At 45.0% G+C, this 51,996-nt stretch overlaps 2 protein-coding genes across 4 annotated transcripts in view; both read left to right on the top strand.

The window, feature by feature from the left end:
* The window catches only part of LOC124012889 (C-type lectin domain family 4 member D-like), a 5,524-nt gene extending 503 nt beyond the window's left edge, over positions 1 to 5,021 (top strand). The window contains exons 2-7 of one of the 2 annotated variants that reach the window (XM_046326912.1): positions 697 to 771; positions 1,132 to 1,254; positions 1,707 to 1,760; positions 2,178 to 2,329; positions 3,201 to 3,331; positions 3,526 to 5,021. In XM_046326912.1, the coding sequence (XP_046182868.1) occupies positions 697 to 771; positions 1,132 to 1,254; positions 1,707 to 1,760; positions 2,178 to 2,329; positions 3,201 to 3,331; positions 3,526 to 3,715 (725 nt within the window). In that variant the 3' untranslated portion in view covers positions 3,716 to 5,021. Of the gene's footprint in view, positions 1 to 690; positions 772 to 1,131; positions 1,255 to 1,706; positions 1,761 to 2,177; positions 2,330 to 3,200; positions 3,332 to 3,525 lie in introns of both variants that reach the window. The other variant, XM_046326911.1, reaches the window with a different exon arrangement.
* A 19,863-nt stretch (positions 5,022 to 24,884) lies between these two features.
* LOC124012017 (C-type lectin domain family 4 member F-like) lies at positions 24,885 to 38,615 on the top strand. 2 transcript variants are annotated; one of them, XM_046325353.1, is made up of 9 exons: positions 24,885 to 25,038; positions 32,335 to 32,421; positions 36,056 to 36,178; positions 36,528 to 36,602; positions 36,717 to 36,791; positions 37,240 to 37,302; positions 37,655 to 37,818; positions 37,936 to 38,063; positions 38,157 to 38,615. In XM_046325353.1, the coding sequence occupies exons 1-9, from the start codon at positions 24,969 to 24,971 to the stop codon at positions 38,323 to 38,325; spliced, it is 954 nt and encodes a 317-aa protein (XP_046181309.1). In that variant the 5' UTR covers positions 24,885 to 24,968; the 3' UTR covers positions 38,326 to 38,615. The 2 variants fall into 2 exon arrangements, with proteins under 2 accessions (XP_046181309.1, XP_046181310.1); XM_046325354.1 differs by lacking the exon at positions 36,056 to 36,178.
* Positions 38,616 to 51,996: the final 13,381 nt, after the last annotated feature.

Here is a 51,996-nt window from a genome sequence, read left to right as displayed (position 1 = left end):
TACACAATGTAATTGTAAACAAACACTGTATATCTTCAAAACATGGTTAAAGCTATCATTTTTATCTCATGGTCATCCAGCCCCACCTCTCAGAGACGAGTACCACATTCTCAATTTCCAGATTATTGTGGAATTATATTAATACCGTATTGACTTTATTTGACAACGCATATTGTTAATTTATTTCAAAACATGTTCACTAAGATAAAAATGACTTCCCACTGGGCACAGACGACAGTTCAACGTCTAGTTTTGATTTACATTTGGTTTAGTTGTCAACTAACCGTGTCATTGGGTTTAGGTTCAAAGTTGGGTTAAAAAGAGACAAAATGCCCTCACATTGATGACTTTTTGCAAATTCAAACAGTTTTCCACGTTAATTTAATGTCATCACACTGACTTTTTTGGTGGAAACAACGTTGATTCAACCCGTTTTTGCCCAGTGGGTTACATCACAAAGAGATATTAGTGATTTCAATTACTACTTTGTAGGTATATTAAAAGGGTTTTCAAGAAACCTATTTTTAGCCGGTTGGCATAAACATTTTTAAGCAGGTCTCATGCTTTATCGGTGATCTGTGCCAATTATTTTACATTAACAAATTGAGTGTCAAAAATGCGTGTTCTTGAACAGCCAATTTGATGAGAGGAGTTTTGTCTTATTCTCACACTTTCATGGTTACATTTCAGCAACAGCATCCACAGTAAATGATACCACACACTCTGAAATTTCCAGAACCAGACGCAACCAGCCATCTATCGACCCTAATGGTAAGTGTGTGTGGGTGTGTGGGTGAGTGCCTGCGTGTGTTATTACGTGGGAGTGTGGTGAATGTGTGTGTGGTTGTGTGGGTCAGATGAAGTCTGTGCAAATTTCAAGCAAGGCAAAACAAATGAGGACATTTTCTTTCAGGAAACCACATATAGGTGAGAAAAAGAGTTGACAGCATGCAGAACAGAATCTAATTTAGATTTTTCATCATACTTGTCTCCATAGCCTCAAAAACCATGTTCCTTGTTCCACGAATCATACATTTTCTTCATGTTTTGATGATTTCATGTCTAACATACAATAAAACTAAGTAGAAAGTTGATGGGAGTCTAATTCATATTCTCTCTCTGTCCCCTCAGCTGGTGACCCTGATTCTCAGGAGGGGTCAAAGGTCAAACCAAGTGGATATGACCCTGTCAGAGTTGTTCTGGTGACTCTCTGTGTTCTTCTGATGGGTGCTGTCATTGGACTTGGGGTTCTCTGTAAGTACTATAGAGTAGACCCATAGTGGAGTCCAGAGTAGGAGCAGGAGTCCCCAAACTGGCTGTTCACATATGAGACGGGATAGGATAGCTACAGGAAAGTTGGGTCAAACTCATTACTGTACATTTCAAATGTGTCTTTTTCACACGGATACAACTAGCCCACAAACCCAGTGCAGCGCTCTTCAAAATCTCAAACATTTGATTGAAAATAATCTTACAGCAGGTGAATTATGGATCATATGACTCATGCTAAGATGAATACTAAACAGTACATTTCCATTGACATTTTCATCCCTATAAAAAGTGTATAGCGTATGGGCTTTACCCTCTCAGTTATGAGGAAATGATTGATGTCACGATGCAAAAATGTAACATCTGTTTTAACCAGAAGAGAGAAGGGGAAGTCTGAGTACAAAATGTGACTGGGTTTTTTCTTTTTTTCTCAACAGTTTTGAAACATAATCAAGAATTGATTGTGCAGAGAACTTGCTGTAAGATCACAGGTACTATGCGAGAATGTCCAAATAAATAGTGGCACAAGATTCAGTCATTCCAAAAAAGTGCTTTGTTACATAGGCCTATGTTTTATATCATAGAATGAACTCCATTAAGGAATTGGAATTACTATAAGAAATTCCATGGTAAAAAAAGAAAAGAAAATGGAAGTCACTTCAAACCTAATTTTATTGCCTCGGTTTCAGTCTATTTCTGCTTTTTTCTTATCCCACTTAGGCTGAGGCTAAGTGTATGCATAGTAAATCAATGTGTTTTCATGTCAGTATGGATCTTATACAATCAGTAAGATAAAAAAATATATATATATATATTCATATAGTATTTTACAAATACTTGATTTTGATAAGGGACTATTGACAAAGACGTATATATCACCAGGTTATTTCTGTTCCCTCCCTCCACAGAGGATGAGCGTCCAATATGTGCTCATGATTGGATGTGTCACAGGAAACACTGCTATTATTTTTCCAATGATAGTCTGACCTGGGTTGAGAGTCAGGATAAATGTGTCTCCATGGGAGGACAGCTGGTCATCATAGACAGCCTTTCTGAGCAGGTAGTTATCATGGCTATTGAATGGGAATTAAATTATACATTGCGTCTGTCCTTCCATATTATCTTTCATTCATTAAGGCTGTGGTCGGGCAATAGATTTTTTATCCACAAATTACAGATTGAGCCAATGGGTTTATAAGATTTGAAAGTGCTTTACATTTTATTATGAGATCTCAGTACCATGTCAGTCTAATGAGAAAAAAAAACAGCTATAAAGCACATGCAATTAAACATGCAATCTACAAAAATTAAAGTACACCATGTTTGACTGTATTTAAAAAGATAATTCAACCAATTACAGAATTTTGTATTTTTTGCCTTATAAGGCTAAAACTGAAATTAGTCTATGGACAAGGAGAGACTGCAAAACGCTTTTGTTTTGTATACCTCGCTTTTAGTGGTTACAGCGTTGGGCCAGTAACCGAAAGGTTGCTGGATCGAATCCCTGAGCTGAAAAGGTAAACATCTGTCATTCTGCCCCTGAGCAAGGCAGTTAACCCACTGTTAGCCGGGCGGCGACGACGTGGATGTCGATTATGGCAGCCAACCGCACCTCTCTGATTCAGAGGGGTTGGGTTAAATGCGGAAGACACATTTCAGTTGAATGCATTCAGTTGTACAACTGACTAGTTATCCCCCTTTCCCTGTTGTCACCAACCGCTAATTTTAGCATTTCATAACCAATCAAATTAAAACACTTTTTAGACATTGAGCTTTAGGTTCCACAAAAGCGTGGATTACTGTTCTTGGATGTACTCGAATAGTTCATAGACTGCTTGCTATCTATCAGTGTAAGGCAAGATTTGGGTGAACTATCCATTTAACCCATTGTAGCACTCTATATAATTTGTCAATCAATGTTCCTGGTGAAGACTATCTTAGATAAGAAAGTTGGTGCTATAATGAGTGGTGGTGAAGACAAGTTCTGGATCGGACTGACAGACCAAAAAGAAGAGGGAAAGTGGTTATGGGTGGACGACACACCTCTAGATTCAAATAACAGGTCAGAAGTTATTTTGAATAGTAATACATTTACAAAAGCATGATCATTCAGTATTGCTTCTACAGCATTAGAGTATTGTGATGTGTTAATAATTGACAAAACACAAAAATACAGGTGAAATGATGATTCCCAATCAATGCAGTTAATATGAGGACATGGATGGCTGAATGAATTATAATGTAATTCCTCTGTAGCTTCTGGTTTGCTTCCCAAAATGGTGAGAAAGAGCCTGACAACTGGCAAGGAGATGAGGAAAGAAAAAATCCAGACGGTGAAGACTGTGCTAGAATGGGAGAAGAAGGTGGTACTCATGATGGCAAGAGTTGGTTTGATGTCAACTGTGGTTGGTCTCACAGAAGAATATGTGAGATAATGTTATTCTGAAATGTCATTTTTGTCCTCCCCAGTTTTATCATTGGAATGTGATACAAAACAGGCTTTAGGACCGTGGACGTGTGTCCGAGCAGTCGGGTAGTCTGTTTGAAGTGTTTATCCGACCGGATAAAATAAAAATTTAAAATACCTTATGTCCCTCCCACTTGATACACTGTGATACAGTATCTGTGTGAAACAAAACAAAAAAGTATTGAATTTTGCTATGAACATAAAAGTATCTTTACGTTTCTTTTTGCTGACATTTATAATAAGAAGTGAGGATAAACTGTATTGGTAAATGTATTACAGTAGCTTACTGCTGATGTTTACAAACTGCTTGTTATCAACAATATGTTTATGCTTTATGCGTTTTATGCTATAATGTAAAACAAGAACAAATCTACAACTGTGCCTAACAAAAACCATGTCAGATATTTTCAGTTCAAAACTATCTTTTGGTATTTATTTCATTAGTCCATTGATGATAGTAGTTAGGTTTCGGTCCAATTGGTGACAGTTGTTCATGCGAATAAAAAAAAATGGCATAAAAATAGTATGCGCATTTTCCCACCAGAGATGTTTCCATCAAATTAACATGTTGTGGATAAAACGCTGTGTGTGGGTGATAACCTAGTGAACTACTGTTGTGGTTAAATTCCCATTCCCAAATATAAAATACAAGTTAAATGGAGTTCTGTAGTATTTTCACCTCTACTGATGGTTTTGTGAAGAAACTAAATGTGTTTTTGCGAATGTGCCCACTCTTGTATTAGCGTGTGCACTATATAGCCAATTATTATGGACAAAAGAGTGAGATATATTTTATTTGTCAAATGACAGCCAAGCATTGATCATCATACCACCAAAATAAGACCCTCAGATATTTTTTCTGTAGGAGCATCAAGCGTATCACCTTGAACTTTCCCCACCCTGTGAAGTTCATTATAATTTATTTTGCTAAGACTTCATTTTAAGGGGTCCGTATTACAGTATAATAAATGTGTAATTACACTAACAAATATTGTAGTTAATTTGTAATAAATCACAGTTGCACTGTAGTAACAACATGTAATTGATGGTAATTGCAGTCTGTAATTACAGAGGATTTACAACAAATACTTGTTACCATGTTTGTTACTAAACTCACCAATTTAGTGTTTAGTTTCTTCTCAGCTACATCCAATTTAGTATAAACTGTCAAAAGGTTTAATCTCTTGGACAGATGAGCTGGGTGTCCGAGATTACTACGGTTGGAAACTCAACAAGCTCTATTTACCTACCCGTGAATGGCACACTTCAACTTCTCCACTCAATGTTGTTGGTAGCGCTTGCTCCCCAAAAAGTGTAACATCTTTATTTGTACTATTTTCGACATTCTACATTTCTGAAAAAGGTCGACCGAAGAGGATGGCTGACGTTTTACGGACTCCTAACCAACTGTGCTATTTTGATAGTTTTTTTTGCGTCGTTTGTAACCCGACTTAAAAAAAAAAAACTTATTTTGTACATAATGTTGCTGCTACCGTCTCGTATGACCGAAAATAACTTCTGGACATCAGAACAGCGTTTACTTTACCTTTACTTTACCTTTACTTTACCTTGAACTGGAAGAAGCTTTTTTCCTTTAACGAGTCCGACGAGAAGGATTCACTGCTTTCCTGGGAGCAGGACCATGCATCCGCAGAACAGAGAAGCTACGTCAGGTAAGACGAGAGATGGGTGTGGGTATCTATTTGTCAATAACATCTGGTGCCCGATGTCTAATATTAAAGAAGTCTTGAGGTATTGCTCGCCTGAGGCAGAGTACCTTATGATAAGCTGTAGACAATACCATCTACCAAGAGAGTTCTCATCTAAACTCAGGACCCTGTCTTTCAACGATAATTGGTAAAAATCCAAATAACTTCACGGATCTTCATTGTAAAGGGTTTAAACACTGTTTCCCATGCGTGTTCAATGAAATATAAACAAATAATGAACATGCACCTGTGGAACGATAGTTAAGACGGTAGGCAATTATGGTCACAGTTATGAAAACCTAGGACACTAAAAGAGGCCTTTCTACTGACTCTGAAAAACACCAAAATAAAAATGCCCAGGGTCCCTGCTCATCTGCCTGAATGTGCCTTAGGCATGCTGCAAGGAGGCATGATGACTGCAGATGTGGCCAGGGAAATAAATTGCAATGCCCATACTGTGACAGCACTACAGGGAGACAGGAAGGACAGCTGATTTTCCTCGCAGTGGCAGACCATGTGCAACAACACTTGCACAGGTGCCCGAGTTACACCAGGAATGCACAATCCCTCCATCAGTGCTCAGACTGTCCGCAATAGGCAGAGAGAGGCTGGACTGTGGGCTTGTAGGCCTGTGGAAAGGCAGGCCCTCACCAGACATCACAGGCAACAACGTCGCCTATGGGCACAAATCCACCGTCGCTGGACCAGACAGGACTGGCAAAAAGTTATCTTCACTGACGAGTCACGGTCTTGTGTCACCAGGGGTGATGGTCGGATTCGCGTTTATCGTCGAAGGAATGAGCGTTATACCGAGGCCTGTACTCTGGAGCGGGATCGATTTGGAAGTGGAGGGTCCATCATGGTCTGGGGCGGTGTGTCACAGCATCATCGGACTGAGCTTGTTGTCATTGCAGGCAATCTCAACGCTGTGCGTTACAGGGAAGACATCCTCCTCCCTCATGTGGTACTCTTCCTGCAGGCTCATCCTGAAATGACCCTCCAGCATGACAATGCCACTAGCCATACTGCTCGGTCTGTGTGTGATTTCCTGCAAGACAGGAATGTCAGTGTTCTGCTATTGCCAGTGAAGAGCCCAGATCTCAATCCCATTGAACACATCTGGGACCTGTTGGATCGGAGGATGAGGGTGAGCCATTCCCCCCAGAAATGTCCGGGAACTTGCGGGTGCCTTGGTGTGAGAGTGGGGTAACATCTCACAGCAAGAACTGGCAAATCTGGTGCAGTCCATGAGGAGGATATGCACTGCAGTACTTAATGCAGCTGGTGGCCACACCAGACACTGACTGTTACTTTTAATTTTGACCCCCCCCCCTTTGTTCAGGGACACATTGTTCCATTTCTGTTTGTCATATGTCTGTTCAGTTTATGTCTCAGTTGTTGAATCTTGTTATTTTCATACAAATATTCACATGTTAAGTTTTCTGAAAATAAACGCAGTTGACGGTGAGAGGACGTTAATTTTTTTGCTGAGTTTATATTATTTGTAGCCGTCTATTTACCACCACAGACCGATGCTGGCACTAAGACCGCACTCAACCAACTCTATAAGGCCATAAGCAAACAAGAAAATGCTTATCCTGAAGCGGCGCTCCTAGTGGCCAGGGACTTTAATGCAGGCAAAATTAAATCAGTTTTACCAAATTTTTACCAGCATGTCACATGTGCAACCAGAAGGGAAAAAAACTCTAGATCACCTTTACTCCACACACAGAGATGCATACAAAGCTCTCGCCCGCTCTCCATTTGAAAAATCTGACCATAATTATATCCTCCTGATTCCTGCTTACAAGGAAAAATTAAAGCAGGAAGTACCAGTGACTCGCTCAATACAGAAGTGGTCAGATGACGTGGATGCTACGCTACAGGACTGTTTTGCTAGCACAGACTGGAATATGTTCTGGAATTCATCCAATGGCATTGAGGAGTATACCACCTCAGTCATCGGCTTCATCAATTAAGTGCATCAACAACGTCGTCCCCACAGTGACCGTATGCACATATCCCATCCAGAAGCAATGGATTTCAGGCAACATCCGCATTGAGCTAAAGGCTACAGCTGCCGCTTTCAAGGAGCGGGACATTAATCTGTACGCTTAAAGAAATCCCGCTATGCCCTCAGACGAACCATCAAACAAGCAAAGCGTCAATACAGGATTAAGATTGAATCAGAGGAAATACCATAAAATTGTCAGAGACTCCAGTCACCCAAGTACTCTGTTACCGCACGGCAAGCGGAACCGGAGCGCCAAGTCTCAGACCTTAAGGCTCCTTAACAGCTTAGTTTATTTGGTAAATATTTTCTTAACTCTTCTTGAACTGTACTGTTGGTTAAAGGCTTGTAAGTAAGCATTCCTCGGTAAGGTCTACACTTGTTGTTTTTGGCACGTGTGACAAATAAAGTTTGATTTGATTTGCAGAATTACAGTGAAGACATCAAAACTGTGAAATAACACATTTGACTTAAATGTAAATGTAAATATAGTAACTAAAAAGGTGTTAAACAAATCAAAATAGATTTGAGATTTTTCAAAGTAGCCACTTTTAACACGGCACACCTGTCAAATTAAATGCATTCCAGGTGACTACATCATAAAGCTGGTTGAGAGAAAGTCAAGAGTGTGCAAAGCTGTCATCAAGGTGTCACGACTTCCGCCGAAGTCGGCTCCTCTCCTTGTTCAGGCGGCATTCGACGGTCGACATCACCGGCTTTCTAGCCATCGCCGCTCCATTTTTTCATGTATCCATTTGTTTTGTCTTGTTCTCTGCACACCTGGTTTTCATTCCCCAAACAATTCATATGTATTTATTCATCTGTTCCCCATCATGTATTTGTGTAGGATTGTTTGTGTTACATGTATTTTGATATTGTGGATATTGTTACGCTCATTACTTTTTGTCTATGTTCCGTGTTTTGGGCACATTTTATGTTCTTTTGTGCTGTCCTTTTGACCGGAATAAAAGTGTGCCTGTTCCCGACACTCTGCTCTCCTGCACCTGACTTCGCCTCCAATACACACTCCTAACACAAGGCAAAGGGTTGGTTACTTTGAAAAATCTCAAATATATACTATTTTTGTTTTTGGTTACTACTTGATTCCATGTGTTATTTCATAGTTTTGATGGGTTATAAGCTGACATGTATAATTGTTTTAAGGTTAGAATAGTGCCAACTGTAAAGTTTTGTGGAGGATGAATAAAGGTCTGGGGCTATTTTCATGGTTCGGGCTAGGCCTCTTAGTTCCAGTGAAGGGAAATCTTAACGCTACCGCATACAATGACATTCTACACAATTTTTTATAAAAAGAATATAGATGTCCACATAATTTTGGTCATGTAGTGCATAAGAAAGCTCAGAAAATATTTTTGTTAGTTCTTTACACTTATTTAAACCCTTTTTTGTGTTGGCACAAAACTACCTCCATACTTACATACATTTTTTTTATACCGGAGACTAACATTGTGTTTGTGAGAATCTCCCCTTTCCACAGTGGGGTTACATTAATTTGTAGCCCATGGTATCGACTTCAGATGAATCCCGGCACTACTGCCGTGTTCGTGTGACGACAAATTTTTGGGATGTCTCATGGTCTGATAAACGCTGCTGTAGCTTGACCACCTTCCACCGCAGATGCGGAAGACCTTAGGCGGATGTGGTGGATTGAGACACAGTCCATGCAACAAAAAAGATATCTGTAGCTTCAACTGACGGATTCTGATGTGGATTTTTATATTATGTTACTTAGGTTGACACACCGGTGCATCAATAGACTCCAGGCTAGGGGTTTCAAATGAAATGTATCTTGAGGTGTACTTACTTGTAATTATTGTGTACCTACAAAGTACGTTACTCATTCTGACAATATAATACAATATAACCTCTTTTGCCAATTGGCCTGGACCCTTTACTGCCGACACGGAGCCCCGCCGATCCATCACGACTGGTCCGCCGACATAATCGTCCGAGGTGGTTTCAACAGGCTTTTCCGTTGCGACATCGCCAAAGATCCATCTGCTGGCCAAGGCCCGCGAGCTTTCTGAAACGCTGTGTCTCCAGCTCACCTAGCGTACTAGAGCACCTGTAGCATACTCCTGGGCTACAATTACCCGGTCCCACGACCGGTCTGTCGATGTCACCGCATGAAGAGGAATAAACAGACTCACCCCATCGCGACGTCCCCCAAAGGTTAACTCTCTAGCCCTCGCTATCTCCCTGCTTGCTAATTCGGCCTGCTAACGGCTAGCTTGTCTAGCCCGGGCCTACGAACTGTTAGCTTGATAGCACAGGCCTGCTAACTGTCTGAATCACCGTGTCCCAAACACTCTCTGAACCCATTTACTTTCTATCTCTTTTTGATTTTTATTTTGTTTATACCTTCCGGAAACCTGCCTCACCCACTGTGATACGGAATCGCTATTACTTTTAATTTTAATTTTATTTTTATGACTCACTCAAGAACCTCCAGACGCTAACCAGCTAACTAGCTACAAGCTATTTAGTCATTGTTAGTTTCTTTTTAAACCTGGATAACACTCGCCAGTCCAGCTTCCCTGCCCATCCACCGCTTCCCCCTGGACACTGATCTCTTGGCTACATAGCTGACGCACACTGGACTGTCCATTAATCACGGTACTCCATTCTGCTTGTTTGTTTTATCTGTCGGCCCTGTTGCCTAGTCAACGCCATTTTACCTGCTGTTTGTTGTGCTAGCTGATTAGCCTCGCCTACTGTTTTTAGCTAGCTTTCCCAATTCAACACCTGTGATTACTGTATGCCTCGCTGTATTTCTCTCTCAAATGTCAATATGCCTTGTATACTGTTGTTCAGGTTAGTTATCATTGTTTTAGTTCACAATGGAGCCCCTAGATCCACTCTGCATACCCCTGTTACCTCCTTTGTCCCACCTCCCACACATGCGGTGACCTCACCCATTACAACCAGCATGTCCAGAGATACAACCTCTCTCATCATCACCCAGTGCCTGGGCTTACCTCCGCTGTACCCGCACCCCACCATACCCCTGTCTGCGCATTATGCCCTGAATATATTCTACCATGCTCAGAAACCTGCTCCTCTTATCCTCTGCCCCCAACGCTCTAGGCGACCAGTTTTGATAGCCTTTAGCCGCACCCTCATACTACTCCTTCTCTGTTCCGCGGGTGATGTGGAGGTAATCCCAGGCCCTGCATGTCCCCAGGTACCCTCATTTGTTGACTTCTGTGATCGAAAAAGCCTTGGTTTTATGCATGTCAACATCAGAGGCCTCCTCCCTAAGTTTATTTTACTCACTGCTTTAGCACACTCTGCTAACCCTGATGTCCTTGCCGTGTCTGAATCCTGGCTCAGGAAGGCCACCAAAAATTCAGAGATTTCCATACCCAACTATAACATCTTCCGTCAAGATAGAACTGCCAAAGGGGGCGGAGTCGCAGTCTACTGCAGAGATAGCCTGCAAAGTAATGTCATACTTTCCAGGTCCATACCCAAACAGTTTGAACTACTAATTTTGAATATTACTCTCTCCAGAAATAAGTCTCTCACTGTTGCCGCCTGCTACCGACCACCCTCAGCTCCCAGCTGTGCCCTGGACACCATTTGTGAATTGATCGCCCCCCATCTAGCTTCAGAGTTTGTTCTGTTAGGTGACCTAAACTGGGATATGCTTAACACCCCGGCAGCCCTACAATCTAAGCTAGATGCCCTCAATCTCACTCAAATCATCAAGGAACCCACCAGGTACAACCCTAACTCTGTAAACAAGGGCACCCTCATAGACGTCATCCTGACCAACTGGCCCTCCAAATACACCTCCGCTGTCTTCAACCAGGATCTCAGCGACCACTGCCTCATTGCCTGTATCCGCCACGGAGCCGCAGTCAAACGACCACCCCTCATCACTGTCAAACGCTCCCTAAAACACTTCTGTGAGCAGGCCTTTCTAAACGACCTGGCCCGGGTATCCTGGAAGGACATTGACCTCATCCCGTCAGTTGAGGATGCCTGGTCATTCTTTAAAAGTAACTTCCTCACCATTTTAGATAAGCATGCTCCGTTCAAAAAATGCAGAACCAAGAACAGATACAGCCCTTGGTTCACTCCAGACCTGACTGCCCTCGACCAACACAAAAACATCCTGTGGTGGACTGCAATAGCATCGAATAGCCCCCGTGATATGCAACTGTTCAGGGAAGTCAGGAACCAATACACGCAGTCAGTCAGGAAAGCTAAGGCCAGCTTCTTCAGGCAGAAGTTTGCATCCTGTAGCTCCAACTCCAAAAAGTTCTGGGACACTGTGAAGTCCATGGAGAACAAGAGCACCTCCTCCCAGCTGCCCACTGCACTGAGGCTAGGTAACACGGTCTCCACCGATAAATCCATGATTATCGAAAACTTCAATAAGCACTTCTCAACGGCTGGCCATGCCTTCCGCCTGGCTACTCCAACCTCGGCCAACAGCTCTGCCCCCCCGCAGCTCCTTGCCCAAGCCTCTCCAGGTTCTCCTTTACCCAAATCCAGATAGCAGATGTTCTGAAAGAGCTGCAAAACCTGGACCCGTACAAATCAGCTGGGCTTGACAATCTGGACCCTCTATTTCTGAAACTATCTGCCGCCATTGTCGCAACCCCTATTACCAGCCTGTTCAACCTCTCTTTCATATCGTCTGAGATCCCCAAGGATTGGAAAGCTGCCGCAGTCATCCCCCTCTTCAAAGGGGGAGACACCCTGGACCCAAACTGTTATAGACCTATATCCTTCCTGCCCTGCCTATCTAAGGTCTTCGAAAGCCAAGTCAACAAACAGGTCACTGACCATCTCGAATCCCACCGTACCTTCTCCGCTGTGCAATCTGGTTTCCGAGCCGGTCACGGGTGCATCTCAGCTACACTCAAGGTACTAAACGATATCATAACCGCCATCGATAAAAGACAGTACTGTGCAGCCGTCTTCATCGACCACGCCAAGGCTTTCGACTCTGTCAATCACCATATTCTTATCGGCAGACTCAATAGCCTCGGTTTTTCGGGATGACTGCTTTGCCTGGTTCACCAATTACTTTGCAGACAGAGTTCAGTGTGTCAAATCGGAGGGCATGCTGTCCGGTCCTCTGGCAGTCTCTGTGGGGGTGCCACAGGGTTCAATTCTCGGGCCGACTCTTTTCTCTGTATATATCAATGATGTTGCTCTTGCTGCGGGCGATTCCCTGATCCACCTCTACGCAGACGACACCATTCTATATACTTTTGGCCCGTCATTGGACACTGTGCTATCTAACCTCCAAACGAGCTTCAATGCCATACAGCACTCCTTCCGTGGCCTCCAACTGCTCTTAAACGCGAGTAAAACCAAATGCATGCTTTTCAACCGATCGCTGCCTGCACCCGCATGCCCGACTAGCATCACCACCCTGGATGGTTCCGACCTTGAATATGTGGACATCTATAAGTACCTAGGTGTCTGGCTAGACTGCAAACTCTCCTTCCAGACTCACATCAAACATCTCCAATCGAAAATCAAATCAAGAGTCGGCTTTCTATTCCACAACAAAGCCTCATTCACTCACGCCGCCAAGCTTACCCTAGTAAAACTGACTATCCTACCGATCCTCGACTTCGGCGATGTCATCTACAAAATGGCTTCCAACACTCTACTCAGCAAACTGGATGCAGTCTATCACAGTGCCATCCGTTTTGTCACTAAAGCACCTTATACCACCCACCACTGCGACTTGTATGCTCTAGTCGGCTGGCCCTCACTACATATTCGTCGCCAGACCCACTGGCTCCAGGTCATCTACAAGTCCATGCTAGGTAAAGCTCCGCCTTATCTCAGTTCACTGGTCACGATGGCAACACCCATCGGTAGCACGCGATCCAGCAGGTGTATCTCACTGATCATCCCTAAAGCCAACACCTCATTTGGCCGCCTTTCGTTCCAGTACTCTGCTGCCTGTGACTGGAACGAACTGCAAAAATCGCTGAAGTTGGAGACTTTTATCTCCCTCACCAACTTCAAACATCAGCTATCCGAGCAGCTAACCGATCGCTTGAGCTGTACATAGTCTATTGGTAAATAGCCCACCCATTTTCGCCTACCTCATTCCCATACTGTTTTTATACTGTTTTTTATTTATTTACTTTTCTGCTCTTTTGCACACCAATATCTCTACCTGTACATGACCATCTGATCATTTATCACTCCAGTGTTAATCTGCAAAATTGTATTATTCGCCTACCTCCTCATGCCTTTTGCACACATTGTATATAGACTGCCCATTTTTTTTTCTACTGTGTTATTGACTTGTTAATTGTTTACTCCATGTGTAACTCTGTGTTGTCTGTTCACACTGCTATGCTTTATTTTGGCCAGGTCGCAGTTGCAAATGAGAACTTGTTCTCAACTAGCCTACCTGGTTAAATAAAGGTGAAATAAAAAAATAAAAAAATAAAAAACTGTATACACAACTTACAGTTGAAGTCGGAAGTTTACATACACCTTTGCCAAATACATTTAAACTCAGTTTTTCGCAATTCCTGACATTTAATCAGAGTAAAAACTCCCTGTCTTAGGTCAGTTAGGATCACCACTTTATTTTAAGAATGTGAAATGACAGAATAATAGTAGAGAGAATGATTTACTTCAGCTTTTATTTCTTTCATCACATTCCCAGTGGGTCAGAAGTTTACATTTTTGTTAACATTGCCTTTAAATGAACTTGGGTCAAAACGTTTTGGGTAGCCTTCCACAAGCTTCCCACAATAAGTTGAGTGAATTTTGGCCCATTTGTCCTGACAGAGCTGGTGTAACTGAGTCGGGTTTGTAGGCCTCCTTGCTCACACACGCTTTTCAGTTCTGCCCACAAATGTTTTATAGAATTGAGGTCAGAGCTTTGTGATGGCCACTCCAATACCTTGACTTTGTTGTCCTTATGTAATTTTGCCACAACTTTGGAAGTATGCTTGGGGTCATTGTCCATTTGGAAGACCCATTTGTGACCAAGCTTTAACTTCCTGACTGATATCTTGAGATGTTGCTTCAATATATCCATATAATTTTCTTTCCTCATGATGCCATCTATTTTGTGAAGTGCACCAGTCCCTCCTGCAGCAAAACACCACCACAACATGATGCTGCCACCCCTGTGCTTCACGGTTGGGATGGTGTTCTTCGGCTTGCAAGCCTCCCCCTTTTTCCTGCAAACATGGCCAAACAGTTTTATTTTTGTTTCATCAGACCAGAGGACATTCTCCAAAAAGTATGATTTTTGTCCCCATGTGCCGTTGCAAAAAGTAGTCTGGCTTTTTTATGGCGGTTTTGGAGCAGTGGCTTCTTCCTTGCTGAGCTGCCTTTCAGGTTATGTCGATATAGGACTTGTTTTACTGTGGATATAGATAGTTTTGTACCTGTTTCCTCCAGCATCTTCGCACCAAAGTACGTTCATCTCTAGGAGACAGAATGAAGGCGTTATGAAGGCAGCGTGGTCCCATGATGTTTGTACTTGCGTACTATTGTTTGTACAGATGAACGTGGTACCTTCAGGCATTTGGAAATTGCTCCCAAGGATGAACCAGACTTGTGAAAGTCTACATGTTTTTTCTGATGTCTTGGCTGATTTCTTATGATTTTCCTATGAAGTCAAGAAAAGAGGCATTGAGTAGGTAGGCCTTGAAATACATCCACAGGTACACCTCCAATTGATTCAAATTATGTCAATTAGCCCGTCAGAAGCTTCTAAAGCCATGACATCATTTTCTGGAATTTTCCAAGCTGTTTAAAAGCACAGTCAACTTAGTGTATGTAAACTTCTGACCCACTGGAATTGTGAGACAGTGAATTATACGTGAAATAATCTGTCTGTAAACAATTGTTGAAAAAATGACTTGTGTCATGCACAAAGTAGATGTCCTTACTGACTTGCCAAAACTATAGTTTGTTAAACAAGAAATTAGTGGAGTGGTTGAAAAACAAGTATTAATGACTCAAACATAAGTGTATGTAAACTTCCGACTTCAACTGTACATTTCCAACATACTGTACTTGACATGTCTGTCATGAAGCATGAGTCAGTATAAAAACACCACAGTCAGCCTGCTAATCAATCTAAATCAGCTGCAATTGACCTGAGTGTCAACAGGCACTATTACGCTATTGGCCACGGTAACTCAACCCCATTCAAATACAGGATTACTGATGACTAGAACTATGGTTTCCATAGCTACCCTTCACAAAGCCTTGCTCTGTGGAGGTAGTCATCCTGTTTGACCTGTTTAAAGCGTTCTGGTTGAACACTAATGTATAACAATCTACAGTTTAATACTGTACAGTTACACTGAATGACGTATACAGTAACTAGTATTTAACTGGCCCGTGGGGGAGCTGGCTAGTGAGACTACAATGATGATGGCTGGATTAGTCTCCATGGGAGACTGATCAGACATGCTCGTAGCAGTGGTAGTAGTGTAGGGGGATGGAGCGATGGAGATCGCCAATGTCAGGGCGAGAGGGGAACGAGGGAAAGTAGGAAGCTAAATGTTGAGAGTAGTTCTTACATGTGTGATTCTTTACCACTCAAGAACAATGTTATACAGTCTTTTCTTTACCATGTCTTCACTGTGGTGTACAGGGGATGTAAGCTAGTCAGAACAGAACAGGAAGTTGCACTTGAGGTTTATTTAATCCCTATAAATAGCTGTGACAAAATCTCAAGTAATTCCTTTTTTTACCGGTAGAAGGTCTTAGGGGGAACTCCAAGTCTGTATGACTTTATGTCTACCTCTCTTTTCAAAACATTGGCTGTGACAGGACACATCACAATGTGCTATAACATATGACATAAATCCTAACCTTTTGGCCCTGGCGCTTGCACGTGTCACACTTAGCCACCTGAGTGGCTAAGTGAATAAGAATAAAAGAATAAGAACTCACATAACAGCTAAGGGCTGGCACAATTACAGTATAACCCTGTGACCGACGGTTATGGATGAAGACAGCCACTAAAATATAATAACCAGCATAAACGGGGAAGCTGGGCATGAGTGTGTTTGAGTCTGTTTCTGTGGTAACGTAGACTCTTAACAAAGTGATTAAACTTTGTTGCTCCTTGCTGAAACAAGCAAACAATGTTTGTTTTTAGCATCCTAATAGGGACCTGACAGGAAGTGATCTAAGCAGCTAGTTGAGTTAGTGTGTGGGTGTGTCTGGTGGTGTTAGAAGAGGAGAGTAGAGGACGTTCTCTCTGCAAGCAGCAGCATACATCACAACCACAGGGGGAGAAAATTAGAACATAAAGATGATATCTTTGGTTCTGTTAAGAATATGAGGGGATTTCTCATCAGGCCAAATGTAGACTAAACTTAAATAGCACATAGTGCAGGGTCTAATGAGGAAACCTGACAGGATGGGATACAGGAGCTGCGTTAATGCGCAGCAAACAGTATAAACCAGAGGATTTTCATCAACCCAATATAAAAAATCATGGTCTTTGCTCCCTTGAATTTACAGTGCAGAATGGGGAGATTAAAGGTATGCAGTATTTGTGTACGTGTCACTCACCACTCACCACAGGTAGAACTCGTACAATCAGACAGGACAGCGGAGGGGATTCTCACTGTTCTCCCGCACCTCCTCTTTCTCCTCGTCCTCCCTCTTCCTCTTCGCTGCCACACCGTCTGCATCAGCTACACACACACAGGTCCATGATTACATATGAATCCAATTTGATCTATATCAGTTTACTAAATGCATTAGTAAACCCAGCAACCCACACTTAAATCCCTGTTGCCTTGGCAACAGTGGCAAGGGAATAACTCCCTAGGTAGGAATAAACCTTGAGGGCAACACTCTCACATGACAACATAAACGTATGCATATGCAGAAACATGTGCAGTATTAGAAAGCACAAAAAAATGCATGAATGAGACAAGACAAAGATTTTTCCTTGAATGAGTCGGACGGGAAGGATATAATCCAAACACCCGTACAGGCCCTCATCCCCGTCATTCTCTGGAGAAAGAAACAGAGATGTCGCATAAAGAGATCGGGGTGCCTTGTGAGGATCAGGCGACAAGTGGCTAATCTTCCTTTGTCATCCGTACTGTTAGCTAATGTTCAATCACTGGAAAATTAATGGGACGAACTGAAAGCATGTATATCCCACCAACGGGACATTAAAAACTGAAATATCTTATGTTTCACAGAGTCGTGGCTGAACGACGACATTAATAACATAAAGCTGGCGGGTTTTACACTCTATCCGCAGGATAGAACAGCAGCCTCTGGTAAGACATGGAGCGGGGGCCTATGCATATTTGTAAACAACAGCTGGTGCACGATATCTAAGGATGTTTCAAGGTTTTGCTCGCATGAGGTAGAGTATCTCATGATAAGCTGTAGACCACACTATCTACCAAGAGAGTTTTCATCTGTATTTTTCGTAGCTATCTACATACCACCACAGACTGATGCTGGCACTAAAACCGCACTCATTGAGCTGTATACCGCCATAAGCAAACAGGAAAATGCTTATCCAGAGGTGGCACTCCTAGTGGCCAGGGACTTTAATGCAGGGAAACTTAAATCAGTTTTACCTCATTTCTATCAGCATGTTAAATGTGCAACCAGAGGGGAAAAAACTCTAGACCACCTTTACTCCACACACAGAGACGCGTGCAAAGCTCTCCCCCGCCCTCCATTTGGCAAATCTGGCCATATTTCTATTCTCCTGATTCCTGCTTGCAAGCAACAAGTGACTCAGTCTATAAAAAGTGGTCAGACAAAGCAGATGCTAACCTACAGGACTGTTTTGCTAGCACAGACTAGAATATGTTCTGGGATTCTTCTAATGGCATTGAGGATTACACCACATCAGTCACTGGCTTCATCAATAAGTGCATTGACAGCGTCGTCCCCACAGTGACTGTACCTACATACCCCAACCAGAAGCCATGGAATTCAGGCAACATTCGCACTGAGCTAAAGGGTAGATCTGCCACTTTAAAGGAGTGGGACTCTAACCCGAAAGCTTATAAGAAATCCCGCTATCCCAAAGAACCATCAAACAGGCAAAGAATCAATACAGGACTAAGATCAAATCATACTACACTGGCTCCAACTCACGTTGTATGTGGCAGGGCTTGCAAACTATTACAGACTAAAAAGGGAGGCACAGCTGAAAGCTGCCCAGTGACACGAGCCTACCAGATGAGCTAAATAACTTCTGTGCTCGCTTCGAGGCAAGTAACACTGAAACATGCATGAGAGCATCAGCTGTTCTGGGTGACTGTGTGATCACACTCTCCACAGCCGATGTGAGTAAGACCTTTAAACAGGTCAACATTCACAAGGCCGCAGGGCCAGACGGATTACCAGGACATTTACTCCGAGCATGCGCTAACCAACTGGCAAGTGTCTTCACTGACATTTTGATCCTCTCCCTGACCGATTCTGTAATACCAACATGTTTCAAACAGACCACCATAGTCCCTGTGCCCAAAAACACTGAGGTAACCTGCATAAATGACTACCGACCTGTAGCACTCACGTCTGTTGCCATGAAATGCTTTGAAAGGCTGATCATGGCTCACATCAACACCATTATCCCAGAAACCCTATACCCACCCCAATTTGCATACCGCCCCAACAGATCCACAGATGATTCAATCTATTTTGCACTCCACACTGCCCTTTCACACCTGGACAAAAGGAACACCTATGTGAGAATGCTATTTATTGACTACAGCTCAGTGTTCAACACCATAGTGCCCTCAAAACTCATCACTACGCTAAGGAACCTGGGACTAAACACCTCCCTCTGCAACTGGATCCTGGACTTCCTGAAGGACCGCCCCCAGATGGTAAGGGTAGTAACAACACATCCGCCATGCTGATCTTCAACACGGGGGCCCCTCAGGGGTGCGTGCTCAGTCCCCTTCTGTACTCCCTGTTCACTCATGACTGCATGGCCAGGCACGACTCCAGACTCCAACACCATTATTCAATTTGCCGATGACACAACCGACAACAATGAGACAGCCTACAGGGAGGAGATCAGAGACCTGATCGTGTGGTGCAAGGACAACAACCTCGCCCTCAACGTGATCAAGACAATGGAGATGATTGTGGACTACAGGAAAAGGAGGCCCGAGCACACCCCCATTGTCACGTTCTGACCTTTATTTCCTGTGTTTTTGTATTTAGTTAGTATGGTCAGGGCGTGAGTTGGGTGGGCAGTCTATGTTTGTTTTTCTATGTTTTGGGTATTTCTATGTTCCAGCCTAGTATGGTTCTCAATCAGAGGCAGGTGTCATTAGTTGTCTCTGATTGAGAATCATACTTAGGTAGCCTGGGTTTCACTGTGTGTTTGGGGGTGATTGTTTCTGTCTCTGTGATTGCACCAGATAGGACTGTTTTGAGTTTCACATTTATTGTTTTTTGTAGTCAGTTGTTCATGTGTACCTTAACGTATTAAAAAGAACCATGGACACTTACCACGCCGCGCATTGGTCCTCTGATCCGTTTCGCCTCTCCTCTTCGGAAGAAGAGGAGGAAATTCATTACAGAATCACCCACCAACCAAGGACCGAGCGGCGTGGTAAAAAACAGCAGCGACGACAGCAGCAGCAGCAGCAACAACAGCGGCCAGCATCACAGGAGGAATGGACATGGGAGGATGTATTGGACGGCAAGGGTTGCTACACCTGGGAGGAGATCCTGGCGGGAAAGGATCGCCTTCCATGGGAACAGGTGGAGGCAGCTAGGAGAGCAGAGGCAGACGGAGAGGGACCCTGGGCACAGGCTGGGGAAAATTGCCGCCCCAAAGCAGATCTGGAGGCAGCGAGAGCTGAGCGGCGGCAATCTGAGGAGCCAGCACGGCAGTGCGACAGGTACGAGAGGCAGCCCCCCAAAAAATTGGGGGGGGGCACACGAGGTGTGGTACTAAGCCAGGTAGCAGACCTGAGCTCACGCCTCGTGCTTATTATAAGCAGCGCATTACTGGTCAGGCACCGTGTTATGCGGTTAAGCGCACGGTGTCGCCAGTGCGTGTCCATAGCCCGGTGTGCTATAGGGCAGCCCCCCGAAAGTGCCATGCGATTGTGGGCATTGAGCCAGGGCGTATGGTGCCTGCTCAGCGGGTCTGGTCGCCGGTACGCAGTTTTGGTCCAGGTTATCCTGCGCCGGCTCTGCGTGCTGTGTCTCCGGTGCGCTGGGAGGGTGCAGTGCGTCCTCTGCCTGCGCTCCGCTCGTGCCGGGCAACTGTGGGAGTGGAGCCTAAGGGAGAGGTGCGTGTAGTAAGCACCAGAGCTCCAGTGCTCCCCCACAGCCCGGTCTTTCAGGCTCCTCCTAACACCAAGCCTCCTGAAGGTCTCCCCAGCCTGGTGGTTCCTGTGGCAGCCCCACGCACCAGGCTGTCTCTCTGTCTCCTTCCTGCAGGTGCTCCCGCCTGTCCGGCGCCGCTGCCGGAGCGTCCCGCCTGTCCGGCGCCGCTGCCGGAGCGTCCCGCCTGTCCGGCGCCGCTGCCGGAGCGTCCCGCCTGTCCGGCGCCGCTGCCTCCTGTGGCAGCTCCACGCACCAGGCTGTCTCTCTGTCTCCTCCCTGCAGGTGCTCCCGCCTGTCCTGCGCCGCTGCCGGAGCGTCCCGCCTGTCAGGCGCCGCTGCCGGAGCGTCCCGCCTGTCCGGCGCCGCTGCCGGAGCCCCTCAGCCCAGGGGCGCCAGAGCCCCTCAGCCCAGGGGCGCCAGAGCCCCCCAGCCCAGAGGCGCCAGAGCCCCTGCCCCTCTGTCCCGAGCTCCTACCCTCTGTCCCGAGCTGCCCCTCTGTCCAGTGGGGTCATTGAGAGGGGTTGCCATGGTGAGAAAGCCACGGAGGCGGACAATAAGGCGGACTAAGACAATGGTGAAGTGGGGTCCGCGTCCCGCGCCAGAACCGCCACCGCGGACAGACGCCCACCCAGACCCTCCCCTATAGGTCAAGGTTTTGCGGCCGGAGTCCGCACCTTTGGGGGGGGGGTACTGTCACGTTCTGACCTTTATTTCCTGTGTTTTATATTTAGTTAGTATGGTCAGGGCGTGAGTTGGGTGGGCAGTCTATGTTTGTTTTTCTATGTTTTGGGTATTTCTATGTTTCAGCCTAGTATGGTTCTCAATCAGAGGCAGGTGTCATTAGTTGTCTCTGATTGAGAATCATACTTAGGTAGCCTGGGTTTCACTGTGTGTTTGGGGGTGATTGTTTCTGTCTCTGTGATTGCACCAGATAGGACTGTTTTGAGTTTCACATTTATTGTTTTTTGTAGTCAGTTGTTCATGTGTACCTTAACGTATTAAAAAGAACCATGGACACTTACCACGCCGCGCATTGGTCCTCTGATCCGTTTCGCCTCTCCTCTTCGGAAGAAGAGGAGAAAATTCATTACACCCATTCTCATCTACAGGGCTGTAGTGAAGCAGGTTGAGATTCCTTGGCGTCCACATCACCAATAAACTAACATGGTCTAAGCACACCAAGACAGTCGTGAAGAGGGCACAACAAAACCTATTCCCCCTCAGGAAATTGAAAAGATTTGGCATGGGTCCCCAGATCCTCAAAAAGCTTTACAGCTGCACCATCAAGAGCATCCTGACGGGTTGCATCACCACATAGTATGTCAACTGCTCGGCCTCCGACCGCAAGGCACTACAGAGGGTAGTGCGTATGGCCCAGTACATCACAGGGGCCAAGCTTCCTGCCATCCAGAACCTCTGTACCAGGCAGTGTCAGAGAAAGGCCCTAAAAATTGTCCAAGACTCCAGCCACCCTAGTCGTAGACGATTCTCTCTGCTACCGCACGGCAAGCGGTACCGGAGCACCAAGTCTAGGTCCAAGAGGCTTCTAAACAGCTTCTACCACCAAGCCATAAGACTCCTGAACATCTAATCCAATGGCTATCCAGACTATTTGCATTCTGATACAGAATGCAGTGATGTGTACTGAACCTATCTGCCATAATAAATAAATACAGTGGAAGCTGCATTAATATAGACAATATTGCCATAGTTTATAACTGGTATGAATGTTGACTGACTGCTATTTAATGAAAGCCATGACCTGTTCCTATTAAAGAAGCCCATTTTAAATCTTAATTTCTTATGTCATCAACAAGCTTTTTGAAAGACAGCTATTCGTCAATCCAGATACCCAGATGTTTATAAGCGGGGTCACTATCAACAAGGTAATCATCAAATGTATTAATCATCAGATAGATTTTTACGTGATTTGGAGAATAACATAGACTTGGTTTTACCTGCATTAAGTACCAATTTCAGTTCAACAATGGGTTTCTGCAAAGCAATGAAGGTAGATTGAAGCTCCAAAATAGCCTGGTCAACTGTGGGGGCAACAGCATTCAGAACAGTGTCATCTGGATATAGGTATATGTTACATTTCTTTGCAGACAGACCAACATTGTTTAAATTAACCAGATTAAGTACAAGACCTAAAATCAATCCCTGTGGGACACCTTTCGTAATATCGAGGAAACCTGACTTAACACCATCAGGAAAAAAAAACATGTATTGAAAAGAATGCCAGTGATTACAGATGTCATTCGGCCATGTCAGCAAAGCTGTTTTTGTCATCTTCGAACCAATTACATGATACCTGATCCATACTGATTGCAGGCAATCTTTGAATCAATAAAGTGTGGTCAACAACAACTTCAATAACTCAATAAAGAGGGCAGCAGAGTGCTTCCTCCTATCCATACCCTTTACCACATCATTTAACACCACGGTTGCATCAGAGATGGTGCTATGACCCGCCCTGAAACCAGACTGGTGTACTATTAGAATACATCTCGTAGCTAGGAAGAATCTAAGACGACAGTCGATTAATGATTCTACCATTTTTACTAAGCAAGACAATTTCAAGATCAGGCGACAATTATTTAGGTCAGGGGGGGGTCACCACCTTTGTGGAGAGGGAGCACATGGGCTGCCTTCCAAACCCTGGGGATAGCACAGGAGATAATCGTCAGATAAAAAATGTGCCAATGGCTTCTCTGCAGAAAGAATGGATCCAGCAAATGAGCCCCAGTAGATGTTTTCTTAAGCAAGGCATCTAGCACATCACAAGTAGAATGTTGTTGGACTGAATAATATAAACTATTCCCTAGAAGTTGAATGATCTTCCATCCAGCCAAGTAAAGGCTGAGAGAGTAAAGATCAGTCGACTCAATGACCCGTGTCAAATAAACCACGTCTTTCAAATAAAAAGCATGCCAAGATAAAATGCTGATTAAAAGAGTCTGACACAACTTGCTTAGGCCACGCTTCAGTGCGTTAACTATTTTCCAACATTTTGACGGATCACCAGCAAACTCTGAGGTAGAACTTAGAAAGTAGCTTGAGTTAGCTTTCTTCATTAAGGAAGTACATCTACAGTATTTCACAATAGCCTGAAACACTGCCAATCAGTTACCGTGTCAGGTTTTCAAGCCTTATCCCAGGGCCTAATTTCTTTTTCTTTTTCTTCTCTTTTTTTTCCAGTCCTTAATGGTCTTTAACAACATCATCAAGAACCAAAGATACAAAAGTTGTTTATGATTCTAAATGCATTTCATAGTCATATTGTCACGGTCTGGTGAGAACCTCAACTCCATTTCTGCCAATTTCTATTGCATATATTGAAAGCGGTGTAAAAGTGTACTCTGAACATTTCATGACTCTTGGACCAAGGAAATGTATTCAAAATACTTCTGAAGTTCAGTAATTGTATATTCGTTATCAGTAAAATCTAGCCCTATTTCTTTCCTTTCCTAGAGTTTCTGTATTGTTTGGAAATTGACCAAGGCCTAATTTCTCATCATAATGAGATCTGAAAGTTCTATAGGGAACCAAGGATTGTTCTATTTTGAATTCTAAGGCGTTTAAAAGGAGTGTGATTGTCTACCAGAGATATAACAATAGATGAGAAGTTCTAGAGCCAATTCAGTGTCAGACAAGAAAGCTCTATCAGCTGTGTATGTGTGTGTGTGTGTGTGTGTGTGTGTGTGTGTGTGTGTGTGTGTGTGTGTGTGTGTGTGTGTGTGTGTGTGTGTGTGTGTGTGTGTGTGTGTGTGTGTGTGTGTGTGTGTGTGTGTGTGTGTGTGTGTGTGTGTGTGTGTGTGTGTGTGTGTGTGTGTGTGTGTGTGTGTGTGTGTGTGTGTGTGTGTGTGTACCACCTGCTGTTATGGTAGGTTTACAACATAACGCCTTTCAGCAGCTTGGTGAGTTCCAGTGTGGAATACAAGGTCGCTACGTGTTGGGTTAAGGTCTTTACAACATCAATATGCCTACCACTTATTAATTAGTACTTGTAGTAATAACTGAATTTAGTTGGTTAGTTAAATTAATGCCGCAAAGAGAGAAAAGAGAAGTCCTGTCATTGAGCAACTGTTTTTTCTCTCAACACATAGTCCCTCCCTCAGTCCCCATCATATAAAATAAGTGTATATTTGGGTTGATGTAATAGGTGTCTGGTATGAGTGTTTAGATCAGTATGTCTGAAGGAATAGTCTACGCTGATGTGAAGTTCAAAAAGCACCAACAGGCTGAAGGAAAAGATGGTGGTAAGTTCTAAATTAAAATCTGTACCTAAAATCTATTTTTATAATCATGCTGTATGCTCAGGATATGCAGAATGTTCAACAAAAAGCTTCCTCTATCTGCCAATATATATATCTATAATCTTTAAGGGGCAATCTAGGATCCGTTTTTGAAATGAATGCAATATAGCTGTTGATTCTTGAAGAATATTACTTCTAAACGCCTCATCAGCTTAGTTCAACTGTATTACCCCATCAGAACAAATGGAAGCTTGTTTTACAGTGTTGTTTGTATACAATGTAATTGTAAACTAACACGTTATGGCTTTAAATCATGGTTAAAACTATCGTTTGTATCTCATGGTCATGGATGGTCCGTCCTCGCTCCCATAGCTCCGTCTATGAACTTGAGAGTGGTTACATTCCTCCAGCCCCATCCCCCAGCAGTTTACCAAAAACAATACCCAGATGGCCCCTTTAAAATTATATTTATACTACACTGACTTTATTTGACAACACATATTCATACCCTATTTCAAAACATGTTCGCTAGGACAAAAATGACTTGCATCACAGAGATTTTAGAGACTACAATTCAAAGGGTTTGCAGGAAACATATTTGTTAGCTGGTTTGCATTCACTCTTCATGCCTTATCAGTGATCTGTGCTGATTATTTTACATTACAGTTTTACTTTGTCGCTTTGGTCAAATTTTCACAAGTATCTGGTACATTTTCACAACTCTTAGTACAAAACTCTTGTTAGGTTCTTATTAAATAACCCACGGACACTAGAGAAGCTTTAACCAAGTTCAATTCTTCCCAAAGGTTCTGTACAGCTGTAATCAGACAGCGTAACTTCTCATATCACAGTTATATACATCCTACTTAAGACACTCCCTCTCTCCAATCTGACCAGATACTAACCCTGATTACTCCCTTAAGGGGAATTGACCTCACCTCCTGACCTCAACCCCTCCTTCACCTAATCCCCAGCTATTCATCTATCTTCCCTATATCAACACATCGTTCTCTTCTCCTCCATCAAATACATTCCAAAGCCTTCTGGCTCCCTACAGACTCTTTCTATTCAAGGCTTCGTCTCTATCATTTAATTCATATCTCAATGTGCAAAGTTTAGCCAATTCCAACACTCTAAACTGGTCACACTTGTAACCAAACCAGTCTTTAACTCAAAACCTTTCATTGTGCATTCATTTGGATTGTAAACATCTCTCACCACACAGCCATTGATTCAAAACATATGTTTATTGTGAAATGTAATGAGAACATTGGTTTAATTTATATTTAGTCATTTTAACTAATAGTTAATCCAATAGAAAACAAAGCAAGATGCGTGTTTCAAATCGCCCTTAGAAGTACTGAAAGTAAAATGCTACAGTACTGTAAATTACAGTAGATTACAGTTTTCTCAAAAGGCATCGGGTAAATGTGTTTCATAGATATCTGGTGCCTCTTCAAAAGGTGGGCCATTGTTGGTAGGCTGATGGATGTCACATTGGCAACGGTGTCATCGTTCTCCTCAATGGGCCGCTTTATTTTGGACAGCCGTATGTCATTCCTGGCCCTCGCCATTTCCACCACTGTCCACTCCTTCTGGTCAGCACATGGCCACCACCATGGGGTCTTCTGTCTATTCTGAGGGTAGAACAGAGTCTACTGTCAATAGATGATACTGTAAGACTCTTGTAACATGTATTGTAAATTTACATGCATTACAATACGTCATTTACTGTAGATGTAAAGCATAGTACATGTCCTCCAGACTTACCGCTTTTCTTGATGACATTTTCTCAGGATCAAATTGACAGTTGATCTTTTCAGATTGGGGTGAACTAATCTGTCAGCCTCTGCCATGGTAAGGCCTCTGTTTATCATATGTTCAACGATGGCCCTGATTTCATAAGATACAACAGTTCCCTCCCTCCCTCTCTCTGATGTCCACCTCTTTGACGGGGCCCATGCCCAACTCTTTGACCTCTTTAATGGGGCCCAGGCCCACCTCTCTTAACAGGCCCCTTGTCCACAAGCTCTTTGATTTCCACCTTTACCTTGCGGTCTTTCCTGCTCCATGTTGAAATCAATTAGCAACAACTAGTAGTCATTATGTATGGTTATCATGCATCATACATGTCATTTAGATGTTTGTACTTTACAAACACACTTTATTTTTGTACTTCTCAAGATACTTATATAGTGGACAAACCAGTTAAACATTCATAGGTTTACCAAACGGTTAAGTGGTTAACCATTAAACTCAGTTGGATTAAGTGATGGTCGAATGTATTTGAACAAATGAAGAGAGAATCATATGAAAAGTATTGTGAACATTGTATTGTGAAAGGCAATGACTTTATATGAAAGGTATTTCTAGATGAAACTGTTATGCAGGTGAGTGAGGACCCAAAAGCGATATAACGGAAACAGAGTCTTTTAATGTCCAAACAGGGAAAACATAAATCCTCAATCATTACAGGGGAAGTCCAAACAGGGAAAACACAAATCCTCTAGTTTAACAGGAGAGTCCCCCTTCTAGTTGTTGAGGAGAGTTGCAGGGCTAGCGGCAACAGACTGCAGGTCCCTTCGGGTAGGCGCGGGCCGTAGAGGATAGAGACACCTGCTCACACGTAGTATCTGATGACGAGGCAGAATACAACTGGACGGAACAAAAGTAAAGCAAACAGCAAACAAGAATCCGACAAGGACAGAAGCAGAAACAGAGAGAGAAATAGAGACTTAATCAGAGGGCAAAATAGGGGACAGGTGTGAAAGAGTAAACGAGGTCGTTAGGTCGTTAGGAGAATGAGGAACAGCTGGGAGCAGGAACGGAACGATAGAGAGAGAGAGGAATAGAGAGAGAGAAAGAAACCTAATAAGACCAGCAGGGGGAAACGAAGAGAAGAGAAAGCACAGGGACAAGACATGACAATACAATACATGACAGTACCCCCCCACTCACCGAGCGCCTCCTGGCGCACTCGAGGAGGAAACCTGGCGGCAACGGAGGAAATCATCGATCAGCGAACGGTCCAGCACGTCCCGAGATGGAACCCAACTCCTCTCCTCAGGACCGTAACGGGAAACGATGAAGAGGGAATCTAGTGCAATTACTATTATAAAAATGAGACACGGGTAGAGAACTGTAAGAGTTTGAGCAATCAGGACCAAACAGGCCAGGAGAGTAACAACTAGGGACAGACTGAGACACAGCAAGACTAAGACCAGGAACAGGAGAGAGGTGGTGGCTGTGGACAGACTGAGACACAGCAAGTGCAGGAGCAGGACCAGGAGAGATGCGGTGGCTGGGGACAGACTGAGACACAGCAAGGCCAGGAGCAGGACCAGGAGGAGAGTTACCGGACTTAGTCTGCGTGCAGTCCGAACAAGCAGCCACGAAACGACGTGTATCAAGCTCCTGAGTGGGCCACCAAAAACGCTGGTGAAAAGAAGCAAGCGTACCCCGAACGCCGAGGTGGCCGGCTGACTTGGCAGAGTGAGCCCACTGAAGAACGACCAGACGAGTAGGAACGGGAACGAAAAGAAGGTTCCTAGGACAAGCGCGCGGAGAAGGAGTGTGAGTGAGTGCTTGCTTAACCTGCCTCTCAATTCCCCAGACAGTCAACCCGACAACCCGCCCCTCAGGGAATCTCCCCTCGGGGTCGGTGGAGGCTACTGAAGAACTGAAGAGACGGGATAAAGCATCAGGCTTGGTGTTCCTTGAGCCCGGACGATAAGAAATAACGAACTCGAAATGAGCGAAATACAGCGCCCAACGAGCCTGACGCGCATTAAGTCGTTTGGCAGAACGGATGTACTCAAGGTTCTTATGGTCAGTCCAAACGACAAAAGGAACGGTCGCCCCCTCCAACCACTGTCGCCATTCGCCTAGGGCTAAGCGGATGGCGAGCAGTTCGCGGTTAGCCACATCATAGTTACGTTCCGACGGCGACAGGCGATGAGAAAAATACGCGCAAGGGTGGACCTTATCGTCAGAATGGGAGCGCTGGGACAGAATGGCTCCCACGCCCACCTCTGACGCGTCAACCTCGACAATGAACTGTTTAGTGACGTCAGGCGTAACAAGGATAGGAGCGGATGTAAAACGCTTCTTGATGAGATCAAAAGCTCCCTGGGCGGAAACGGACCACTTAAAGCACGTCTTGACAGAAATGAGGGCTGTGAGAGGAGCTGCCACTCGACCGAAATTACGAATGAAACGCCGATAGAAATTCGCGAAACCGAGAAAGCGCTGCAGTTCGACACGTGACTTAGGGACGGGCCAATCGCTGACAGCATGGACCCTAGCGGGATCCATCTGAATGCCTTCAGCGGAAATAACAGAACCGAGAAAAGTGACGGAGGAGACATGAAACGCGCACTTCTCAGCCTTCACATAAAGACAATTCTCTAAAAGGCGCTGGAGGACACGTCGAACGTGCTGAACATGAATCTGGAGTGACGGTGAAAAAATCAGGATCTCGTCAAGGTAAACAAAAACAAAGATGTTCAGCATGTCACTCAGTACATCATTCACTAATGCCTGAAAGACAGCTGGAGCATTAGCGAGACCGAACGGCAGAACCCGGTATTCAAAATGCCCTAACGGAGTGTTAAACGCCGTTTTCCACTCGTCCCCCTCCCTGATGCGCACGAGATGGTAAGCGTTACGAAGGTCCAACTTAGTAAAGAACCTGGCTCCCTGCAGAATCTCGAAAACTGAAGACATAAGGGGAAGCGGATAACGATTCTTAACCGTTATGTCATTCAGCCCTCGATAATCCACGCAGGGGCGCAGGGTCCCGTCCTCTTCCTTAACAAAAAGAACCCGCTTCGGCGGGAGAGGAGGAAGGGACCACGGTACCGGTGTCGAGAGCTACAGACAAATAATCTTCGAGAGCCTTACGTTCGGTAGCCGACAGAGAGTCTAGTCTACCCCGTGGGGGAGTAGTACCCGGAAGGAGATCAATACAACAATCATACGACCGGTGAGGAGGAAGGGAGGTGGCCCTGGACCGACTGAAGACCGTGCGCAGATCATGATATTCCTCCGGCACCCCTGTCAAATCACCAGGCTCCTCCTGTGAAGAGGGGGCAGAAGAAACAGGAGGAATAGCAGACACTAAACACTTAACATGACAAGAGACGTTCCAGGAGAGGATAGAATTACTAGACCAATTAATAGAAGGATTATGACACACTAGCCAGGGATGGCCCAAAACAACAGGTGTAAAAGGTGAACAAAAAATCAAAAAAGAAATGGTCTCACTATGATTACCAGAGACAGTGAGGGTTAAAGGTAGCGTTTCACGCTGAATCCTGGGGAGAGGACTACCATCCAAGGCGAACATAGCCGTGGGCTCCCCTAACTGCCTGAGAGGAATGTCATGTTCCCGAGCCCAGGCTTCGTCCATAAAACAGCCCTCCGCCCCAGAGTCTATTAATGCACTGCAGGAAGCTGCCGAACCGGTCCAGCGTAGATGGACCGACAGGAACTTGACGGAGAGACCAGAGTAGTAGCGCTCGCCAGTAGCCCTCCGCTTACTGATGAGCTCTGGCCTTTTACTGGATATGAAATGACAAAATGACCAGCGGAACCGCAATAGAGACAGAGGCGGTTGGTGATTCTCCGTTCCCTCTCCTTAGTCGAGATGCGAATACCCCCCAGCTGCATGGGCTCAACACCTGAGCCAGTGGGGGGAGATGGTAGAGATGCGGAGAGGGGGGACACTGTTAACGCGAGCTCTCTTCCATGAGCTCGGTGACGAAGATCTACCCGTCGTTCTATGCGAATGGCGAGTTCAATCAAAGAATCCACGCTGGAAGGAACCTCCCGGGAGAGAATCTCATCCTTTACCTCAGCGTGGAGACCCTCCAGAAAACGAGCGAGCAACGCCGGCTCGTTCCAGTCACTGGAGGCAGCAAGAGTGCGAAACTCTATAGAGTAATCCGTTATGGATCGATTACCTTGACATAGGGAAGACAGGGCCCAGGAAGCTTCTTTCCCAAAAACAGAATGATCAAAAACCCGTATCATCTCCTCCTTAAAGTTCTGATACTGGTTAGTACACTCAGCCCTTGCCTCCCAGATAGCCGTGCCCCACTCACGAGCCCGTCCAGTAAGGAGAGATATGACGTAGGCGATACGAGCAGTACCCCTGGAGTACGTGTTGGGCTGGAGAGAGAACACAATATCACACTGGGTAAGGAACGAGCGACATTCAGTGGGCTCCCCAGAGTAACACGGTGGGTTATTAATTCTGGGCTCCGGAGACCCGGAAGCCCAGGAGGTAACCGGTGGATCTAGGGGGAGGTTGTGAATATCCTCCAAGAGGCCGGAGACTTGGGCGGCCAGGGTCTCAACGGCATGTCGAGCAGCAGACAATTCCTGTTCGTGTCTGCCTAGCATCGCTCCCTGGAACTCGACGGCTGAGTAGAGAGAATCCGAAATCGCTGGGTCCATTCTTGGTCGGATTCTTCTGTTATGCAGGTGAGTGAGGACCCAAAAGCGATATAACGGAAACAGAGTCTTTTAATGTCCAAACAGGGAAAACATAAATCCTCAATCATTACAGGGGAAGTCCAAACAGGGAAAACACAAATCCTCTAGTTTAACAGGAGAGTCCCCCTTCTAGTTGTTGAGGAGAGTTGCAGGGCTAGCGGCAACAGACTGCAGGTCCCTTCGGGTAGGCGCGGGCCGTAGAGGATAGAGACACCTGCTCACACGTAGTATCTGATGACGAGGCAGAATACAACTGGACGGAACAAAAGTAAAGCAAACAGCAAACAAGAATCCGACAAGGACAGAAGCAGAAACAGAGAGAGAAATAGAGACTTAATCAGAGGGCAAAATAGGGGACAGGTGTGAAAGAGTAAACGAGGTCGTTAGGAGAATGAGGAACAGCTGGGAGTAGGAACGGAATGATAGAGAGAGAGAGGAATAGAGAGAGAGAAAGAAACCTAATAAGACCAGCAGGGGGAAACGAAGAGAAGAGAAAGCACAGGGACAAGACATGACAATACAATACATGACAGAAACAGTGATCAGGTTTGGTGAAAAGGTTACTGGGTGATTTTGTGTGTTGTACTTAGTCAATTGAAAATGTGCTTACATTTTTGAAACAACAGCCTTTGTCATGATCTGTTTTGAGTTTGTACAAAATGTTACCGCATTCTTGTGAAAACAGGACCAAAGTGCTAAAATCAAAAACGAATAAACTGAGTGTTAATGATGCTGGTTCAGGAACAGCCAATGTGATGAGAGGAGTTGTCTTGTGCTCACACTTTGATGGTTACATTTCAGCAACAACATCCACAGTGAATGATGCCACGTACTCTGAAATCTCAATTCCCAAAGCCGGACGCAACCAGACATCTACCGACACTAATGGTATGTGTGTGTGTGTGTGTGTGTGTGTGTGTGTGTGTGTGTGTGTGTGTGTGTGTGTGTGTGTGTGTGTGTGTGTGTGTGTGTGTGTGTGTGTGTGTGTGTGTGTGTGTGTGTGTGTGTGTGTGTGTGTGTGTGTGTGTGTGTGTGTGTGCGTGTGTGTGTGTAGGTGCGTGCGTGCGTGTGTGGGTCAGATGATGTCAGTGCAAGCTCAGCAAAACAATGAGGAAGTTTCCTACATATGGGTGGAAAAAAGGTTTACAAGATGCAGAACAGATTCTATTTGAGCTTTTTCGTCAAAAACCATGTTCCTTGTTCCTACGAGTCATACACTGAGTGTACAGAACATTAAGAACAACTACCTAATATTGAGCTGCACCCCCTTTTGCCTTCAGAACTGCCTCAATTTGTCGGTACATGGACTCTACAAGGTGTCGAAAGCGTTCCACAGGGATGTCCTTTGGCTGGACGTCCTTTGGGTGGTGGACCATTCTTGATACACACAAGAAACTGTTGAGCATGAAAAACCCAGCAGTGCTGCAGTTCTTGACACACTCAAACCGGTGCGCCTGGCACCTACCATACCCCGTTCAAAGGCACTTAAATATTTTGTCTTGCCCATTCACCCTCTGAATGGCACACATTAACAGTCCATGTCACAAATGTCTCAAGTCTTAAAAATCGTTCTTTAACCTGTCTCCTCCCCTTCATTTACACTGATTGGTGGATTTAAAAAGTGACATCATTAAGGGATCATAGCTTTCACCTGGTAAGTATGTCATAGAAAGAGCAGGTGAGCAATCCTAGGTACTTCTCTGCTGCTGCCACTACAACTATTTTCTGTGACTTTCAATTCATTTCTGCGGTACAATTAACAACCATGGCTATAAATGCTAAAAAGCCCACCATACTGAAGCACCTATTCTGCCCATCACTCTTGACCTCCACCTACTCACAGGAATGCTCTCACCCTGTACCCATCTTCCTCTGTCACTCTCTTCACTGCTTAGGCATACAACACTTTCTGTTCTATTCTAACCCTGGCAACCTCAATCTGCCTTTCTCTCACTGGACACCTCCGATCTCCATCCCGATGATCACCCTCACAACTAAGACAACTTTCTCCACCGATACCACACATTCCTTCATCTCATGCCCTCCTGCACACGTCTCACATCTGGGCATGTCCCTCCTACACACTGCTGCAATATGCCCATAAACATGACAGCTAAAACACAGTAATATTTTCGTAACATAAGCTCTCACGTGATGACTGACACTTCCTACCTTGACCTTATCTGGTAACGACTCTGCATCAAAACTCAGCATGACAGATAATGTCTTCTCCGGTTTGCCCACCGTATCTACGTCTCATCAAGTGGCAGGTGTCACAGACACTGGGAATCTTCCATTTCAACTGCTCCTCCTCAACACTTCATGCCACTCTCGTAATCACTCCTTTTGACGGAGCCCTGCTCCAGAGATAATCTCGTAATCCGGAGCGCCCTCTCCCTCTGGGAGGAGGAAACATAATAAATCATCGCGAGTCCATTCCGAGTTACTTTCACCAACTCAACAGTCCCCAACCTCTCCTCCACCCAACCTGACACCACATGTGGATCAACCAAACAACAAGGATCCATTTCCTTCGGGCTCCCGAGTGGAGTAGAGGTGTAAGGCACTGCATCACAGTGCTAGAGGTATCACTACAGACCCTGGTTCAATTCCAGGCTGTATCATAACTGGCTGTAATCAGGAGACCCGTAGGATGGTGCACAATTGGCCCAGTGTCATCCTGGTTAGGGTTTAGCTGGTGTAGGCTGTCATTGTAAATAAGAATTTGTTCTTAATGGACTTGCCTAGTTAAATAAAAAAATATATGTCTCACCTCAACTGGGCCAAAATCAGCCTTGGGACAATCTTCGCCGCAGGTACCTCACTCTCAAGTTCCGTCTCTGAACTACTGGAGCACGTATCCCTGTTTTTGCACTTGACGCCCATCTTCCTCACCACTACTTCCCTCTACACTCAACATATATGCAGCAGTCATCACTGCACCTGCCACATTTAATTGATCCTCACTCTCATCCTGTCCCATTTCCTCCTCCTCAAGCTCTTCCAAAACTTCTGTGCAATCCTCCATTCCATATTCACTAAAAATCTTCCATGTCTCTCCTTTTTATCTTGTCCATCATCTTCTCCTTCACCAGATCTTTCACAGTGCTAGAGGTGTGCTAGAGGTATCACTACAGACCCTGGTTCAATTCTGGGCTGTATCATAACCAGCTGTGATCGGGAGTCCCATAGGGTGGCACACAATTGGCCCAGTGTCATCCTGATTAGAGTTTGGCCGGTGTTGGCCGTCATTGTAAATAAGAATGAGTTCTTAACTGACTTTCCTAGTTAAATAAAATAAATAAATTCTCTCTACAAATCTCACACCCACTGGGCCAAAATCATCCTTATCAGCCTTGGGACGAAGCCCGAACTCAGCAATCTCCTCACACTCAACAAGTTCCGTCTCTGAACTACTGGAGCACGTATCCCTGTTTTTGCACTTGACGCCCATCTTCCTCACCACTACTTCCCTCTACACTCAACATATATGCAGCAGTCATCACTGCACCTGCCACCACATTTAATTGATCCTCACTCTCCTCCTGTCCCATTTCCTCCTCAAGCTCTTCCAAAACGTCTGCGCAACCCTCCATTCCATATTCACCAAAAATCTTCCATGTCTCTCCTTTTAATCTGTCCATCTTCTCCTTCACCAGATCTTTCAGAAGACCTGTGTAATCCCCCACTCCATGTTTATTCATAATATGCTGCACTTTCTTCCTTATTTCCTTTCCTGCCATCTTCCCCACCGTGGCCTTCGCCCAACACCCCGGCTGCCTCTCCGCCCAACACCCCAGCTGCCTCTCCGCCCAACACCCCGGCTGCCTCTCCGCCCAACACCCCGGCTGCCTCTTCGCCCAACACCCCGGCTGCCTCTTCGCCCAACACCCCGGCTGCCTCTTCGCCCAACACTCCGGCTGCCTCTCCACCCAACACCCCGGCTGCCTCTCCGCCCAACACCCCGGCTGCCTCTCCGCCCAACACCCCGGCTGCCTCTCCGCCCAACACCCCGGCTGCCTCTCCGCCCAACACCCCGGCTGCCTCTCCGCCCAACACCCCGGCTGCCTCTCCGCCCAACACCCCGGCTGCCTCTCCGCCCACTAAGGATTACTTGTCGACTCAGAATGATTTAGCCGGAGTGTATTTTCTCTCGCTTCAGTTAAAATAATGGCCACCATAGATTTCAAGAAATGTTGCGTCCTTTTTTACGTGGTTGCGTCATATTTCGTTGCATACTTTCTGTTGAAGTTTGCATCAATGCATGCTTCAAAATATGTCCAAACGGAGTACGGACTTGAGAAGTGACCTCCCTGCTCCGTTTTGCATACTTTGATTTGGAATCATACTCTGACCCTCCCGTGTTGCAATTCGCGTGCTCTGAGTACGGTAGTATGTATTATGAGAAACACCCACAGCTGTACGTTTTCTTCATGTTTGACGATTTCATGTCTCACATACAATAAAATGAAGTAGCGGGTCTTATAGGTCCGTTTAATTCATTCTCTCTCTGTCTCCTCAGCTGGTGACCCTGATTCTCAGAAGGGGTTAAAGGTCAAACCAGGTGGATATGACCCTGTCAAAGTGGTCCTGGTGACTCTCTGTGTTCTTCTGATGGGGACGGTCATTGGACTTGTGTTCCTGTGTGAGTGACCTAAGCAGTGGAGGTGGCTAGTCTAAAGCAGACTATATATCGGAGACAGATTCATGGAGGCTTTTGTCCAGAGCTATGAATATAGAGAAATATCTAGGCACATTTTTAGTGCAAGAGCTGGAAAATCTCCACAGTACTGCTTCAAAATGGATAAATGTTTTATGCCAGGTCATTGTCTAATTTCTGTGACAACATAACTGATACAATATAAAAATGTTGGTGAATAAATTGAATAGCTATTTGTAATACTTTTCACAATCAACTAATATTACATTATTATGCAGAAGAATGTTGGGGTCAGATTCCTACAATTTAAAATGTAATGTATTTTTGCAATCAGATATCAGCAACCTGCAAACCAAAAACACAGAGCTCCAAATTCTGCAAGCGGCTTACAATCGAAATCTTACATCAGGTGAGTTTAGTTCACACAAAGAAAATGTTCACATCGGTTTTCTAATATAACTGTTGTTTATATGTAGCTGGATGTAGGGAACTTGAGTCAGAGTTGTTATCTTTTGGCAACTAGCTTTAATGATCAAAAAGAGTGAGCTTCAAGAACTGCAAGTCAAGAACAAAGATCTTCAGGAGAAGGAACGTGCAGGTGAGTGACACAGATATGACCCTCCAATTAAATTGTGTTGTCTGCCACTAATACATCCTTTCCATTGAAATTTTCCTCCTTATAAAATATTAGAAAAAAGGTGCTGCTTTTGTTATTGTTGGTTAATTCCAAAAAGTATGGATTCCAATGTCACGCTGTGAAAATGATGCTGGTTGGCATTTATTGTCATGAATCTTGCCCTGGAGGCAGCTCTGCAGCGTGGTCATCAACTGGCACAAGCCACAGTCACAAAATCTGATTTTAAACCTAACCCTAATCTCAACCACACTGCTGGCCCAAACCGTAAATGAAGACCAAACAGTTCATTCTTGTTTCATAATCGTTGTGAGGCCCATCTAGCGGGAGTCGCTCAGTTCTGCCTTCAGGGCAGGATTCATGGCAATAAACTTCAACCTGCGAAAAGCATAATTATCTTTATTCACAACAGTTCGGCAACAAAATGAAGAATTGAGAAAGCAGAGAACTCCACCCTCTTGCCCTACAAACACAGGTGAGATCATACTATGAGGGAATGTGTTTACTCATAGATGTAGTAGGTTGTATTATGACCCAAGATAAAAACCTGTTTCAGATAGCAATCCTGAGTTAAAGTCAAAACTACTTCAAATCAAGTTGTCAACTTCAGGGGCAGTCTGTTTTAGTCCCTCCTTATTCATTGATGCAACAATATAGCATTATTGAATAGTTGTGAGATGATCATACAGTATACAGTCTCATATCCACATGGATTGTACACTATCAGTAACACTAAAACAAAAGGCATTTGACTATAGGTAGGCATAGAGATGGGTAGTGCACGGGGCACTGACAATGGCATTGGGTTATATCTGTTCTCTCTACAGGGAATAATGACTGTTCTCAACCTATGAACTGTGCTGAAGGCTGGGAGTATTATGGGGGGAAGTGCTATTACTTCTCCCCTGATAAACTGACCTGGGCTCAGAGTCGGGATGAGTGTATCACCAGGGGGGGACACCTTGTCATCATAGGGAGCCTAGAGGAGCAGGTATGACTCTATTATTGATTCTCTCAGTTGTTTTGATGCACATTTTTCCTTTCCTCTACTAACATACAAATGACAATAAATCTTGACATAATTCTTCATACAATGTTTCTGGTGAAGAAATTCTTAGATCAGAAAATTGGTACAAAAATAAGGACGGTTCCTGAAGACAAGTTCTGGATTGGGCTGACGGACAGTATAAACGAGAATGAGTGGTTATGGGTGGACAATTCATCTCTAAGCACAAGGTTTGAATGCATGTTTAAATCAATATACAATCACCCTAGATTAAAACGTATTGTGATCATACCTCTTATGTATTATCATCCTTCAATCCATAGCTTCTGGCTTGGTGACCGGGAGCCGGATGACTGGAATGGAGAGAACCCCGACGGTGAAGACTGTGCTAGAATGGGGGAACCGGGTGGTACTAATGACGGCAAGAGTTGGTTGGATGTCAACTGTAATAAGACTCAAAGAAGAATATGTGAGACAAAATCCCCCTTGTGAAACAGTATCTTTAAGAAACTCAAAAGTTCCTTTTAAATATGTCTCTGAACAACCCCAAAGTATTTTTTGCTGGCATTGATAAAAAGGAGGAGAAACTGTATTATGGCTGGTTTACAGGAGATTACTGCAGATATTCACATCTTTCTTTTTTTTGTACATACATTTTTTAGGATTTTTAAGCTATGGTGTAAAACAGTCTAATGAAAAACTTGTCAGATACATTCAGTTCACGCCTCTTCACTTCTCAGTAGGCTACAGGTGTTGGATCTTAATTTGCAGAGTATTGTTGTTGCAATAAGATTTGAACTTTAGTCCTTGTCATATCATGTCATATGTTGCTTGATTGGTGGTTAAGCTGTTACCTGGCCAAATGTAGGCTACATGAAAAGTGCAATATTGTTAAGTGTGTGTGTTAGTGTGGGTTTTCAATTCATTTTTGGAAATCATGAAACATATCTCCATTTTGCAGTGCAGGAAAATTCTCAGCAACAAGAGTGATAAAATTAAGATCCTACACCTGTACATCATCCTCAGTGTGTTTTGTACATGTATATTTCTTCTTAACAGTGCTGTCTCTAGGCTAGTCATTTGAGAGAAAAAATATTGTGTGTGTGTTTATCCAAACCATTGAATTAATAAAGTAAAATTAGTTTTTTTCAGCAGTATATTTATTAAGAAGCTTCAACTGTGAGAGATGGAATCTAAAACAAACATCCAGAAAATCACAATGTATGATTTTTAAATAATTCATTTGCATTTTATTGCATGACATAAGTATTTGATCACCTACCAACCAGTAAGAATTCCGGCTCTCACCTGTTAGTTTTTCTTTAAGAATCCCTCCTATTCTCCACTCATTACCTGTATTTTCTGCACCTGTTTGAACTCGTTACCTGTATAAAAGACACCTGTCCACACACTCAATCAAACAGACTCCAACCTCTCCGCAATGGAGGAGAAAAAAGGAATTAAAAAAATGTAATTTCCCAGTTGGAGCTAGTTTTTTTCCGAGTTCCCAGTTCTCTTGAACTCACTGAAGTCTGAGATTTTCCAGTTCCTAGTTTCCCGTTGTTTTGAGTGTGGCAGAAGTCATGCTGGATTGACAGTGTGGCCAATGTTGAATGTTTATCCCTTTAAGCTTGGAAAACAGACCCTTACACGTAGACCTGTACCACACACACACACGCCACTGAATAGCAGGCTAGTGATTGCTGTTAGCCACTGATTCCTTCAAAACCACTCATTGTTGAATTTGCGAGTTCCAACTTGTGCAATGTTTATGCCCAATGGCTGATGAGCACCGCTACGTTATATTTATAATTTCTCTTCATTATTTCTCTTCACATGACAAGGATGAAAAGGATTTCCCAGTAGATTGACAACTTGATTCATGATGACTGCTAGCTTGCTAGCTAATATTTTGAAAATATGATGTTGACATGGTCAGTCCAATCAAACCTACTGTAGATATAACGTGATTTCACGTCATTTTATCTGTGACCAATGACCTTGAGCCTTCTTGGATGGGCACTTCTAATGTAACTCTATGGCAGCACCCAAGGGGCTTGAATTTTCAAACTCTCTCCGTAGATTTTGCATTGACGTAGTGTCCCCATGAGTGACAGAACACTGAGCCAACTAGAGAACATTACCATCCCCTACGCTCCATATTTTCTGCTGGCTACCCCACCACTACAGAAAGCATTGAGCTAGGCTGAAACACTTGCATTTTGGAGCTGCCTTACTTAAGAAAGCAAAAAGGTAAAAAGGTTTGTATCAAATCAAATCAAATTTTATTTGTCACATACACATGGTTAGCAGATGTTAATGCGAGTGTAGCGAAATGCTTGTGCTTCTAGTTCCGACAATGCAGTGATAACCAACAAGTAATCTAACTAACAATTCCAAAACTACTGTCTTATACACAGTGTAAGGGGATAAGGAATATGTACATAAGGATATATGAATGAGTGATGGTACAGAGCAGCATACAGTAGATGGTATCGAGTACAGTATATACATATGAGATGAGTGTGTAGACAAAGTAAACAAAGTGGCATAGTTAAAGTGGCTAGTGATACATGTATTACATAAGGATGCAGTCGATGATGTAGAGTACAGTATATACATATGCATATGAGATTAATAATGTAGGGTAAGTAACATTATATTAGGTAGCATTGTTTAAAGTGGCTAGTGATATATTTACATCATTTCCCATCAATTCCCATTATTAAAGTGGCTGGAGTTGGGAAAGTGGCAATGACAGTGTGTTGGCAGCAGCCACTCAATGTTAGTGGTGGCTGTTTAACAGTCTGATGGCCTTGAGATAGAAGCTGTTTTTCAGTCTCTCGGTCCCAGCTTTGATGCACCTGTACTGACCTCGCCTTCTGGATGATAGCGGGGTGAACAGGCAGTGGTTCGGGTGGTTGATGTCCTTGATGATCTTTATGTCCTTCCTGTAACATCGGGTGGTGTAGGTGTCCTGGAGGGCAGGTAGTTTGCCCCCGGTGATGCGTTGTGCAGTCCTCACTACCCTCTGGAGAGCCTTACGGTTGAGGGCGGAGCAGTTGCCGTACCAGGCGGTGATACAGCCCGCCAGGATGCTCTCGATTGTGCATCTGTAGAAGTTTGTGAGTGCTTTTGGTGACAAGCCGAATTTCTTCAGCCTCCTGAGGTTGAAGAGGCGCTGCTGCGCCTTCTTCACGACGCTGTCAGTGTGAGTGGACCAATTCAGTTTGTCTGTGATGTGTATGCCGAGGAACTTAAAACTAGCTACCCTCTCCACTACTGTTCCATCGATGTGGATAGGGGGTGTTCCCTCTGCTGTTTCCTGAAGTCCACAATCATCTCCTTAGTTTTGTTGACGTTGAGTGTGAGGTTATTTTCCTGACACCACACTCCGAGGGCCCTCACCTCCTCCCTGTAGGCCGTCTCGTTGTTGTTGGTAATCAAGCCTACCACTGTTGTGTCGTCCGCAAACTTGATGATTGAGTTGGAGGCGTGCGTGGCCACGCAGTCGTGGGTGAACAGGGAGTACAGGAGAGGGCTCAGAACGCACCCTTGTGGGGCCCCCGTGTTGAGGATCAGCGGGGAGGAGATGTTGTTGCCTACCCTCACCACCTGGGGGCGGCCCGTCAGGAAGTCCAGTACCCAGTTGCACAGGGCGGGGTCGAGACCCAGGGTCTTGAGCTTGATGACAAGCTTGGAGGGTACTATGGTGTTGAATGCCGAGCTGTAGTCGATGAACAGCATTCTCACATAGGTATTCCTCTTGTCCAGGTGGGTTAGGGCAGTGTGCAGTGTGGTTGAGATTGCATCGTCTGTGGACCTATTTGGGCGGTAAGCAAATTGGAGTGGGTCTAGGGTGTCAGGTAGGGTGGAGGTGATATGGTCCTTGACTAGTCTCTCAAAGCACTTCATGATGACGGAAGTGAGTGCTACGGGGCGGTAGTCGTTTAGCTCAGTTACCTTAGCTTTCTTGGGAACAGGAACAATGGTGGCCCTCTTGAAGCATGTGGGAACAGCAGACTGGTATAGGGATTGATTGAATATGTCCGTAAACACACCGGCCAGCTGGTCTGCGCATGCTCTGAGGGCGTGGCTGGGGATGCCGTCTGGGCCTGCAGCCTTGCAAGGGTTAACACGTTTAAATGTCTTACTCACCTCGGCTGCAGTGAAGGAGAGGCCGCATGTTTTCGTTGCAGGCCGCGTCAGTGGCACTGTATTGTCCTCAAAGCGGGCAAAAAAGTTATTTTAGTCTGCCTGGGAGCAAGACATTCTGGTCCGTGACTGGGCTGGGTTTCTTCTTGTAGTCCGTGATTGACTGTAGACCCTGCCACATGCCTCTTGTGTCTGAGCCATTGAATTGAGATTCCACTTTGTCTCTGTACTGACGCTTAGCTTGTTTAATAGCCTTGCGGAGGGAATAGCTGCATTGTTTATATTCGGAAATGTTACCAGACACCTTGCCCTGATTAAAAGCAGTGGTTCGCGCTTTCAGTTTCACGCGAATGCTGCCATCAATCCACGGTTTCTGGTTTGGGAATGTTTTTATCGTTGCTATGGGAACGACATCTTCGACGCACGTTCTAATGAACTCGCACACCGAATCAGTGTATTCGTCAATATTTCCATCTGACGCAATACGAAACATGTCCCAGTCCACGTGATGGAAGCAGTCTTGGAGTGTAGAGTCAGCTTGGTCTGACCAGCGTTGGACAGACCTCAGCGTGGGAGCCTCTTGTTTTAGCCTCTGCCTGTAGGCAGGGATCAGCAAAATGGAGTCGTGGTCAGCTTTCCCGAAAGGGAAAGGGCGCACCGGAATCCGCTGAAGCGCCATAAACTTCACATAGGAACCCAGCTCCTCCTCTCTCCCAGATGGCCATAGCCCACTCCAACGGGCCGTACAGTCAGCAGGAAAATGACCGTAGCAACCTTGGACCTCTCGGTGGTGGGTCTCCCGTCTGATAGGCGAAATAGAGGAAGCACTGGAGTAGGAAGCCATGGCATTAATGAATAATGAATGTTCAGGATCATTGTAAGAACTTTTTGGGTTCAGAATGTTGGAGCTAGAGACTAAAGTGCAATTTAAGCACATTGATTAATTAGTTAAGCCAGTATGATTGGTAACACTTTACAATGAGGGTACATGAATTAAAATGATTTAATGCATGCGTTTAACATTAATTCACTTTGAATAATAATTGTATGCATGTTTACTAAGCTATCAGCAAATACAGGATTCGAAGCACATGCATTTTAAGTGGCTGTGACATAGGGTTCATGGACAGTCGGAAGATCAAATGAAATATTAGGAGAGACATCACAGCTGTTGACATAGGGTTCATGGACAGGGTTCAGTATATTGAAGAGACAAAACGGTCACGGCCAACACACAGCATAAAATAGACCAGCCCAAACACAGGACCAAAATAGTGAATAACTACACGAAAACCACCATACAACAGAGTAACAAAAACAATTTACTATATATAAGGACGCTAATTAAACTAAAATACACACAGGTGAAACTAATAAGACAAAACCAACAGACAAACGAAAAAAGGATCGGTAATCGGTGACGGACCGCCGAGCACCACCCGAACAGGCAGGGGAGTTCGGCGGAAGTGACAGTGCTCCTCTTCTGCCGTTCTCTAACCTTAGTGAATCCTTAACGGCTTTCCAGGGTTCAGTAGATTGTCTATTTGGGCGCATAAAATAGTGAATCCCAAACAGGTGTCCAGGACCATTCCTCCACCGCAGGATCGGTCTGGCTCTGATGCCATGGGGCCAGGAGCTGGTAACAAAAACAACACACACAAAAAAGGGGACAAGTTAGTTGAGGATGGCGTAGGGAGTTCTGAGCGAGTTCAGCCCAAGGAACATACCTTGCCCATCACCAGGCCGGTCCCGGCAATAGGACCGCAAATCCTTCCCACATCCTGGTTTAACGCTCCACCTGCCCATTACTCTCAGGGTGAAAACCTGAGGTTAAACTGACCGAGACCCCCAGCTCCATAAACCTCCACACTCTGGACGTGAATTGGGGACCCCGATAAGAAACGAAGTCCTCAGGCACCCCATAGTGCCGGAAGACATGGGTAAACAAGGCCTCCGCAGTCTGCAGAGCCTTAGGGAGACCGGGCAACGGGATGAGACGACAGCACTTAGAAAACCGATCCACAACAACCAGGATCGTAGTACTTCCCTGGGACGGGGGAAGGTCGGTAAGAAAGTCCACCGATAAGTGTGTCCACGGCCGTTGTGGAACGGGGAGGGGTTGTAACTTCCCTCTAGGCAGGTGCCGAGGAGCCTTGCTCTGAGCACACACTGAACAGGAGGAGACATAAAATATCACGTCTTTAGCCAGCGTGGGCCACCAGTATCTCCCTCTAAGACTCCGCACTGTCCTCTCGATGCCAAGATGACCCGAGGAGGGGAGAGGGGTTTTTACACCTCTTTTACACCTGCATTGTTTGCTGTTTGGGGTTTTAGGCTGGGTTTCTGTACAGCACTTTGAGATATCAGCTGATGTACTAAGGGCTATATAAATAAATGTGATTTGATTTGATTTGATTTGAGAGTATGAGCCCACCGGATCAGCTTATCCCGGACCGCCCTCGGCACGTACTGAGTCCCCACTGGACAGTTAGGGGGGCGGCTATAACCGTGAGGCCTCCTCTATCTCAGAGTCCACCTCCCATACCACCGGTGCCACGGGACATGACGGTGGAATGATGGGAGTTGGCTCAATGGACCGCTCCTCGGTATCATAGAGGCGGGACAGCGCGTCGGCTTTGGTGTTTTGAGAGCCTGGCAGGTATGAGATAGTAAACCGAAACCTGGTAAAAAAAAACATGGCCCATCTAGCCTGACGTGGATTTAGTCTCCTCGCTGCCCGGATATACTCGAGATTACGATGGTCAGTCCAGATGAGAAAAGGGTGTTTCGCCCCCTCAAGCCAATGTCTCCACACCTTCAGAGCCTTGACTACAGCTAACAACTCCCGGTCCCCCACGTCATAGTTTCGCTCCGCTGGACTGAGCTTGCTCGAAAAGAAAGCACACGGGCGGAGCTTGGGTGGCACGCCCGAGCGCTGGGACAGCACGGCCCCGACCCCCGCCTCGGACGCATCCCTCTCCACTATGAACGCTAAAGAGGGGTCCGGATGCGCCAAAATGGGCGCATTGGTGAACAGCTCTTTCAAACGACTGAAAGCTCTGCCCGCCTCTGCTGACCAACGCAAGCGCACCGGTCCTCCCTTCAGCAGTGAGGTGATGGGAGCAGCCACCTGACCAAAACCCCGGATAAACCTCCGGTAGTAATTGGCAAACCCTAAAAACCGCTGCACTTCTTTCACCGTGGTCGGAGTCGGCCAATTACGCACAGCTGTAACGCGGTCATCCTCCATCACCACCCCGGAGGTGGAAATACGATACCCCAGGAAGGAAACGGACTGAAAAACTCACATTTCTCCGCCTTGCAATACAGGTCATGCTCAAGCAGCCGCCCAAGTACCTTACGCACCAGAGACACATGCGCCGCGCGGGTGGCAGAATAGATCAAGATGTCATCGATGTACACTACCACTCCCTGCCCGAGCAGGTCTCGGAGAATCTCATCTACGAAGGATTGGAAGACAGCTGGAGCATTCTTCAACCCATATGGCATGACGGGTACTCATAATGACCAGATGTAGTACTACAGTGCCTTGTGAAAGTATTCGGCCCCCTTGAACTTTGCGACCTTTTGCCACATTTCAGGCTTCAAACATAAAGATATAAAACTGTTTTTTTTTGTGAAGAATCAACAACAAGTGGGACACAATCATGAAGTGGAACGACATTTATTGAATATTTCAAACTTTTTTAACAAATCAAAAACTGAAACATTGGGCGTGCAAAATTATTAAGCCCCCTTAAGTTAATACTTTGTAGCGCCACCTTTTGCTGCGATTACAGCTGTAAGTCGCTTGGGGTATGTCTCTATCAGTTTTGCACATCGAGAGACTGACATTTTTTCCCATTCCTCCTTGCAAAACAGCTCGAGCTCAGTGAGGTTGGATGGAGAGCATTTGTGAACAGCAGTTTTCAGTTCTTTCCACAGATTCTCGATTGGATTCAGGTCTGGACTTTGACTTGGCCATTCTAACACCTGGATATGTTTATTTTTGAACCATTCCATTGTAGATTTTGCTTTATGTTTTGGATCATTGTCTTGTTGGAAGACAAATCTCCGTCCCAGTCTCAGGTCTTTTGCAGACTCCATCAGGTCTTCTTCCAGAATGGTCCTGTATTTGGCTCCATCCATCTTCCCATCAATTTTAACCATCTTCCCTGTCCCTGCTGAAGAAAAGCAGGCCCAAACCATGATGCTGCCACCACCATGTTTGACAGTGGGGATGGTGTGTTTAGGGTGATGAGCTGTGTTGCTTTTACGCCAAACATAACGTTTTGCATTGTTGCCAAAAGTTAAATTTGGGTTTCATCTGACCAGAGCACCTTCTTCCACATGTTTGGTGTGTCTCCCAGGTGGCTTGTGGCAAACTTTAAACAACACTTTTTATGGATATCTTTAAGAAATGGCTTTCTTCTTGCCACTCTTCCATAAAGGCCAGATTTGTGCAATATACGACTGATTGTTGTCCTATGGACAGTGTCTCCCACCTCAGCTGTAGATCTCTGCAGTTCATCCAGAGTGATCATGGGCCTCTTGGCTGCATCTCTGATCAGTCTTCTTGTATGAGCTGAAAGTTTAGAGGGACGGCCAGGTCTTGGTAGATTTGCAGTGGTCTGATACTCCTTCCATTTCAATATTATTGCTTGCACAGTGCTCCTTGGGATGTTTAAAGCTTGGGAAATCTTTTTGTATCCAAATCCGGCTTTAAACTTCTTCACAACAGTATCTCGGCCCTGCCTGGTGTGTTCCTTGTTCTTCATGATGCTCCCTGCGCTTTTAACGGACCTCTGAGACTATCACAGTGCAGGTGCATTTATACGGAGACTTGATTACACACAGGTGGATTGTAATTTATCATCATTAGTCATTTAGGTCAACATTGGATCATTCAGAGATCCTCACTGAACTTCTGGAGAGAGTTTGCTGCACTGAAAGTAAAGGAGCTGAATAATTTTGCACGCCCAATTTTTAAGTTTTTAATTTGTTAAAAAAGTTTGAAATATCCAATAAATGTCGTTCCACTTCATGATTGTGTCCCACTTGTTGTTGATTCTTCACAAAAAATACAGTTTTATATCTTTATGTTTGAAGCCTGAAATGTGTCAAAAGGTTGCAAAGTTCAAGGGGGCCGAATACTTTCGCAAGGCACTGTAAATGCGGTTTTCCACCAGATTATACATGCTCCTCAGGTCCAGTTTTGTGAAGAAGCGCGCCCCGTGAAATGATTCCACCGCCGTAGCGATGAGAGGTAGTGGGTAACTAAACCCCACTGTGATGGAATTTAGACCTCTATAATCAATGCACGGACACAGACCTCCATCCTTCTTCTTCACAAAAAAAGAAGCTGGAGGAGACGGGTGATGCGGAGGGCCGAATGCCCCTGTCCCAGCGATTCAGCAACATATGTTTCCATCGCTACCGTCTCCTCCTGGGACAATGGATACACGTGACTCCTAGGAAGTGCAGCGTTCTCCAGAAGGTTTATCACGCAGTGCTCTCGACAATGGGGTGGTAATTGGGTCACCATCTTTTTACTGAAGGCGATAGCCAAATCGGCATATTCAGAGGGAATGCTCACGGTGGAAACCTGGTCTGGACTCTCCACCGTAGTCGCACCAACGGCAACTCCTATACACCTACCTGAACACTCCTCTGACCATCCCTTAAGAGCCCCCTGTCGCCAGGAAATCACCGGGTTGTTTTGAGCTAGCCAGGGAATTCCCAACACCACTGGAAACGCAGGTAAATCGATAAGGAACAGACTAATCTGCTCCTTATGATCCCCTTGCGTTACCATGTCCAGCGGCACCGTAGCCTCCCTAACTACTCCTGACCCTAATGGTTGGCTATCTAAGGAGTGCACGGGGAAAGGTAGGTCTAACGACACCAGGGGAATCCCTAGCCTTAACGCAAGCCCACGATCCATGAAATTCCCAGCTGCGCCTGAATCGACTAGCACCTTAGGCTGTAGAGACGGAAAAAAAAACAGGGAAAGAAGTCAACACATACATATGACCGACAGGAAGCTCTGGATGAGTCTGGTGCTTACTCACCTGGGGTGATCGAGTAGTGCTCCGCCTGCCCTCCCAACTCCCAGACAAGTTCCTCCAGCACCGGTCGGCCGTGTGCTCTCGGCGACCACAACTGGTGCAGGAGGACACTCCTCCTCCGGTCCCCCTCGAAGCCGCCCCTCCTAATTCCATAGGGATAGGGGCAGGAGGGCTGGGAAGTGGAAACGACAGGACCTGATCCGAACGCCCGCGGGCAGCCAGCAGGTTGTCGAGACGGATAGCCAAGTCAATGAGTTCATCCAGGGTGAAGGTGGTGTCCCGACACGCTAGCTCCCTGCGGACGTCCTCCCTGAGACTGCATCGGAAATGATCTATCAAGGCCCTGTCGTTCCACCCTGCTCCTGCGGCCAAGGTCCTGAACTCCAGAGCAAAGTCCTGTACGCTCCTTGTCTCCTGACGCAGGTGGAACAGCCGTTCACCGCCGCCCGACCCTCTGGTGGATGGTCAAACACAGCTCGGAATCGGTGGATGAACTCTGGGTAATTATCCCTCGCAGAGTCCGGACCATTCCACACTGCGTTGGCCCACTCGAGGACTCGCCCAGTCAAGCAGGATACGAAGGCGCTCATGCTCTCCTCTCCGGAGGGAGCAGGACGCACGGTAGCCAGGTATAGTTCCAGTTGGCGAAGGAAACCCTGGCACCCAGCCGCCGTTCCATCATACTCCCGTGGGAGAGTCAGCCGAAGAGCCCCGGAGCCATATGTGGTTGCAGGAACAGGAGGTGCTGAAGGAGGGGGTGCTGGAGATGAGGTGGGAAGGCCACTCCTCTCCCATCGATCCATCCTCTCCATCATTTGGTCCATGGCCGAACCAATCCTGTGAAGCACGCTGGTGTGATGGAGGACCCTCTCCTCCATCGAAATGAGAGGAGACGCTGCTGCTCCTGCTGATTCCATTGTTCAGGTGCGGGATTCTGTCACGATTTACTAGGAGTGGTGGGTGGAATCAGGCGCAGAGAGCAGGGTTCAGTAGATTGTCAATTTATTATCCGGCGCACAAAAACGGTCACGGCCAACACACAGGGCGCATACAATAGACCAGCCCAAACACAGGACCAAAATAGTCCGGAGAATAACTACACGAAAACCACCATACAACAGAGTAACAAAAACAATCCCGCACAAAAAAGGGCGGGACAACCTACTATATATAAGGACGCTAATTAAACTAAAATACACACAGGTGAAACTAATAAGACAAAACCAACAGACAAACGAAAAAGGGATCGGTAGTGGCTAGTAGGACGGTGACGACGACCGCCGAGCACCACCCGGACAGGCAGGGGAGCCAACTTCAGCGGAAGTCGTGACAGCTGTGCTGTCAGAATTCACATCCTGCTTCACACAGGCAACAGAGACACAGAATAAAACAGACATCTACAGTTCAAACATACTTTGAAAATCAGGGATTAAAGTCACATTGTTTTTTTCAGGCTATTGTTGTATTGATTTACAAAGTGATGACATAATGGGGATAATTAATTTATCATATATTTAATCATTAGTTGGAAAACAGGGAAATGAAGATATTCACACTTTACTAACATGAACAATCAACAGATTAGGCAGCACAGCGGTCAGCACAAATGAGGAAGTTCTCTCTGCAGACATCAAACATCTTAACCACATGTGCGGGGGAGAAGAATATGAGGACATTCACAAGAGAACGTTGGTCCCCCAATTATACAGTATGTCACCTCTGAGATGGGGCAATACCTATGTGTTGGTGCTGTACATGTCCAATATACTGAATAATGTAAAATCTTTTTATGAGTTGCAAGTGAGGTTTATACAGTACCAGTCAAAAGTTTGGATACACCTACCCATTCAACTGTTTTTCTTTATTTGTACTATTGTCTACATTGTAGTATAATAGTGAAGACACCAAAACTATGAAATAATCATGAAGGAACCAAAAAAGTGTCAAAAATATTTATAATTTTAGATTCTTCAAAGTAGCCACCCTTTGCCTTGGTGACAGCTTTGCACACTCTTGCACACTCTTAAAGACAACCTTAACGTTGTTGTCTTTAAGCCATTTTGCCACAACTTTGGAAGTATGCTTGGGATCATTGTCCATTTGGAAGACTCATTTGCGACCAAGCTTTATCTTCCTGACTGATGTCTTGAATTGTTGCTTCAATATATCCACATAATTCTCCCTCCTCATGATGCCAATTATTTTGTGAAGTGCACCAGTCCCTCCGGCAGCAAAGCACCCCCACACCATGATCGTCTGCTAAATGACTTAAATGTAAATGTAAATGTAAATGATGCTGCCACCCCTGTGCTTCACGGTTGGGATGGTGTTCTTCGGCTTGCAAGCCTTCCCCTTTTTCCTCCAAACATAACAATGGTCATTATGGCCAAACATTTCTATTTTTGTTTGATCAGACCAGCGGACATTTCTCAAAAAAGTATGATCTTTGTCCCCATGTGCAGTTGCAAACCGTAGTCTGGCTTTTTTTATGGCTGTTTTGGAGCAGTGGCTTCTTTCTTGCTTTCAGGTTATGTCGATATACTGTGGATATAGATAGTTTTGTACCTGTTTCCTCCAGCATCTTCACAAGGTCCTTTGCTGTTGTTCTGGGATTGATTTGCACTTCTCGCACCAAAGTACGTTCATCTGTAGGAGACAGAAAGCGTTTCCTTCCTGAGCGGTATGGCGGCTGCGTGGTCCCATGGTGTTTATACTTGCGTACTATTGTTTGTACAGATGAACGTGGTACCTTCAGGCGTTTGGAAATTGCTCCCAAAGATGAACCAGACTTGTGGTCTTGGCTGATTTCTTTTGATTTTCCCATGATGTCAAGCAAAGAGGCACTGGTTTTGAAGGTAGGTCTTGAAATAGATCCACAGGTATACCTCCAATTGACTCAAATAGCCCATCAGAAGCTTCTAAAGCCATGCCATCATTTTCTGGAATTTTCCAAGCTGTTTAAAGGCACAGTCAATTTAATGTATGTAAACTTCTGACCCACTGGAATTGTGATACAGTGAATTCTAAGTGAAATAATCTGTCTGTAAACAATTGTTGGAAAAATGACTTGTGTCATGTACAAAGTAGATGTCCTACCCAACTTGCCAAAACTATAGTTTGTCAGCAAGAAATTTGTGGAGTGGTTGAAAAACTAGTTGTAATGACTCCAACATAAGTGTATGTACATTTCAGACTTCAACTGTATATACCTATATAAACTATTACTGCCCATTTTAATATGATTCAACAAGAATAAGATAAAAACTGAAGTCTGAGGTAAAAACGTAAAAACAATCTAAACAGTTTTGAAACGAAGTCAAGACTTGATTGAGCAGAGAATTCCACTCACTTGTCACACAAACATAGGTGAGATTCCACAGTCGTGGCCAAAAGTTTTGAAATTGACACAAATATTAATTTTCACAAAGTCTGCTGTCTCAGTTTGTTTGATGGCATTTTGCATATACTCCAGAACATTATGAAGAGTGATCAGATGAATTTCAATTAATTACAAAGTCCCTCATTGCCATGCAAATTCACTGAATCCTCCAAAAACATTTCCACTGCATTTCAGCCCTGCCACAAAAGGACCAGCTGACATCATGTCAGTGATTCTCTCATTAACACAGGTGTGAGTGTTGACGAGGACAAGTCTGGAGATCGCTCTGTCATGCTGATTGAGTTCGAATAACAGACTGGAAGCTTGGAATCATTGTTCTTCCTCTGTCAACCATGGTTACCTGCAAGGAAACACGTGGCATCATCATTGCTTTGCACAAAAAAAACTTCAACGGCAGTTGTTGTGAAGAACGCTTCAGGGCGCCCAAGAAAGTCCAGCAGGCACCAGGGCCGTCTCCTAAAGTTGATTCAGCAGCAGGATCAGGGCACCACCAGTACAGAGCTTCATCATTAATGGCAGCAGGCAGGTGTGAGTGCATCT

Source organism: Oncorhynchus gorbuscha, linkage group LG24 (genome assembly GCF_021184085.1).
Source record: "Oncorhynchus gorbuscha isolate QuinsamMale2020 ecotype Even-year linkage group LG24, OgorEven_v1.0, whole genome shotgun sequence".
NCBI lineage: Eukaryota > Metazoa > Chordata > Actinopteri > Salmoniformes > Salmonidae > Oncorhynchus > Oncorhynchus gorbuscha.
The sequence above is the reverse complement of the archived record's forward strand: the minus strand, read 5'-3'. Positions and strand labels throughout refer to the sequence as shown.

Coding starts and splice junctions, on each gene's coding strand:
- LOC124012017 (XM_046325353.1), top strand. CDS start 24,969: ATGTCTGAAGGAATAGTCTACGCTGATGTGAAGTTCAAAAAGCACCAA. Junction 25,039..32,334: donor GGCTGAAGGAAAAGATGGTG/GTAAGTTCTAAA, acceptor GTTACATTTCAG/CAACAACATCCACAGTGAAT. Junction 37,819..37,935: donor TAGGGAGCCTAGAGGAGCAG/GTATGACTCTAT, acceptor TTTCTGGTGAAG/AAATTCTTAGATCAGAAAAT.